Source organism: Eubalaena glacialis, chromosome 5 (assembly GCF_028564815.1).
Source record: "Eubalaena glacialis isolate mEubGla1 chromosome 5, mEubGla1.1.hap2.+ XY, whole genome shotgun sequence".
Lineage (NCBI taxonomy): Eukaryota > Metazoa > Chordata > Mammalia > Artiodactyla > Balaenidae > Eubalaena > Eubalaena glacialis.
In genome coordinates, this window is record NC_083720.1 from 16,310,449 (window position 1) to 16,382,537 (window position 72,089).

Sequence of the window (72,089 nt, forward strand, 5' to 3'; positions counted from 1 at the left end):
ATTATCTTTAGGTTTTTCATAGTTATCCTGTGAATGGGTGCCAAACTGCATCTATTAAAATGGTCATATGTAGGTTCTTCCCCTTACTTTATTAATGTGGTAGAATATATGGATAAATTTTCAAATGTCAAGGTGGTCTTCTAGTATTGGGCTAACCCACATTTTGGCATGATAGTTTTGCTCCTTTTTCTGTTGATAAATTGCTCTATTTGATTTACTAATATTTTGTCCAAGATGTTTCTGCATATGTTCATTAGGGCTAGAGCTCTATAGTTTTCTTTTTTCTTTAATGTCTTTATCACATTTTGATGTTAGATTTTTGCTCACCTCATAGGACATGCTACAAAGAGTTTCCCTCTTTTCTAATTCCAAGAGGTTTTCCATAAGTTTAGAACCATTTATTTATATGGTTGATAAAATTCACTGGTGTATCATATGGGCCTAAAGTTTCTCTGTGGACAAAGTTTTGCTAGCATATATAACTTCTTTTATAGACATAGGGTTATTCACTTAGTGTTTTCTATTTCACCCGGTGTCTGTTTTAGTTAGCTGTTTTTATCAAGGAATTACCATATTTCATCTAAGATTTCAAATTTATTGACATAAAATTATTTAGGAAATTTTCAATCTTTTTAATGTTTGTAATATCTATGGTGGCAACCTCTAGTTGTTGTTTTTTTTTTCTTTTCTGTTAATGGTAATTTGTGTTTCCTCTCTTATTTGTCATTCCTACCAGTGAATTTTCATTTAAAAAAATAGTCTTAAAGAACCAATTTTTGACTTTAACATTTTTCCCTATTCTGTCGATATACGCTCATATCTTTATTATTTTGTTTCTTCTCATTATTTGGGTGGTATCTTTTCACTAGCTATTTAAAATGAAATCTTAGAACATTGATATTAAACTTTCTTCTTTTCTAAATTTACTATTAATATTAGTTGTTGCCCAGGGCTGCCATAAAAATGTACTATCAACTGTGTGGTTTTTAAAACAACAGAAATTTATTCCTTCATAATTCTGTAGGCTACAAGTCTGAAATACCACTGTTGGCAAGGCCAAACTATCTATGAAGAATCTAGATGATCCTTCTTTGCCTCTTAAGCCTCTGGTAGTCTCAAGTATTCCTTGGCTTGTGGCAGAATAATTATAGTATTTTTATCTTTCACCTGGCCAGATTCCCTTTTGTGTGTCTCTCTCTCCTCTTTTTACAGAGTCCAGTGATATGGGATTAAAGGCCCAGCAGGCACCTAGGATGTTAAGCAGAAATTTAAGAAGAACAAATTATCATCCTGCTCTTGGAGGAAGTAAAATTTAGCTAAGTAAAGAAGAAAGTTTTGTGGTGACTTTCCTCTAGAGGAGAAGAAAATAATGTAGTATCAGAAATAAATTACTGATTTTAGTTTATAATTTACAATAGAATTTAGGGCTAAAAAATTACTCTGTGAATAATACTCTATTACTTTTTTTTTTAAATCATGGTTTCAGGCACTATGCATCAGAAAATGCAAGTTTCACAAATAACCAATCTCAAGATAAATGTTATCACCATTTAACAAATGAGAAAATTAAACATCAGTAATTAAACATTCTTGCTAAATGTTTAAATACAGCTAAGGTGTCCATGCTGCAGTTAAACTAATGATAATATTATGTATTACTTCACTAATTGTAAGTTTGATAATTAATTTTGATACCTAATAAGTTGAAATAAGACCTACATCATTTTTTAATCAACTTGTTTCTTTTAGGAGGGAGAAATTATGGGTACCCACAAATAATGTGTTGTTACCTCTAAAGGGTGAAATCTTCTCTCCTTGTATATCTTATAATGAAAATGTCTCACCTACTTTCTTAAAGAAAATATGAATTAAGGCATGACACCTCTATTACCAATTATTAAGGAGCATAGATTCTTGATGTAATCACCTTTTCTTGATGTTCTATAATGTGCTTTGCAGCAGAAATTAAATCATGGGATTTGGTTTCTATTTTCTCTATATTCAGAACCAGGTAACTGAATTACATTAAAGTAGTTCAAAGAATGTAAATTAATATCTTAATAATACTAATTTTCTGTCTTTAAAATGAAATCATGGTTTAAATTAAATATACAAAGTCGTAAGTTAATTAGAAATCATTTCCCATCTTTAAGTTATGTTGATTAGAGATACAAAAATTATTTGTGATGAAAACTCAATTATAAATAGTTAGACTACACCAAACATATTCAATAAAAATATGCTTTTTTAATATTCCAGCCTCATATGCAAAACAACTATAGAGTCTACTCTGGAAATTCCTGATAGTGAATAAACCAACTTGATACTGATGAAAACCAAAACACTATTTGTTCATTTCATAAATTTAGACATACGTCTTTGTTACTGGAAAATGGTGTTGGATGAAAGATTAAGTAGGTATATATTCCCCTGGGATTCTGTCACAGAGCTGGTATTTCTTTCTAGACCCCCCACATTATGTAAAGATACAGTTTTAATAAACAAACCATTTCTGATCTCAGCAAGGAACTTAGCAGGGATTTTGAAAGTCAAACACACAGGAGCCATGCTTGACTGTGTTGGTAAAAGTAACATCTGCCTGAGAGTTTTAAACAACAGACTTTTCAAATCACTTTTAAAGCCACAGTAGGAGATGTGACAACCATAAGCAATACCTCAGGCAGAACAGGAACATGAAAGCTGGAAGAAGTCAATTGCACTCAAATACTGAAATAATCCCTATTAAGGGGAAACAAGAGGAATAACTTAAAGTTCCTGTTTATCTCTGTCTACCTAAGCTTTTACGTACCCTTTCTAGTCTTCCCTAATGAATGCCACTGACTTTAAAGAAAGAAAATAATTACCATTGAAGAAAATTAACTTCACACTGCCCAAGTTACAATAGTGACTTATTTCAAAATCAAATTTGATTCCTAATTCAGTACTTTTACTTAGGATATATAGGATATCAAGCAACATATATCAATTAGTACTGGCCTGGATGATTAGGATGTAAAAGGAGTGAAGCAATGCACTAACAATGCAATTCTGGAAAAACAAGGTGAAAATATACCCCAAGATACCTAAGGCCTTTGAAATTCATTTAAATGTGTTGCATCTTTTCTATTGTACCTGCAAAACAAGGAAAGACGTGATATGTAGTTTAATACATATTCATATGTATTTTTACTTTATTTGCTGTGTTGTTCTAAACCTGTTACTAGATAATTCACTTGATTAAAACACAGCAAATAAAGCTAACAGCACAGAATAGACTCCAAAGAAGAGAATATTACTATTCAGCTTCTCTTATACATGTCAATAAAAAGAAAGAAAATCATTTTTTTCACGCTGGCATAAATAAGTTACATGTTCAGGTCTCAAGAAAAAGTACACTGTGTAACATTTCTACTTACTAAAAATCATGAGGTGGTCAATGAAGGATGAAGAGAATTTAGGAGACTGAAGGGAGAGAAAGCAAAGGAGGAAACTGTGTTCCTCTGTAAATAAAAAATGTAGTTAATATGTGCATTCCATTTATCTTGTTCCCTTATAGGATATTTAATAATAATTCAGGCACTCACAATTGTAGCTCACTAAATCTTGCCAAAATTGATTTATGTGATGACACACTTAATAAATGTCAAAAATATTTTTATAGGAAAGAAATCACTACTGAGTCAACTATGAGAATATAGTTAAAATAAATTAGCTATTCTCTGTAATATGTCAACTGGAGAAAAACACACAACTTAAAAGTTGCAAATTATGTTTTGTTTGGGGACCTTACTGAGGACTATAGCCCAGGAAACAGCCTCTCAGATAGTTCTGAGGAACTGAGCCAAAGAGGTAAGGGAGGACCCAGGATATATGAGTTTTTGGTGAATAAAAAGAAAAAAAAAATGTAGTCTCACGTCAAAAGATTACTGCTAATCACAAAAAACACACATCTCAAACTAATGATTTGAGTACTTTTTTATGTACGGGAAGGTGCAAGAATCTGGGTTCATTGAAATTATTCCTCGGATATGCATCTTAACTATCTAGGGCTAGTATCCAAAGCACAGAATGCTTCTGGTTTTTCTCCATCCTGAATTCCCCTCAGGGCCCACCACAGGGGGTGGCAGCAGAGGTTGACCACTTGAAGGCCCACAACATTCTTCATTTACTGAAATGGCAGGCAAGTTTTTTTTGTCTGCAAATAGATAATTTCTCTCAAAGTTCTGTCTATAATGATCATCAACCAATCTGAGGAAAGTAAAAAAAAAAGGACAAAGTTTCACCAAGAACGGTCAAGAATTATTACAAGAAATATTTTGAAGTATTTTTTCTCTGTTATCTGCACAACTGTGGCAGACATATAATTCTCCAACTATCTAAATGCAATGCCTTTAATTCATTTGCATTTTATTGAGAATTGACTCCATGCAAAACACTGTGCTGAATATGATGAAAGTTTGCTAAAAATTATTACTTTAGACTGAAGGATCAACTAAGGTCAAGGAACAGAACCAGTAAGTGATTATGTGATAGTTATGACTGAAATCTATGTATTATGACACCAAATTCAGCAATATTTCTGCTATGTTACAACTGATAATTTATCCACTACAATTAAAATATCTTAAAATACTTTACTTTAATATATATCAATATGAAAATTTCCAAAAGAATGACCTAATTATGGAAGTATATTTTATAATTTATTTTCTTCTTTCCCAGGGAAAAGAGTTATGGATACACATGTGCACTCCCGCGTGCACACGCGCACACACACACACACACATTAGCTCAATCTATTTACTGATACGCTGATGAATTACTTCATGTAATTTATTCCTAGAGAAAAATCAACTGAAATTAAAACAACTAACTTGAGGAGATATTATAAAATCCTACTTCTGTGAATTTTTAAAGGAATTTAAAATTTTAAAAAAATTTCTGGCTATATACAAAATCAGAATCATTTAGGGACTATCTAGTAGCCAGTCACCATGTACTTCATATTCAATAGCCAACTCTTCCTTACTAAATTCTGATAAAATAAACTTTGGATGTGATGAAACAAAATACTTATTTGTTTTTATGTACCTTTAAGTTGTTAGGGATCCCCTTGGATAAAGTTAATATCTTTTCAGAGAAGTTAGCTTTGTTGTCATACATACATGCTCCTCTAAAGACTTCAATATTTTATAAAGCATGGCTGGTTTAAAAGCTGTCTATTAAGGTAAAATAAAAAAAGGCAAGAACAAACTACAACTTGGGAATCATTTCACAATTGTTAATATACCCTGCTGACTTTAAAAATTGCTAAAAAGTCATAAAGAATATTTATTTGAAAGTATTTTCCTCTGGAATATAAAACATAAACATGAAACAATAGTTATCCTTCCTTCTACTAGTCTGAAAAATTTCAAAGTTGTTTAAAGCATATCTAACTGTCTGAGAATGCAGGAATCATAACATGATTCTGGGTACCTTATAACCACATCTAGTGATGTAAGATTTGGCAACAAATAACACCTGCATTTTTACAGAGTACAAATATATTCATACATTTTTCTTACTCTCTTCCGAAAATTTTTCTATATCTGGAATGTGTGTGTATCTGAGGGACTTGATGATTTCTAACAGAAACAGACATATAGTAATCATCCTTTCCTTTACATGTTGATAATTATCTCAAAAATGAAATATTCTATTAAAACTCTAAGAAGAGGAGGGAGGGGCAAGATGGCGGAAGAGTAAGACGCGGAGATCACCTTCCTCCCCACAGATACATGAGAAATACATCTACACGTGGAACTGCTCCTACAGAACACCCACTGAACGCTGGCAGAAGACGTCAGACCTCCCAAAAGGCAAGAAAATCCCCACGTACTTGGGTAGGGCAAAAGAAAAAAGAAATAACAGAGACAAAAGAATAGGGACGGGACCTGCACCAGTGGGAGGGAGCTGTGAAGGAGGAAAGGTTTCCACACACTAGGAAGCCCCTTCGTGGGCAGAGACTGCGGGTAGCAGAGGGGGGAAGCTTCGGAGCCACGGAGGAGAGCGCAGCCACAGTGGTGCGGAGGGCAAAGCGGAGATTCCCGCACAGAGGAGCGGTGCCGACCAGCACTCACCAGCCCGAGAGGCTTGTCTGCTCAGCCGCCGGGGCGGGCGGGGCCTGGGAGCTGGGGCTCGGGCTTCGGTGCTAGCCGGGAGGGAGTCCGGGAAAAAGACTGCAGCTGCCAAAGAGGCAAGAGAATTTTTCTTGCCTCTTTGTTTCGCGGCGCGCAAGGAGAGGGGATTCAGAGCGCCGCCTAAACGAGCTCCAGAGACGGGCGCGAGCCGCGGCTATCAGCGCGGATCCCACAGCAACAGGGACGCAGAGGGAAAAAACGGAGAGATTCCCGCACAGAGGCTCGGCGCCGAGCAGCACTCACCAGCCCGAGAGGCTTGTCTGCTCACCCGCCGGGGCGGGCGGGGGCTGGGAGCTGAGGCGCGGGCTTCGGTCGGATCTCAGGGAGAGGACTGGGGTTGGCTGCGTGAACACAGCCTGAAGGGTCTAGCGCACCACAACTAGCCGGGAGGGTGCACGAGAAAAAGTCTGCAGCTGCTGAAGAGGCAGGAGACTTTTTCTTGCCTCTTTGTTTCGCGGCGTGCAAGGAGAGGGGATTCAGAGCGCCACTTAAACGAACTCCAGAGACGGGCGCGAGCCGCGGCTATCAGCGCGGACCCCAGAGACGGGCATGAGACGCTAAGGCTGCTGCTGCCGCCACCAAACAGCCTGTGGGCGAGCACAGGTCATTCTCCACACCGCCCCTCCCGGGAGCCTGTGCAGCCCGCCACGGCCAGGCTCCCATAATCCGGGGACAACTTCCCCGGGAGAGCGCACGGCGCGCCTCAGGCTGCTGCAACGTCACGCCGGCTTCTGCCGCCGCAGGCTCGCCCCGCCTCCTCCGTACCGCTCCCCCCCCCCCCCCCCGGCCTGACTGAGCCAGAGCCCCCGAATCAGCTGCTCCTTTAACCCCGTTCTGTCTGGGCGGGGAACAGACGCCCTCAGGGGACCTACATGCAGAGGCGGGTCCAAATCCAAAGCTGAACCCCGGGAGCTGTATGAACAAAGAAGAGAAAGGGAAATCTCTCCCAGCAGCCTCAGAAGCAGCGGATTAAAGCTCCACAAACAACTTGATGTGCCTGCATCTGTTGAATACCTGAATAGACAACGAATCATCCCAAATTTAGGAGATGGACTTTGGGAGCAGGATATATTAACTTTTCCCCTTTTCCTTTTTTTTGTAAGTGTAGATGTGTATGCTTCTGGGTGAGATTTTGTCTGTATAGCTTTGCTCTCACCGTTAGTCCTAGGGTTAGGTCCGTCCGTTTTGTTTTTTTTTTTTTTTTGGCTTAAAAATTTTTTTTTCCCTAATAAATGTTTTCTTAATAATTTTTTCCTTATTTTCTATTTTTAAAAAAATTTTTAATAAGTTTTTTCATATTTTTTATTTTAAAAAATTAAAAAATTTTTTTTCTTAATAAATTTTTTCTAAATAATTTTTTTCTTATTTTTAGTATAAAAAATTAATAAATCTATTTTTAAAAATTAAAAAAAATTTTTTTTTCTTAATAAATTTACTCTTAATAATTTTTTTTTCTTATTTTTTATTATAATTGCTTTATTTTATTTTATTTTATCCTCTTTTTTTCTTTCTTTCCATTTTTTCTCCCTTTTATTCTGAGCCATGTGGATGAAAGGCTCTTGGTGCTCCAGCCAGGCATCAGGGCTGTGCCTCTGAGGTGGGAGAGCCAACTTCAGGACACTGGTCCACAAGAGACCTCCCAACTCCACGTAATACCAAACGGCGAAAATCTCTCACAGATCTCCATCTCAACATCAAGACCCAGCTTCGCTCAACGACCAGCAAGCTACAGTGCTGGACACCCTATGCCAAACAACTAGCAAGAGAGGAACACAGCCCCATCCATTAACAGAGAGGCTGCCTAAAATCATAATAAGGCCACAGACACCCCAAAACACACCACCAGACGTGGACGAACCCACCAGAAAGACAACATCCAGCCTCATCCACCAGAACACAGGCACTAGTTCCCTCCACCAGGAAACCTACACAACCCACTGAACCAACCTTAGCCACTGGGGACAGATACCAAAAACAACGGGAACTACGAACCTGCAGCCTGTGAAAAGGAGACCCCAAACACAGTAAGATAAGCAAAATGAGAAGACAGAAAAACACACAGCAGATGAAGGAGCAGGGTCAAAACACACCAGACCTAACAAATGAAGAGGAAATAGGTAGTCTACCTGAAAAAGAATTCAGAATAATGATAGTAAGGATGATCCAAAGTCTTGGAAATAGAATAGACAAAATGCAAGAAACATTTAACAAGGACGTAGAAGAACTAAAGAGGAACCAAGAAATGATGACAAGCACAATAAATGAAATTAAAAATACTCTAGATGGGATCAATAGCAGAATAACTGAGGCAGAAGAACGGATAAGTGACCTGGAAGATAAAATGGTGGAAATAACTACTGCAGACCAGAATAAAGAAAAAAGAATGAAAAGAACTGAGGACAGTCTCAGAGACCTCTGGGACAACATTAAACGCACCAACATTCGAATCATAGGGGTCCCAGAAGAAGAAGAGAAAAAGAAAGGGACTGAGAAAATATTTGAAGAGATTATAGTTGAAAACTTCCCTAATATGGGAAAGGAAATAGTTAATCAAGTCCTGGAAGCACAGAGAGTCCCATACAGGATAAATCCAAGGAGAAACACACCAAGACACATATTAATCAAACTATCAAAAATTAAATATAAAGAAAACATATTAAAAGCAGCAAGGGAAAAACAACAGATAACACACAAGGGCATCGCCATAAGGTTAACAGCTGATCTTTCAGCAGAAACGCTGCAAGCCAGAAGGGAGTGGCAGGATATACTTAAAGTGATGAAGGAGAAAAACCTACAACCAAGATTACTCTACCCAGCAAGGATCTCATTCAGATTTGATGGAGAAATTAAAACCTTTACAGACAAGCAAAAGCTGAGAGAGTTCAGCACCACCAAACCAGCTTTACAACAAATGCTAAAGGAACTTCTCTAGGCAAGAAACACAAGAGAAGGAAAACACCTACAATAACAAACCCAAAACATTTAAGAAAATGGGAATAGGAACATACATATCGATAATTACCTTAAATGTAAATGGATTAAATGCTCCCACCAAAAGACACAGACTGGCTGAATGGATACAAAAACAAGACCCATATATATGCTGTCTACAAGAGACCCACTTCAGACCTAGAGACACATACAGACTGAAAGTGAGGGGATGGAAAAAGATATTCCATGCAAATGGAAATCAAAAGAAAGCTGGAGTAGCAATTCTCATATCAGACAAAATAGACTTTAAAATAAAGACAATTACAAGAGACAAAGACGGACACTATATAATGATCAAGGGATCGATCCAAGAGGAAGGTATAACAATTGTAAATATTTATGCACCCAACATAGGAGCACCTCAATACATAAGGCAAATACTAACAGCCATAAAAGGGGAAATCGACAGTAACACAATCATAGTAGGGGACTTTAACACCCCACTTTCACCAATGGACAGATCATCCAAAATGAAAATAAATAAGGAAACACAAGCTTTAAATGATACATTAAACAAGATGGACTTAATTGATATTTATAGGACATTCCACCCAAAAACAACAGAATACACATTTTTCTCAAGTGCTCATGGAACATTCTCCAGGATAGATCATATCTTGGGTCACAAATCAAGCCTTGGTAAATTTAAAAAAATTGAAATCGTATCAAGTATCTTTTCCGACCACAACGCTATGAGACTAGATATCAATTACAGGAAAAGATCTGTAAAAAATACAAACACATGGAGGCTACACAATACACTACTTAATAACGAAGTGATCACTGAAGAAATCAAAGGGGAAATCAAAAAATACCTAGAAACAAATGACAATGGAGACACGACGATCCAAAACCTATGGGATGCAGCAAAAGCAGTTCTAAGAGGGAAGTTTATAGCAATACAAGCCTACATCAAGAAACAGGAAACATCTCGAATAAACAACCTAACCTTGCACCTAAAGCAATTAGAGAAAGAAGAACAAAAAAACCCCAAAGCTAGCAGAAGGAAAGAAATCATAAAGATCAGATCAGAAATAAATGAAAAAGAAATGAAGGAAACAATAGCAAAAATCAATGAAACTAAAAGCTGGTTCTTTGAGAAGATAAACAAAATTGATAAACCATTAGCCAGACTCATCAAGAGAAAAAAGGAGAAGACTCAAATTAATAGAATTAGAAATGAAAAAGGAGAAGTAACCACTGACACTGCAGAAATACAAACGATCATAAGAGATTACTACAAGCAACTCTATGCTAATAAAATGGACAACCTGGAAGAAATGGACAGATTCTTAGAAATGCACAACCTGCCGAGACTGAACCAGGAAGAAATAGAAAATATGAACAGACCAATCACAAGCACTGAAATTGAAACTGTGATTAAAAATCTTCCAACACACAAAAGCCCAGGACCAGATGGCTTCACAGGTGAATTCTATCAAACATTTAGAGAAGAGCTAACACCTATCCTTCTCAAACTCTTCCAAAATATTGCAGAGGGAGGAACACTCCCCAACTCATTCTACGAGGCCACCATCACCCTGATACCAAAACCAGGCAAAGATGTCACAAAGAAAGAAAACTACAGGCCAATATCACTGATGAACATAGATGCAAAAATCCTCAACAAAATACTAGCAAACAGAATCCAACAGCACATTAAAAGGATCATACACCATGATCAAGTGGGGTTTATTCCAGGAATGCAAGGATTCTTCAATATACGCAAATCAATCAACGTGATACATCATATTAACAAATTGAAGGAGAAAAACCATATGATCATCTCAATAGATGCAGAGAAAGCTTTCGACAAAATTCAACACCCATTTATGATAAAAGTCCTGCAGAAAGTAGGCATAGAGGGAACTTTCCTCAACATAATAAAGGCCGTATATGACAAACCCACAGCCAACATTGTCCTCAATGGTGAAAAACTGAAACCATTTCCACTAAGATCAGGAACAAGACAAGGTTGCCCACTCTCACCACTATTATTCAACATAGTTTTGGAAGTGTTAGCCACAGCAATCAGAGACGAAAAAGAAATAAAAGGAATCCAAATCGGAAAAGAAGAAGTAAAGCTGTCACTGTTTGCAGATGACATGATACTATACATAGAGAATCCAAAAGATGCTACCAGAAAACTACTAGAGCTAATCAATGAATTTGGTAAAGTAGCAGGATACAAAATTAATGCACAGAAATCTCTTGCATTCCTGTATACTAATGATGAAAAATCTGAAAGTGAAATTAAGAAAACACTCCCGTTTACCATTGCAACAAAAAGAATAAAATACCTAGGAATAAACCTACCTAAGGAGACAAAAGACCTGTATGCAGAAAATTATAGGACACTGATGAAAGAAATTAAAGATGATACAAATAGATGGAGAGATATACCATGTTCTTGGATTGGAAGAATAAACATTGTGAAAATGACTCTGCTACCCAAAGCAATCTACAGATTCAATGCAATCCCTATCAAACTACCACTGGCATTTTTCACAGAACTAGAACAAAAAATTTCACAATTTGTATGGAAACACAAAAGACCCCGAATAGCCAAAGCAATCTTGAGAACGAAAAATGGAGCTGGAGGAATCAGGCTCCCTGACTTCAGACTATATTACAAAGCTACAGTAATCAAGACAGTTTGGTACTGGCACAAAAACAGAAATATAGATCAATGGAACAGGATAGAAAGCCCAGAGATAAGCCCACGCACATATGGTCACCTTATCTTTGATAAAGGAGGCAAGCATATACAGTGGAGTAAAGACAGCCTCTTCAATAAGTGGTGCTGGGAAAATTGGACAGGTACATGTAAAAGTATGAAATTAGAACACTCCCTAACACCATACACAAAAATAAACTCAAAATGGATTAAAGACCTAAGTATAAGGCCAGACACTATCAAACTCTTAGAGGAAAACATAGGCAGAACACTGTATGACATAAGTCACAGCAAGATCCTTTTTGACCCAGGTCCTAGAGAAATGGAAATAAAAACACAAATAAACAAATGGGACCTAATGAAACTTAAAAGCTTTTGCACAGCAAAGGAAACCATAAACAAGACCAAAAGACAACCCTCAGAATGGGAGAAAATATTTGCAAATGAAGCAACGGACAAAGGATTAATCTCCAAGATTTACAAGCAGCTCATGCAGCTCAATAACAAAAAAACAAACAACCCAATCCAAAAATGGGCAGAAGACCTAAATAGACATTTCTCCAAAGAAGAGATACAGATTGCCAACAGACACATGAAAGAATGCTCAACATCATTAATCATTAGAGAAATGCAAATCAAAACTACAATGAGGTATCATCTCACACCGGTCAGAATGGCCATCATCAAAAAATCTAGAAACAATAAATGCTGGAGAGGGTGTGGAGAAAAGGGAACACTCTTGCACTGTTGGTGGGAATGTAAATTGATACAGCCACTATGGAGAACAGTATGGAGGTTCCTTAAAAAACTAAAAATAGAACTACCAAATGACCCAGCAATCCCACTACTGGGCATATACCCTGAGAAAACCATAATTCAGAAAGAGTCATGTACCAAAATATTCATTGCAGCTCTGTTTACAATAGCCAGGACATGGAAGCAACCTAGGTGTCCATCATCGGATGAATGGATAAAGAAGATGTGGCACATATATACAATGGAATATTACTCAGCCATAAAAAGAAATGAAATGGAGGTGTTTGTAATGAGGTGGATGGAGTTAGAGTCTGTCATACAGAGTGAAGTAAGTCAGAAAGACAAAAACAAATACAGTATGCTAACACATATATATGGAATCTAAGGGAAAAAAAAAAAAAAAAAAAAAAAAGAGGTCATGAAGAACCTAGTGGCAAGATGGGAATAAAGACACAGACCTACTAGAGAATGGACTTGAGGATATGGGGAGGGGGAGGGGTGAGATGTGACAGGGTGAGAGAGTGTCATGGACATATATACACTACCAAATGTAAAATAGATAACTAGTGGGAAGCAGCCGCATAGCACAGGGAGATCAGCTCGGTGCTTTGTGACCACCTAGAGGGGTGGGATAGGGAGGGTGGGAGGGAGGGAGATGCAAGAGGGAAGAGATATGGCAACATATGTATATGTGTAACTGATTCACTTTGTTGTAAAGCAGAAGCTAGCACACCATTGTAAAGCAATTATACTTCAATAAAGATGTTTAAAAAAAAAAAAAAAAAAAAAAAAAAAAAAACTCTAAGAAGAGCATCAACAGATTAATGTTGGTAATTCATATTAAAACAGAAACATGTAAGAAGTGTTACCGGATAATTTTTTCTAAATGACCATCTACATAATTATCTGTTTAACAAATATTCATAAAAGCCCACGAGGAACAAACTGTTGGTTACCAATTCATGTTTATGAATAACCTTCTCTTCAAGACTGTGGGCATGAAAGATGATGCAACTAATCATTTATTTCGGAAATAATCATTTTGTCTTCATCTTTGTGTAAAATTATTGGTATAAATATTTAATTTTAACATGTTTTAAAACATTATTAAGACCCTTATATATAAAAATGGGTTATCTGACAATCAAAAATAGTAGTTGGGTCAAAACTGTATTTTTCAAATACTATTATCAATCTTTCCTTCATTCCAAAGAATTTCCATACAAAAGTTCAATACATAAAACAATAAATGGTTGTTAATTTGTCTTAGAATGTATAGCATGTCCATTGTATCCACACTGTATATTTATTTAGCACCATGTCCATTCCTTTACTGGACAATTAAATTGGAAATGTGAATTTTGAAGATACAGACCCACATCCACTATGACAGTAGTGAGAAGAGGGATCAGTACACACATACGCGTTGATCATTTCTTTTTACCTTAAGGAATACAGAAGTTCCAAGAGGAGCAAAATAATTCTGAATTTTGAAATGGATAAAATTTTTATGGTCAAATAAATGTTATGTAGGGGATATGGCACATACCCAATAGCTGATGAATAGTTGTTAACAATATTTTTCAAAATGACTTCAAAAGTGATATTACTACCTTATCAATATATTGCTTATGAGGGTCAAGGCAGTATACTCTTAGTTGTCAGGAAATTGAAATAGTGTTTAAATTATTATCATTTTATAGTATACTTGTAGATTACTGGTATATGATAGAGGAATGTGGGAGGGAGAGATAGCCCTTAGAAAGAATTACTTAAGGATAATAAAAGGAATTTGAAAGAAAAAATTCAAGAGACAGAAAACCCACTGTAATGGAAAGGACTGAATGCCATAGATCATTTTTATTTAAATCACTGCCTAAAGATAGATAGATTTATGAAAATTATGACAAAACAAAAGGTTTAGGGTACTACAAGCTGTAAGTGCTTTGGGGAAGAGCTAGAATCCATGTTGCAAGTAATCCCCAGCTTTACCCACAACCCTTTGGGACTTGATGTGTTTACACACAAATCTAGAAACACTGTAGTAAATACTTCAGGAAACTTCATTACACAAAACTTTTTTGTATCCTTAACTTCAGTGTTTACTCTAAAATACATGAACAATCTATATATCTTTTATCAGTATTTTGGTGCTATGTTAAGTTTTACCTTTGATTTTTGCCTCATGTTTTCATTTTAATTCCAAATTTTCTTTGAAAACATTATTTTTTACTGTTACTGCTTGGGTGGTGTAGTTCTTCATATGATCATTTCCATGTGCAAATATTACAGAACGTCAAAGACCCTGAATTTATGAACTTTTATTTTCTGCTAAAGTTTAGTGAAAAATTCTAATTGGAGACTAAGTAGGTAAACCCCTCCCCCAAAATACTTTTAATATGGTCCATGTGCAAAAACTTTAGTTTATGATCTTACCCACCACATAAAGTGTCAGAGCAAGATATCATACAACCCACTGAGAAAATTGGCCAGGGACTCTGTGTTTAATGTTTCCAAAGTATTAACTGAGACTTGTTAGGCTTTAGTTTTATAAATGCACAAATTAACCACATCTTTTAACAAAATAAGATATTTAACTTGTTTTAAGAATTATTTTGAATGGTTTAAACAAATCATAATCTTGAATGTGTTATTTTCAAACCACTCTCATACAACCAACACTAGACCTCATCTTGAAGTATATTTTAAAATAACACAAAAAGAGAGAAAGCAGCATTTATTCCCAACTGGATAATATATGTAGTATTAGTAGCTTTACCTAGAAAGAATAAAGAAGAAAAAAAAAAAACTGGAAAATTCTTAAAAGGAGCAACAAAACTGACCAAGGAACCAACATGAATGAGAAAATAATTAAAGTTTGTACCAGTAACATATGAAAAGTGTGAAATTCTTGTCTACTAATTCCCTTGTCTCCAGTAATAGAAATTCATATGGAATAATTTTCAGGCTATTAAAAAAAATGGGGGAGGAAAACTCAATTCAAAGAAACATATTTTTAAAATAAATGTTAAGAGAATTAAAAATTATCTTTGATCTCTCAATTTAGAGATGACTATTAGCACCATATTGGTATATTTATTGCCAGCCTTTTTTCTTATATTGATTATACTACACCCTAATTTGTTGTATCCATGTTCACTTAGGGACATTTATAATTACCATGAGTTTCTAATTGACCTCACAATGAGATAAAGATAAAAATGGGCCAAGATGGATTTATGCGGAGCCAGGTTTGAAGGAAAGCCAGGAATGTGCCAAAAGGTGAAAGTGCTAGCTGGGAATCAAAGGTTTAGTGGGTTCGGAGCTAGGTTATCAATGTGACCAATTTATTTAAAGTATAATTAATGAGATTTTAAAACTGGGTAATACAATAAGATAAATGTGAATGACCTTTGTCTTCAAATCATGCCCTATCTAAATGTAAGCTGAACTTTCAAGGATGACGAAGTGTGGCAGGTGGACACAGGGATGATAAGAGTGCAAAGTGCTTCCCAAATCCCCATCTGCCCAACTAACTCCCACTCTACTCTTCAGCATTAGCTGGCTCTACTAAAATCTCAATTTGGAGAAGAGAAATAACTAAAAATGGAAAATAATAGTGTCCATGCAAAACTGAAATGAAAAAATGAAAAACAGAGACAGGTTAAAGCATAGCAAAAGATAATGAAGTATTTCAATTAGAAGAATTGCCCTTGGAAATTTTCAGAGAAAAAATACCTCTCCATAACCTCAAAGGAAGAAGTATATGAATTACTTTAAAGGATATCAAAAAATGAGACATGATTAAAAAAGAAGAGACGATTACTCTCACCAAAAGGGATTTAAAAAATGAATGAACAGAGCCTGGAGAAAATCTGTAGTAGAATTAAATCATTTCAAAAAGTAATGCTAGCATTTGAAGGAAAATATAGATTCTATTGAAAATTGAGTTGGGGCATGGATAGGAGAAGCTACATTACATGAAGTTGAGAAGAACCAAGAATTAAAGCACAAAGATGATAAACATAAAACTTTAAAAAGATCTAATCTGTATAATTGCATTTCTAGATAAGACAACAGAGTTAAAAGAAAAATCTAAGTTATAGAAACAATTGTTTTCTTAGATGAATAATAGAATTTGTAGATCAGAATGTACAATTTGTACTAGGAAAATGTCATTAATAAATATTCCTCACACATTTGTATCTTGATAAATATTATGAACTTCAAGACAACAACAAAAACAACAAAATCTTCATCCAAGATGTAAAGGCACCTACAACAGAGGGAAATAAGGACTTCAGACTTCCCAGAGCAGTGATCACTGACAGGAGAAAATGCAACTGTCTGTAAAGTTTTGGGAAAAAGAACTTTGATATGTGTTTATGTTCTCAAACATGTAAGAAATAATAGATCATAGCCCAACAAGTTAATCTGGGAATAACTATTAAAACAACTAGACAGAGTATTAGGCAAAAATATTCAGCCAATGGGAAAAAATCAAAATGAAGAACTCAGGAATGGAGAAGTAAAGTGTTTTTTTTAAAGTAGTGAGCAGTGACTACCACTAAGTAAAGACTAAACGATGAAGAGAACTATTTTAAAAGATTGGAAATGTTACAAAACTGAACAAGGCAAATTTGGAATAAAAATGACAAATAGAGGTAGGTTGAGATATAGGTGTTCAAATTTTCTCCATTTTCATAGTGAAGTTATTTTTTATTAGCTAAAATGGATACACTGGGATACCTAAGTTTTAAGTATATTATTAGTAGTTTTGAAGAATAGATACTATAATATGAATACCTTCTAAAGCCAGACATTTACACAACAAATAGAGCTTCCAGCAAAAGGTAGAAAATGAACAACAATGATAAAATATCAAATGCAACTTACAATAAGATGGCAAAATTAGAAACAATAATATCTGTAATATTATACTTTTACAAGGTAATGTTAAATGTCTCAAAATGATAGATGGAAAGATGTGTGATGAACCTAAAATAGTTAAAATGTAATTGTAGAACCTTGGTAATGGGTATATCACTGTAAAATTCTTAAGTCTTTTCTATGTGTTTGAAAGTTTTCATAGTAAAATGCTAAAAAAAATTACTTAATCTGTTAAGCCAAAATAAAACCTAGTTGCATGAAGTGTGTAAACACTGGGAAAAAAACTAGAGGCCCAGAAGAAAACATAAGAAATTATTGAAAAGTTAAAACCTTTTCATGCATGGCACAGAATACAGAAGCCATTCAAAAGGTTTTCAAAATTACCACTTTAATTAAAAGAAAAAGATGCATATAGAAATAAATGATACATTCAGTTTTTGAAAAGTGAAACTGGCAAAACATGACAAATCACTAATGTGGTTATGTAATGTTTTACAAATCAAATAGGAAAAAGACTATAAACTCAACAGTCAAATCATCAATATGAACAGTTTACAACAAAGTACATAAAAATGCTTATAAGCAGAGAAATAAATTCTCAATCTCACTCAAAAGTAACGAATTACAAATGAGAGTCCAGTTAGAGAGTATATTATTCCTATAAGTTTTGCAAAGATTAAAAAGTGTGATGATGCCTATTTTTGGCCAAGAAAGGGGGCAACTGGCATTGTCATATGGCTGACTGAGCGCAAACAGTTGTATGGACTTTTTGGCAGGAAATTTGGCAGGATCTGTTCAACATAAACCTGTATAATCTCTTAGACTCAGAAATTCCACTTCTAGGAGTTTACACTAGAAAAATATTAACACAATTGTGTAAAGATAGGAAAAGACATTTGTTGTAACAGTTTATAATAGCGTAGTTTTAGAACAATTTAAGTTTCTACCAGTGGAAGATAGGTTAAATATATTATACTTAAATAATATGCAGTTAGAAAATAATAAATCAGATCTAAAGTGGTGATATCCACAGAAAGCATTATAAAGGGAAAAATGTACTGAGCAGAACAATCCTAACGAACAAAGTATGACCCCAAATTTAGGAAAATGAAAGCAAATACTTCCTAGAATATTCGTAAAATATTTCAGGAAGGACGTACAAAAATGACTTAAGAATGGATTTGGGACATGTGAGAGAGATGAAATTTTACTTTTTTTTTTTTAAACCATGTATACTTGAGGTGGACCCAAACCTGTTTTTCATAAAGCTTCCCAGATAATTTTGTTACGCTATTAGTTAAGATCAGTAGTATCTGTCAATAGCAGTAAGTGGTTTGCACACAGAGGATATTAAAATCATTCAGTATGAGGATGAGTTAGGGAAACAAGGAAAAACTGTGTACCAGGTAATAACAGTTGTCTGTAATAAACAGAAGCTCTGGGAATAAGAATGTAGAAAAGTAACAAGGTTTCAAGGAACAAGAAAGGCAAAGGTGAGTTGTCAGGACATCAAGAGCAAAAAATAGCTGCTCAGAGGTAAGGCTAGTGACAAAGAGCATCATCCTATTTTCTGCTGGTTATAGGAGGAGCCAGCTTGCTTGCTGGTCAATACAATACCATTGCTAGTGTAGGTACTAGATAATTACATCTAAGGGAATTATGACAGTGTGTATGTTCTCATATCAATTCTAGTCATATTTGAGGCAGAAGTAGAATATTACAATTATGAGTGTGTATTTACAAAGATCAATAATTTTTAGGCCACAGTCCTTCAACCTGAGGTGCTGGTTAATATAAAATCCTTAATAGAGTATTTTTCAGTACAATTCTCAAAGGAGTCAGACTTTTACCTAACAATTGCAGTCAGGATCATCCTGCTTTCCACTAAGAGATTTATTGTCTCAGTGACTTACCCACAGTCACCCCTATAAATCTAACCATCTGGTAAATTTCATCACTGCTGAGAAGAGGCATGAAAAGTGTATTAGTAACTATAGCATCTCTTTATTAAGCCAAAATAGTACCTTTTCGTGACAAAAAGCTGAGCATTTTAAATGATAGAAATATACAGACGTTTTGATGAACATACTTTACTAAAGATACGCCATCAATATAGGCATTTGTGTCTAAATTCCATTTCTACAAATTTTATGTCATAAAATTTGTCTGAGGCGGATCTCTTGCCCTTTTTGAGTAACTCTATGTGGATCCAGCAAGTAAACATCACATCTAAATCTCATAAACATTTAAAAGATGTCCACCCACATCTCATAAGCCATCATAAGGAAGAATTAGAACCCCATCCATAATTTGGATTTCAGGTGAAAAAAATCTGAATGAAGAAAAAGGAATCATATAAAAACACTATTATAAATGTTAAAAAAAAGTCTGGCACTGTAAAGCAGACTTGAGGCCAAAGCCCAGGAGTTTTTAAAAAAATGATTTTAAATTTAGTATAAGATGGAAATTTCTTCCACCCTGATCCTGGTCCACACCCACCTGTTTCCCAGCCATGAAGAGTTCCTATGCAAACCTAGGAAAGATGGATGCATGTTAAATCGATGAAAATTTGCCTCTAGAGACTCCAATCCTTTTTATGTAGATTCTCCTTTGGAAAAGCTAGACAGTAGAAAAGGAAGAATTTTCTTTTCTTCTCTAGAAAGAGAGCAATAGAAATAAGTAGCTGGCTCTAGACAGCTATATCTGAGGGTGCACAAATCCCCCTCAAGCTTGGGAGATAAATGTTGTTTAGTGCTGCCTTCACCAACACATGACTTGCATAAACCTTTTCTTAACTTTGAAAAGTAAAAGAAAGAAAGAGACAGTGCACATACGAGAGAAAGAAAAGACTGAGTGCACTACAGCCAACCACATCTGTAAACAGTAGTTCTAATTAAGTGAGAGACCCTAGGCTGCCCAAAGAAACTCCTAGAGAGAAGAAAAAGGCGGTGCAGTTGACAGGTGGAAGCTATTAATTATCAGCCCAAAGGTAATGGACTTGATAGAGATTCAGGCTTATGATAGAAAAAAGCCCTGTCAGAATGACAATATAATATTGTTTACATTTTCATCAAAGGAATGATTGAATTTCCTCTGATAAGAGTACATTATTCCTGCTACTTGATTTGATTCAATTATATTTTGTATTACATGAATAGGACCACTTAAAGGAACTTTTATTATTAGATGGCATAGATGACATCAAGTGCTTTACCCTTTTGCATTAAGTAGCTGATCATGTTTATATCATGAAGATAAAAGCTATCCATTTCATATTAGTATAAAAGCAAGTGGACACAAAATTGGATTTATTCATGTAAATATATTTCTTAAAGTTCAGTAAGATCCTACTTATATGATCTATTGTTTATAGTCTGTCTCCTCTGGAATTCCACGGCTTTCTAGAATAGCTTTTAATTCAGCTCATGATATTTACATTTATCTCCCCATTAACTTTTATAATTTCAGGTGGTCTGGGTTCATGTTTATTATCAATATAATGTTATATCTCACTGGATTTGCCCAAATTTTTACATACTTACATATTTGTTGACCTGAATTATTATTAACAAGTTACTGAGTCTCCAAAGTGGGATCTATGAAACCTTTTGGACCCCCAGATCTGGTGATCCCTACTATGTGGCATTCCTCACAATGTAGCAAAGGCACTTCCTAGAAACCTGGTTCCCTCACCCTGGACAGCAGGCTGCCTGTTTGAGAAAGGCCTGTGAAAAGTGTCCACAGGTTTCCTTCCAATATCTCTGCACAGTTTCTTCCAGTGACTGACCAGGAAAAAACTGCAGTTTACATTATTCCATAATAGCACCTTATTTGGATTGCCTTTTACCAAACCATTAGTTTAAATTACTTTTAGTAAACTCCACAGTTTACTGATTGGGAAAGTAATGGACTGTGAAGCAAGAATTGCTAGAGGGCCCCTTTTCCTAATAGAACTTTTCTGTTATTGTTTTTGTTTCAACAGCATCTTGAAAACTAGTCCATTTATACAAGTGGTGAATAATGCAAGATGAATGACAGTTCAGCATGTAAAATGCTGGCTATTCACCAGGAAAATGTAGATAATTCCATGTAGTACTTTAATTTAAACAGGCTGGATTTTGTTGAAGATCAGTGACATAATGCAAAGTATTTCAAGACAGGAAGCAGAGGCTGGTGCAGAAGAGGCACCCTTTTCCCTTTCATGGTAATGTTGAACAAGGAAAGCAGTGAAACAATACTCCGAGCAATGCTTTCGACCAATGGCAGGAAAGACTCAAACATTTGTCTTGTACTTTTAGAACAAACCGCGATGGTCAAAGAAACAGCTGGAACAACTCCATAACATTTTTAAGGATATATTCTGGCAAAGAAATAAGATCTCAGAGTAATTTTCATAGGATTTGGAGAAAATAGTCAGCAGTTTTCTGTTTGATTAATAATTCAAATAAACAAACTAATGGTCAAACATAACTTCAGAGAATATTCAAAGAAAAAATTTACCCCACATTATAAGTGATGATATATAGTAATTGCTTTTGAGACAGAAATAGCTTATTAAACATCAGCTGGTAGTTCAGATAGATCTGTAGAGGGAGTCATTAGGTAATAAGATCTGGTTGTTAGCTTCACAGACCAAGAATTTCCACATTATCTGTGATCCACGTTACATTAAACTCTGAGATACTAAATGTGCAAGATTTTTCAGGTACACGATTTAAAATTTCTAATGAAAAAGATAGGGTTTAAATAGACTAGACCTACCTTATCCAATATGGTAGCCGCTAGCCACACATGCCCATTGAATACTTGAAATGTGGCTAGTCCAAATTGAGATATGCTATAAGTAAAAAATAGACTCTGGATTTCAGTGACTTAGTGCAAAAAAATGCAAAAATCCCATTAATTCTTTTATATTGATTACATAATAAAATTGTTTACATATTGGGATAAAATATGTAATTACAATGAATTGTACCTGTTTCCTTTTCCTTTTTATAATATGGCATCCATAAAATTTAAAATTACACATGTAAAACTCACTATATTTCTATTGGACAGTACTAGGCTAGACAATTTTATCAACATGACTAGTGCAGACCCTCCCTATAAGAACTAAGTTGTTTGGTGATTTCATACAGGGCAAAGAGTTACATAACTTAAAAATTTATCTGTTTTAGGCTAAATTTATTCAATGCACCTATCTCTGTATTAGGGATATACATGCCAAGTATGTGAGTTTTCTGGTTAAATGACACTTTTCTAGAACGTGCTGAATAAACACCATCCAATTCTTTCTCTACCTCTTTATGTTGATCACTCTCTTCTACTGACTTATTTGTTTCTTTAATATTGGTGCTACAATATCAGATGTCTATGGGTGCTGATGTAGTCACCTGTAGGCAGGTACCTAAAGTAAATGAAGAGGCCCATTTGGAAAATGGAAACTGATATGAACTAGAAAACTCATTTTCTGTCCAAAAACGTGTGGATGCAGCCATATAGCTGCTATCTTTGGTGAATGAGTACATGGTGGATGAAAGTGGGCATGCTTACAAAGTATTGCCAGATTTTTGTTTTTAATAGAAGATGTGTGTTGCATAATTACCTATATCTTCCCCCATGATTTCCCCCTGTGCCATGATCCAGTCTCTTCCTTTCTCCAACTGTGTTCTGGAAGGCTGATCTATACAGATTTCCACACCAAAGTTGAAATGGAAGGCAGTGGCAAGAGAAGGACTGAAAAAGAGGCCTGGATATCCAAGTATGTATTCCCTACATTCATAATCCACCTCCCTCCAAGGAAGGAGGTATCTAATTATGACCACAGCTCCCACTAGACAGTACTTCTCCCATAGCTACAATTTTATTTAGTTTCAAGCAGAATAAACATGGACTGCAATTTGCCTAGAAAAATCTGGCTTATGCTCCTAGTAGATCAATTAAGCGATGTTAATTACTTTTAGTATCACATTTCACTCTCCAATGTGTTCCTGTTGGATGACAAATTATATGGTTACCTTAATTATTTCTTTATAGTTGGACACTCCACACCTCCATGCTTATCTAATCTTTCCCTTGTCCTTAATTTCAAGGTTGTAGACACACTGGCATATTTTTCACTCCTTCTTGAAACAGTGAAGGTAGTTCTTCCTAGAGTTAAGGAAATTTTTCCATGTCGGGTCAGGGGATGTATCATTGGAATTTTAACCCCTCAGGATTCTATCATTCTTAAGAGCCAATGACTACTCCCTGACACTTTCACTTATAAGGGCCATAGTGTCCTTCTTCAGAAGCAGAGAAATCTGAAGATTCTGTGCTGCTGATTTTGAAGATGGAGGAAAGAACCATGAGCCAAGGAATGTACGTAACCTCTAGCTGGAAAAGACAAGGAAATGAATTCTCTCCTATAGCTTGTTGATTTCCCCTTTCATGGTTGTTAGCATTTGCCTTATATATTGATGTGCTCCTATGTTGGGTGCATATATATTTACAATTGTTATATCTTCTTCTTGGATTGATCCCTTGATTATTATGTAGTGTTCTTCCTTGTCTCTTGTAACAGTCTTTTTTTAAAATCTATTTTGTCTGACATGAGTATTGCTACTCCAGCTTTCTTTTGATTTCCATTTACATGGAATACCTTTTTCCATCTCCTTACTTTCAGTCTGTATGTGTCCCTAGATCTGAAGTGGGTGTCTTATAGACAGCATATATACGAGTTTTATTTTCTTATCCATTCAGCCAGTCTATGTCTTTTGGTTGGAGCATTTAATCCAGTTACATTTAAGGTAATTATCGATATGTATGTTCTTACTGACATTTTCTTAATTGTTTCGGTTTTGTTTTTGTAGGTATTTTTTCTTCCCTTCCTCTTTTGTTCTCTTGTGATTTGATGACTATCTTTAGTGTTGTGTTTGGATTGCTTTTTCTTTTTTGTATGTGTATCTATTGTAGTTTTTTGTTTTGCAGTTCCCATGAGGTTTTGATATAGCAGTCTATATATATATAAGGTTATTTTAAGTTGCTGGGCTCTTAATTTCTAATGCATTTCCCATTTCCTGCATTTGTACTCTCCTCTTCTCACTGCTGCTGGTTTTGATATCATATTTCTGTGTGGATGATTTCCTACTTTTACTGTCTGTTTGCCTTTACTGGTGAGCTGTTCCATTTATGACTTTCTTGTTTCTAGTTGTGGCCTCTTTTTTTTCCTCCCTAGAGAAGTTCCTTTGGCATTTATTGTAAAGCTGGTTTGGTGGTGCTGAATTCTCTTAGCTTTTGCTTATCTGTAAAGATTTGACTTCTCCGTCAAATCTGAATGAGAGCCTTGTATTATGTCACTTAAATGTGGAATCTAAAAAAATTGGAACTCATATAAACAAAGAGTAGAATGGTGGTTACCAGGGGCTAGGGGGTGGGTAGGGAGAAATGGGGAGATGTTGGTCAAAGAGTACAAACTTTCAATCATAAGATGAATAATTTCTGGGGATCTAATATACAGCATGGTGACTATTGTATACTTGAAACTTGCTTGGAGAGTAGATCTTAAATATTCTCACCACAGACACACAAAAAAGTAATTATGTGAGGTGATGGATATGTTAACTGACCTTACCGTGGTCATCATTTCACAATATATACATTATCAAATTATCTTACTGTACATCTTAAAATTATACAATGTTATTTGTTAATTACCTATCAATAAAGTTTGGGACAAAAAAGAGCCAGTGACTACTTAGTGTTTCTAATTATTTCCATTTTTGAATGGAAGATTTATTATGACTATCCTTTCCTGTTGCTGTATTTGTATTTATTAGGTGTGCATACATATGTTGGGGAGGGGGGAATTAAATAACATGTATTTATTTTGAAAGTCACTAGTCCACAAGAAGCTTTATCTGAAATTGATGGGGAATACAGTACTTTGCTCCCAATTCCCAAATCTTATTCAGAGGTATTATCTGGCTATATTATGGAGTTGTCTCCCCTGGAGAGGGAGTGCTTGTGTCTACATGTGGAAGGAATGAGCATGGAGATTTGAGTGGCCAAAGAGGACCATGGCAGACTAGTATTTGTATGCACCAAATCAATTTACAATTTTTTTTAATAGTTTTTTGGTTTTGTTATTTTTAATTAATTAATTAATTAATTTTATTTATGGTTGTGTTGGGTCTTCGTTTCTGTGTGAGGGCTTTCTCTAGTTGCAGCAAGTGGGGGCCACTCTTCATCGCGGTGCACAGGCCTCTCATTATCGCGGCCTCTCTTGTTGTGGAGCACAGGCTCCAGACGCGCAGGCTCAGTAATTGTGGCTCGTGGGCCCAGCTGCTCCGCAGCATGTGAGATCTTCCCAGACCAGGGCTCGAACCCGTGTCCCCTGCATTGGCAGGCAGATTCTCAACCACTGTGCCACCAGGGAAGCCCTACAATTTTTTTAAGGTAATAGAGTTATAGCTGGCAGCATGTACCTTGCAGATAGGTATAGCCATATGGCTAATTTCTTATCCACAGAATGTGAGCAGACATGTTATCTACTGTTTTTTGGATCTAGGTTTAAACATCAGGCACATGTGCAGTCAGGCTCTTTTCCCTCCCTGCCCTTTGGAATACAGAGCCTGGCAGGGATATGGCCATAAATGTGACCACTTGAAAAAATAATGCCTCCAGCATATCAAAATGTTGGAGCAAAACAGAAGAAACTGGTGACTTTAAATGATTTCCAGGAGTAGAGTTACTACACCTTTGAATACTGAAAGGACTAAATATGAAAGAGAAATCAACTTCTGTTCTTCTTTAAATTACTAAATTATGGAGGTGTCTTATTATATAACAGATACATGTCTCAAATATTTAGTTTTTCTTTTTTTTACTATGGTTAATATGAATTGTACCCTAGGGATAGGTGGACTGTATAGTAAGTGGCAGTTTCATTATGTATGGACAAACTTTTTGAATTTTTGTGGTTGAGTCATAACAGTATTTTCTCAAGTAAATATCAATATGAAGGTTTCCCTACATATGTATAAATATTAATAAACATTTTCCACATAGACATTGCATTAGTAACATTGCCTATAATTATTACTGTAAAAATTTCTTAATATTACTAAGTGTATACACAGAATTAAGATGAATTACTACTGTATGAGAAATCCTAAAATCAAATATTTACTTTTTTGGGCAAAATGAAAACGTTTGGTTATTATCTTTACCCCTACTGAAATGCTGAAATTACTCACTTAAATGGAGAGGCAATTGACTCTAAGTAATACTAATGTTTTATCAAAAGTGTATAATTTATTTTTGTGCATAAACATAACTTTTAAATAAAAATGGTGATAACATGTACATGAACTTATTGTTAAACTCTGCACATTGTATTAGATCTAGAAAGGTACTGAGGTAGTAGATAGGTCCCCGGCTAAGCATCTGTAACTGGTTTCTCTGGGTTGAGCACCTGCAGCTGGTCTCCTGCTGACACTTCGAGATGGGATATCAGCAGAGCATTGCACCCTGATTGGGTGTATTCTTGTGGATTTCCTGGCCTAACACATGTGTTGAGAAGGCCCTCAGTCGAGGGGAAGGACAAAAGGAGGGAGAAGACACCAGCTGGAATCCATACTGGCTGAAAGATGTGCGCCACACCAGGACCAAACATGGAGATGATTGGCCAGAAAAAAACCCAGAAAAGTGCCCCTATATAAACAACCTAAGCTGCCCCTATTGCACACAACTCACTCCACACTTGCCTGTGTGCTCCTCAACACATATTTTGTTTTTTTCCACAGGTACTTTGCTTTTTCTACACATTTTGTTTTTCCACACCTATTTTGCTTCTTCCACACATATTTGCTTCTAATAAATGCTTTTACCTTTTTCACAATCTTGGTCTCTTTGCTTAATTCTTTCTTCAAAGAAGATAAGAACCGAGATCTTTCTTCCAGCTTTACACTGCTTGAATCAATACAACAGGCCACCCAGCTGTGATGAAGGGCATAGGAAGCTCAGTTTGCTTCCTAGTGCTGCATTTGGTTGTTGTGTGGTGTTGGTCAAATTAACTGACTTCTCTGGAATATCTTTAAAATGAGAATAATAATGGACTATTCATGGAGTTGTGATGAGAATTAAAAGATAAAAGGGATGATAAAGAAAAGATAAATTCTACATAATATAAAATAATTACTACACAGATATAAGTTAATCAGGTAGAAGAAAATATTTGTATAACTATTTACATAAGTATAGGTAACAAGTGCCGTAAATCTTTAATCGATTCATAAATTGCAAGCTTGGGTTAATGTATTCTAGTCACTCTATTCCATTTCACTTTGTGCATACCCATTTGGAAGAAACATTCAGACTGACGTGGAGTTATGTCCATTTTGTTTTTAATCGCTTTTAAGACTCATTCTTTAATTAGCAGGTAATACATGAACACTATGAAGAAGTTATTTACTAATCATATTCTGTGGAAATTAGTAGCTTCAAGAAGTTTGCTAAGATTGCTCTTTACGGGTTCAGGATATAGAACTATGTATTGTTTAAGAGCACAAGATTTAAAACCAGAGAGTCCTGAATTTGTAATGTCACCTTTGACAGTTTTTGATTTTGTAAATTAGGACAAATTCCTTAATCTCCCTAAGGCTCAGTTTTTTAAATGTTGATTGAAATATTAAATTAAGGCAATGATATCTATAAACCAAGTTTAGCACCAGACTCAGTAGAATGCATGGATCTTTGTAAATTCTCAATAATAGCTACTTCCACGTTCAGAAGCATTAATAATAAAATGAATGCAATCTAAGTTAGATATATAGTACTTACTATTTTTCTTTTAAAAAATACTATAACTTTTATAAGGATGTAACAGTTTTTCTTTCATTTCTTTCTAGCATTATGCTTTTATTTTTTTCCCATGCAGTTGTTCTAAGATGTACTCTGGAAATAAATGAGTAACATCTTTGTTATAAACAAAGTTGTTTTACTATTAGAAGGAATATGCCAAATTGCAAAGATTAAATTTTCCTATTCTACTTTAATTATATTAAATGATTTTAGTTCATGATAATAATTTGAGCTATTTTCACCAGCTTTCTTTCAATTTAAACCATGTCATATTATTAAATAACTGTACATACAGTGCTTATATCTTAACGATGGAAAATACCAGTACAGTTTTACTCATTATTTTTTTTTACCTTTTTCTTCATGAGAAATGCACATAATTATTTTTCAAGAGAAGCACACAAAGAAAATATTTTTTATTTGTTTAAAGTTATTACCCTTTAAGTACCTTTACTAAGTTTTCTTGAGCAGAGCAGGATGAATTAATTTGCGAAATGTAAATTTTGAAAGACAGATTTGACATGTTTGCCTTGAGCTTGGAAATTGTAAATAATCACCAGATTGAATACTTTGTGTTGAGGATCTCAACCATTTAATCTGAATATAAAACTATGTGAATAAATATACCTAAATTCTGCATTTATTTTGTAGTTCCACTTGAAACTCTCCACTGTGGAGTTTGCCTGGCATATCTTATACCAGATGATCTTTCTGTTATTTATAGTCCTTGAACTGCAACTCTATCAGAGGTTTTCATTCTCTGTTCCATCCATGGCCCTACTAAGCTTCTCAGGAGCTTTGTTAAAGGATGGAATTGCTCACATGAGAGAACCTTGCTTCTCCACATGTGCTGTAACCACAGGACCTGTGTTTTATATGTTTGACATGTTTAGTTTCTAAGTAAGAGTTTACTTGAAGAAAGAGTTGGGGCAACAGGTAAGTAAATAAATATTAATACCTTCAAAATTACTGCTGTAGTTTATCTATTTTATATGTAGTAGTTTGTATCTGCTAATCCCAAACTCCTAAGTTATCCCTCCCCCACCTCTATATATATATGTAACTGAATCACTTTGCTGTACACCAGAAACTAACACAACATTGTAAATCGACTATACTTCAATAAAAAACAAAAACTAAAAAAAAAACAATTACTGCAGTCACACATTGTTTTGATCTAAAGGTTTATTTTTAGCTTCCAAATTATAAATTCTGTTAATGAAGGAACCACATCATATATATGATGTGAGTGTATATATGTGCATGTGTGTTTTAGAAGGAGCTGTTTCAAATTTTGTCTTCATCCAGAGATTCTGCTTATCACAGAGTAGAGTTGTAAAAATCTCAATTGAATTGAACTTTCTAAAGTCCTTAGGAGACTAGATATGAGCTTGGAATTTTGACACAGATGCAAAATCTAGGAATGCTCTCTTAGAACCTATTTTAAGAAGTTATTGTGCTTTCATGGTTGACAAAACTATAGCAGAGTCAGGTGTTGAAGAATGTATCTGAATTTTCTCAAGCTCAGAAACATCCTACAGCTTCCACATTCAGTTATGGATTATTTGAAGTGACTGTGGAGACCATCTCTCTCCTTTCTCTACTGCACCTCACATATTGAGCTGCTATAATAACTCAAGTAGCCACTTTTCTGAATCTAGTGTAATCAGACTTCTCATAAAATTCTAGAATAAATCCTAGAGCTAGTCATTACCTTGACTCTTAAGAATTTGATGTTGACCAAAGCAGCTAGTACCATAAATCCCCTAGACTTTCTCAGTGTCTCTCTGAAAACTGAATAGATTTCAATTCCAGTCTTGGTCAACACCAAATGAAGAGCAATACAGTGGCTCTGGAACTTATTTGCTCTGTAAACTTCAGCATGTTACCTAACTGATCTTGCTTCAGTTTCTTCATCATAAAGTAGAAATAATAATGATAAGTACCTCAGAGTTGTTATCAAAAACAGAGAAGTTACTATTTGTAAAGCACATAAAGAAGTAGTTGGGGAAAGACCTTCAAGATGACGGAGGAGTAAGACATGGAGATCACCTTCCTCCCCACAAATACATCAGAAATACATCTACATGTGGAACAGCTCCTACAGAACACCTACTCAACGCTGGCAGAAGACCTCAGACCTCCCAAAAGGCAAGAAACTCCCCAAGTACCTGGGGAGGACAAAAGAAAAAACAGAGACAAAGAATAGGGATGGGACCTGCACCTCTGGGAGAGAGCTGTGAAGGAGGAAAAGTTTCCACACACTAGGAAGCCCCTTCACTGGCAGATATGGGGGGTGGGGGGGGGGAAGCTTTGGAGCCATGGAGGAGAGCACAGCAACAGGGGTGCTGAGGGCAAAGCGGAGAGATTCCCGCACAGAGGATCGGTGCCGACCAGCACTCACCAGCCTGAGAGGCTTGTCTGCTCACCCGCCGGGGCGGGCGGGGGCTGGGAGCTGAGGCTCGGGCTTCGGAGGTGAGACCCCAGGGAGAGGACTGGGGTTGGCTGCGTGAACACAGCCTGAAGGGGCTAGTGCGCCACAGCTAGCCGGGAGGGAGTACGGGAAAAAGTCTAGAACTGCCTAAGAGACAAGGGACCATTATTTCCAGCTGCTCGAGGAGAGCGGATTCAGAGCACCGCCGAAACGAGCTCCAGAGACGGGCGCGAGCCGCGGCTATCAGCGCGGACCCCAGAGATGGGCATGAGACGCTAAGGCTGCTGCTGCCAACACCAAGAATCCTGTGTGCAAGCACAGGTCACTATCCACACCTCCCCTCCCAGGAGCCTGTGCAGCCCGCCACTGCCAGGGTCCCAAAATCCAGGGACAACTTCCCCCGGAGAATGCATGGCGCGCCTCAGGCTGGTGCAATGTCACGCTGGCGTCTGCCGCCGCAGGCTCACCCCGCATTGCGTACCCTCCTTCCCTCAGGCCTGAGTGAGCCAGAGCCCCCGAATCAGCTGCTCCTTTGACCCTGTCCTGTCTGAGCAAAGAACAGATGCCCTGAGGCGACCTACACACAGAGGCGGGTCCTAATCCAAAGCTGAACCCCAGGAGCTGTGCAAACAAAGAACAGAAAGGGAAATCTCTCCCAGAAGCCTCAGGAGCAGCGGATTAAATCTCCACAATCAACTTGATGTACCCTGCATCTCTGGAATACCTGAATAGACAACGAATCATCCCAAAATGTAGGTGGTGGACTTTGGGAACAACTGCAGACTTGGGGTTTGCTTCCTGCATCTAATTTGTTTCTGGTATGTTCATCTTACTTTAGTATTTAGAGTTTATTATCATTGGTAGATTTTTTTATTGATTTAGTTGCTCTCTTCCTTTTTTTTTTAATATATAGATATATATATTCTTTTCCTTTTTCTCTTTTTGTGAGTGTGTATGTGTATGTTTCTTTGTGTGATTTTGTCTGTATAGGTTTGCTTTTAACATTTGTCCTGGGTTCTGTCTGTCCTTTTTTATTTTAGTATAGTCTTTAGTGCTTGTTATCATTGGTAGACTTGTTTTTTGGTTTGGTTGCTCTCTTCTTTCTTTTTTTGTAAATTGCTTTTAAATTTTTAAGTATTTTTAATATTTAAAAAAATTTTTTATTTTAATAACTTTTTTATTTTTTTCTTCTTTCTTTCTTTTTCTCCTTTTTCTTCTGAGCAGTGTGGCTGACAGGGTCTTGGTGCTCCAGCCGTGTGTCAGGCTTGTGCCTCTGAGGTGAGAGAGCCAAGTTCAGGGCACTGGTCCACCAGAGACTTCCCAGCTCCATGTAATATCAAACAGCAAAAGCTCTCCCCGAGATCTCCATCTCAACGCTAAGACCCAACTCCACTCAACGACCAGCAAGCTACAGTGCTGGACACCCCATGCCCAAAACTAGCAAGACAGGAACACAACTCCACTCGTTAGCACAGAGGCTGCCTAAAATCATAATAAGTTCACAGACACCCCAAATCACACCACCAGAAGCGGTCCTGCCCACCAGAAAGACAAGATCCAGCCTCATCCACTAGAACACAGGCACCAGTCCCCTCCACCAAGAAGCCTACACAACCCACTGAACCAACCTTACCTACTGGGGGAAGACACCAAAAACAATGGGAACTACAAACCTGCAGGCTGCAAAAAGGAGATCCCAAACACAGTAAGTTAAGCAAAATGAGAAGACAGAGAATCACACAGTAGATGAAGGAGCAAGGTACAAACCCACTAGACCAAACAAATGAAGAGGAAATAGGCAGTCTACCTGGAAAAGAATTCAGAATAATGATAGTAAAGATGATCCAAAATCTTGGAAATAGAATGGAGAAAAAACCAGAAACATTTAACAAGCACCTAGAAGAACTAAAGAGCAAACAAACAGAGATGAACAACACAATAAATGAAATTAAAAATTCTTTAGAAGGAATCAATAGCAGAATAACTGAGGCAGAAGAACGGATAAGTGACCTTGAAGATAAAATAGTGAAAATAACTACCGCAGAGCAGAATAAAGAAGAAACAATGAAAAGAACCCAGGACAGTGTCAGCGACCTCTGGGACAACATTAAACACACCAACATTTGAATTATATGGGTCCCAGAAGAAGAAGAGAAAAAGAAAGGGACTGAGAAAATATTTGAAGAGATTATAGTTGAAAACTTCCCTAATATGGGAAAGGAAATAGTCATTGAAGTCCAGGAAGTGCAGAGAGTCCCATACAGGATAAATTCAAGGAGAAACATGCCAGGACACATATCAATCAAACTGTGAAAAATTAAATACAAAGAAAAAATATTAAAAGCAGCAAGGGAAAAGCAACAAATAAAATACAAGGGAATACCCATAAAGTTAACAGCTGATCTTTCAGCAGAAACTCTGCAAGCAAGAAGGGAGTGGCAGGACATATTTAAAGTGATGAAAGGGAAAAGCCTACAACCAAGATTACTCTACCCAGCAAGGACCTCATTCAGATTTGATGGAGAAATTAAAACCTTTACAGACAAGCAAAAGGTATGAGAATTCAGCACCACCGAACCAGCTATACAACAAATGCTAAAGGAAATTCTCTAGGCAGGAAACACAAGAGAAGGAAAAGACCTACAATAACAAACCCAAAACATTTAAGAAAATGGTGATAGGAACAGACATATCAATAACTACCTTAAATGTAAATGGATTAAATGCTCCAACCGAAAGACAGAGACTGGCTGAATGGATACAAAAATAAGACCCATATATATGCTGTCTACAAGAGACCCATTCAGACCTACTGACACATACAGAGTGAAAGTGAAGGGATGGAAAAAGGTATTCCATGCAAATGGAAATCAAAAGAAAGCTGGAGTAGCAATTCTCATATCAGACAAAATACACTTTAAAATAAAGACTATTACAAGAGACAAAGAAGGACACTACATAATTATCAAGGGATCAATCCAAGAAGAAGATATATCATTGTAAATATTTATGCACCCAACATAGGAGAACCTCAATAAATAAGGCAAATGCTAACAACCATTAAAGGGGAAATTGACAGTAACACAATCATAATAGGGGACTTTAACACTCCACTTTCACCAATGGACCAATGAAGAGCAGCCCCTGCTTGCCACAACTAGAGAAAGCTCCCGTGCAACAACAAACACACAACACAGACACAAATAAAAATAAATAAAATAAATAAATGAAAAAAAAATCATCCAAAATGAAAAAAATAAGGAAACACAAGCTTTAAATGACACATTAAACAAGATGGACTTAATAGATATTTATAGGACATTCCATCCAAAAACAACAGAATACACTTTCTTCTCAAGTGCTCATGGAACATGCTCCAGGATAGATCATATCTTGGGTCACAAATCAAGCCTTGGTAAATTGAAGAAAATTGAAATAGTATCAAGTATTTTTTCCAACCACAGCGCTATGAGAGTAGATATCAGTTACAGGAAAAAATCTGTAAAAAATACAAACACATGGAGGCTAAACAACACACTACTTAATAACCAAGAGGTGACTGAAGAAATCAAACAGGAACTCCAAAAATACCTAGAAACAAATGACAATGAAAACACAATGACCCAAAACCTAAGGGATGCAACAAAAGCAGTTTTAAGAGGGAAGTGTATAGCAATACAATCCTACCTCAAGAAAAAAGAAACACCTCAAGTAAACAACCTACACTTACACCTAAAGCAATTCGAGAAAGAAGAACAAAAAACCCCAAGGTTAGCAGAAGGAAAGAACTCATAAAGATCAGATCAGAAATAAATGAAAAAGAAATGAAGAAAAAGTAGCAAAGATCAATAAAACTAAAAGCTGGTTCTTTGAGAAGATAAACAAAATGGATAAACCATTAGCCAGACTCATCAAGAAAAAAAAGGGAGAAGGCTCAGATCAATAGAATTAGAAATGAAAAAGGAGAAGTAACAACTGACACTGCAGAAATACAAAGGATCATGAGAGATTACTACAAGCAGCTCTATGCCAATAAAATGGACAACCTGGAAGGAATGGAGAGATTCTTAAAAAGCACAACCTTCCGAGACTGAACCAGGAAGAAATAGAAAATATAAACAGACTAGTCATAAGTAATGAAATTGAAACTGTGATTAAAAATTTTCCAACAAACAAAAGTCCAGGACCAGATGGCATCACAGGTGAATTCCATCAAACATTTAGAGAAGAGCTAACACCTATCCTTCTCAAACTCTTCCAAAATATAGCAGAGGGAGGAACACTCCCAAACTCATTCTACGAGGCCATCATCACCTTGATACGAAAACCAGAAAATGATGTCACAAAGAAAGAAAACTACAGGCCAATATCACTGATGAACATAGATGAAAAAATCCTCAACAAAATATGAGCAAACAGAATCCAACAGCACATTAAAGGGATCATACACCATGATCAAGTGGGGTTTATCCCAGGAATGCAAGCATTCTTCAATATATGCAAATAATCAATGTGATACACCATATTAAAAAACTGTAGGAAAAACCATATGATCACCTCAATACATGCAGAAAAGCTTTCGACAAATTTCAACACCCATTTATGATAAAAACCCTCCAGAAAGTAGGCATAGAGGGAACCTACCTCAACATAATAAAGGCCATATATGACAAATCCACAGCCAACATTGTTCTCAGTGGTGAAAAATTGAAACCATTTCCACTAAGGTCAGGAACAAGACAATGTTGTCCACTCTCACCAATATTATTCAACATAGTTGTGAAGTTTTAGCCACAGCAATCAGAGAAGAAAAAGAAATGAAAGGAATCCAAATCAGAAAAGAAGAGGTAAAACTGTCACTGTTGCAGATGTCATGATACTATACATAGAGAATCCTAAAGGTGCTACCAGAAAACTACTAGAGCTAATCAATGAATTTGGTAAAGTAGCAGGATACAAAACTAATGCACAGAAATCTCTTGCATTCCTATATACTAATGAGGAAATATCTGAAAGAGAAATTAAGGAAACACTTCCATTTACCATTGCAACAAAAAGAATAAAATACCTAGGTATAAACCTACCTAAGGAGACAAAAGACCTGTATACAGAAAAGTATAAGACACAATGAAAGAAATTAAACATGATACAGATGGTGAGATATCCCATGTTCTTGGATTGGAATAATCAACATTGTGAAAATGACTATACTACACAATGCAATCTACAGATTCAATACAATCCCTATCATACCACCAATGGCATTTTTCACAGAACTAGTACAAAAAATTTCACAATTTGTATGGAAACACAAAAGACCCTGAAGAGCCAAAGCAATCTTGTGAAAGAAAAACGGAGCTGTAGGAATTAGGCTCCGAGACTTCAGATTATACTACAAAGCTCCAGTAATCAAGACAGTATGGTACTGGCACAAAAACAGAAATATAGATAAATGGAACAGTATAGAAAGCCCAGAAGTAAACCCATGCACATATGGTCACCTTGTCTTTGATAAAGGAGGCTAGAATATACAATGGAGAAAAGACAGCCTCTTCAAGAAGTGGTGCTGGGAAAACTGGACAGCTACGTGTAAAAGAATGAAATTAGTACACTCCCTAACACCATACACAAAAATAATCTCACAATGGATTAAAGACCTAAATGTAAGGCCAGACAGTGTAAAACTCTTAGAGGAAAACATAGGCAGAACACTCTATGACATAAATCACAGCAAGATCCTTTTTGACCCACCTCCTAGAGAAATGGAAATAAAAACAAAAATAAACAAATGGGACCTAATGAAACTTAAAAGCTTTTGCACGGTAAAGGAAAACATAAACAAGATGAAAAGACAACCTTCAGAATGGGAGAAAATATTTGCAAATGAAGCAATGGACAAAGGATTAACCTCCAAAATTTACAAGCAGCTCATGCAGCTCAATATCAAAAAGACAAAAAAACCCAATCCAAAAATGGGCAGAAGACCTAAATACACATTTCTCCAAAGAAGATATACAGATTGCCAACAAACACATGAAAGAATGCTCAACATCTCTAATCATTAGAGAAATGGAAATCAAAACTACAATGAGGTATCACTTCACACCAGTCAGAATGGCCATCATCAAACAATCTACAAACAATAAATGCTGGAGAGGGTGTGGAGAAAAGGGAACCCTCTTGCACTGTTGGTGGGAATGTAAATTGATACAGCCACTATGGAGAACAGTATGGAGTTTCCTTAAAAAACTAAAAAAATAGAACTACCATACGATTCAGCATTCCCGCTACTGGGCATATATCCTGAGAAAACCATAATTCAAAAAGAGTCATGTACCACAATGTTCATCGCAGCTCAATTTACAATAGCCAGGACATGGAAGCAACCTAAGTGTCCATCGACAGATGAATGGATAAAGAAGATGTGGTACATATATACAATGGAATATTACTCAGCCATAAAAAGAAACAAAATTGAGTTATTTGTAGTGAGGTGGATGGACCTAGAGTCTGTCATACAGAGTGAAGTATGTCAGAAAGAGAAAAACAAATACTGTACGCTAACATATATATGGAATCTAAAAAAAAAAAAAAAAAAAGGTTGTGAAGAACCTAGGGGCAGGACAGGAATCAAGATGCAGACGTAGAGAATGGACTTGAGGACATGCGGAGGGGGAAGGGTAAGCTGGGACGAAGTGAGAGAGTGTCATGGACATATATACACTACCAAATGTAAAATAGATAGCTAGTGGGAAGCAGCTGCGTACCACAGGGAGATCTGCTCGGTGCTTTGTGACCACTTAGAGGAGTGGGATAAGGAGGGTGGGAGTGAGATGCAAGAGGGAGAGAATATGGGGATATATGTATACATATAGCTGATTCACTTTGTTATACAGCAGACACTAATGCACCATTGTAAAGCAATTATACTCCAATAAAGATGTTAAAAAAAAAAAGTAGTTGGCACATAAAGCAAAGCAACTTTGAGTGCACTGACTTCATCTAACACCCATAAAATCAAACCTTAGATTTCCTTACCTCTTTTAGAAGGTGAAAACCCGAGTGAATTCCAAATGGTTTAGGGTAAAATCCTTCTACCAGTTGTACATTCTGAAATAACTTTACAAATCCTAGCTTACCTAACCACGTAGATATTCATAACCAAATCAGATATAATTCCTTATGGTTTATAATCTAGTGTAAGGTAATTATAAATTAATTTCACTATTCCTATATAGTAATTATTATACCAATTATCAATTTTATTTTATGTGAAGTACGAAGAGGTTGGCATGTTGAGCTTACTATAAGACTTAAAAAATAAAAATCCTAAGGTCATTGGAAGTAAGGCCAAGTTTAATTTTTCTCCCACGTGATAGTGTATTAACAGGCTATTGTTCTGGAGACTGATTCTCAGTTTAGCTGAGCCAGAATGGTTTGAATTGATGCCATTTATTTCAGCCTGTCAAGAATCTTGGATAAAAATCAACTGTGACTTTGATTTCAGATCAGCAAGTCAAGCATTTGCTCATCAGACAGTATATAATCCAGGTATTTAAATTAATTTTGTGGTTCTCTTTTCAAAGATCCCTCCCCCAAAATGATTCCCATTTTTCTTTAGCCTAAACTTATTTATTTTATGCATTCCAGTTATTAAAATTAACAAGAAGGGTTTTTTTACATATCTGCACATCTAGACCCTACCATTCTGGAATGTCCTCTGGACATCATTAAAACCAGATGCTTTCAAATGTCATCTTGCATATACTGAAATGATTATAAAATGAGAAAAAATTTTTTTCCAGGCTGTTTCTGCTCAGACAAGAATGCCAGTTTCCACTGGTTTGGAGGACATTTTTATTTCTAATAGCATGAAGTTGGTTCATGACTCAAAATACAGATATTTTTCATGTCAAACACAGTACATCGTTGCCTCAGAAAATGTTTTTTTAAATAGCAGATTTTATTTGAATTTATGTGTTGTGTGTATATAATATTATTTGGAGCTTGAGTTTTATTTTCATTTATAGAAATTATAATTTTATCTCGATTTATACATCCAGCAATTTAACCAAGAAAAATGGTGCACTGTAACTCCTAGGAATGAAGATTTGTTATTTTCCATCTCCATTAAATTATTAGAAATTTATATAGCTTGAAAATGGTAATATGTCTAAAAGGAATGTGGTACAACTACTTTCTACTTATGTGATCAATATTATCATATTCAGTGGAATATTTCTTACTGTTTAAATGTTTATAGATGCTCGCTGTTGGTCAAGCTAGGGAAGCAACTAGTTTGATTTCTTTTCTGTGTGTTATGCACGTACTGTTAGCTGATGATTGGTTTTCATACATCCCAAATGTAGCTACGGATCATTAAAGTAGCATTTGTATAAGAAATACAATTTTGTAAAACATTTGGAAATGATTAGTGGGCATAGCTACTAGTCATTCTATTTATAGCAGATCCTAGGTAAATTAATCTAAAAGTTAAGACTGTATTCCTACCCATTTGGGGAAAAATGAAACTGATTTTTCTTCTTAGGGATAAGAATATAAGATATAAGTCTACACTACTGATAGTTTACAAACAATCCAATTTTACTGGAGCAAAAAGATTTTTAAAATATGTGATATAACAAAAATGATAAAAGTCACAATTTGTTTCATTACCCAGAAATTATCATTGTTATCATTTTGTAATTGGTTAGTTGTAGACCTAGCTACCATTTGTGTAAGAATATTTATATGAAAATCCACGTGAAAATGTCTTTTTAGAGTTCAGTTTTGATTCTTCTTTGGCTGCTATATCTTGAAGAGAAATGCAAATAAAAGCCCAATTGCTCATACACTTGAGATTATGCATAGTTCAGGTAAGATTGGGGAACTTTAGATAGAAATTATTCTGCTTACCACCAACGTGATCATTTTTATGAAACTGTGCAGGTTACCTAATTACATTCCCTCCTATAATTATTTTCATAATCTATGGGGAAAAAATTGCATGTGCGTGGTTGGTAAGTATTTAGAAAATGACATGGGTAAACTGACCTTGTTTTACTTCTACTAAATATTTCATAAGTTGTAAAGACTTCTACTAAAATATTTCATAAATTTTATACATTTAGTATAAATCTCATTTCCCCTACTACTTTCTTTGCCAGTTTCTGTTTATATGACCTAACATGTAAATTGTGAGCATATACAATTTTATAAGCAGCTATTGTTTAAGAAAGCCTACATTCGAAAGTAATAATCAGTCCATCTTCTTCAACAACTGGAAGGTAGACCAAAAAAATCATATTTATCAAATATGGGGTGATTAAGTAAAAAGCTGAGATAACCAATAATAACTACAACAGATTTACACTAAAAAATCACAAGGCATGCTGAAAATTAAGATGAGATTTAATAGGAATGATTATATATTTTTATTCTTAGGTTTAAACAGAGTACAATTGAACCAGAATAATATAAATTTATTTTTAAAAGACAGGTTTTCACTTGACTACAAGGTAACAGAGGAAAAAAAAATCAATAGTGTAATGGGCTTTAAAGAAAAAGAGTTATTGCCGTATTTAGTGGAGGCTTCCCAAGGACAGTTTTTTCCTGTATTGCTTTCCAGTAAATCTGTAGTGTTACATAAATGAAAATATGCTTCAAACAATCCCCTTGTCAGATTGTCAACAGAAAATATTTTAATGCTTGATCATCACACTGACAAAATGGACTGAGTATGACACAGCAGACAGAGTTGCAAAGAAGCTAGAAACCTTTATACATGAAAAACAGCTGAAGACAAAGAACTCTTAAAACACAACAATAAGAAAACAAACAACCAGGTTAACAAAATGGGCCAAAGACCAATCGGACACCTCACCAAAGAAGATATACAGATGGCAAATAAGCATATGTAAAGATGTTCCGCATCATATATCATTAAAGAAACGCAAATTAAAACAAGAATAAGTTATCACTACACACCTATTTGAATAGCCAAAATCCAGAACACTGAAAGCATCAATTACTGGAGAACAACAGGAACTCTCATTCATTGGTGTTAGGAATGCAAAATGATAGTCATTTTGGAAGTTTTGATGGTTTCTTACAAAACTAAACATACTCCTACCGCATGATCTAGCAATTGTGCTTCTTGGTATTTACCCAAAGGAGTTGAAAACTAGGTTCACACCAAAGCTGCACATAGATGTTTACAGCAGCTTTAGTTATAATTGCCAAAACTTGGAAGCAACCACAATGTTCTTCAGCAGGTGAATGCATAAATAAACTGGTACATCCAGGCAATGGAATATTATTCAGCACTAAGACCAAATGAGCTATCAAACCATGAAAAGACAGAGAGAAAAAAAAATGAATATTACTAAGTTAAAGAAGCCAATCTGAAAAGACTAAGTACTATCTGATTCCAAGTATATGATATTTTGAAAAAGGCAGAACTATTGAGATAATAAAAGGATCAGTGGTTGCCAGACGTGGGAAGCAGAGAAAATAAGTGGATACAAAATAATTGGGGGGCCATGAAATCAACCTGTATGAGTTGTAATTGTGAATTTATGTTGTTAGAAATCTGTCCCAACCTATAGAATGTACAATAACAAAGTGAATTCTCAAGTCAATAATGATGTGTCAATGTAGGTCCATCAATTGTAACAAATCTACCACTCTGGTGAGGGATGTTAATAGTGGGGGAGACTGCATGTGCAGGCAGTGGGTGTATGGAAAATCTCTGTACATTCTGCTCAATATTGCTGCAAACCTAAAACTGCTCTAAAAATAAAGTCTATTAAAAAATACTGCTGAAGAAACTGGCTACTTTTTACTTGGAATGGGAATAACTAGGAGGAGAATGATGACAGTTTTCAGATACTTTTAAAGGCTGTCACATTGAAGGTTTTCTGATGCTGGTCAGACTTTCTGATGCTCATAAGGTTACATTAAAACAGAGGTAGAATATTTCAGAAATGCTGATTTCCTAATAAGGACCATTTAAGAACCGACTTAATGGCTTTAAGACTGACCTTTGGAGGCATGAAATACCTGGATGACCAATCCTCAGAAATTTCTAAGAGGGGATTACTGACTTAACTGTGAGCAAGGAATACAAACAATTCTTAACCTTTTTAACTAATATTTTAGGACATAGCTGTAATTCATAAACTACTTAAAAGAAAAAAAACCTCATTACTCTTTTTCATACCATTTCCTCTACTTTCAACATTTCAGTGTGAAATCATTGGAGTTATTAACAAGATATCAGTAATGCTGGCCAAGAGGAAAAGTAAAATGTATTTGGAAAAGAAAATGCACAAAGAAGTTGTACAGACTTTATGATGAAGTCAAATATCTCCTCAAGAGGAAAATTATCTGCTTTTTCCTTTCTACTTCCTGGCACTGCCAGATATTTACAGCAGAAGCTCCTTTCGCAAATTGCTCTTTTGGGGGAGTTTTGAGTGTACTTATTTTGATATTTACTACAACATTGCTTCATTTTACATGCCTGAATTATATAATTCCTAGAGGTAAAAATAGTACATTAGACTTTTGCATTCATTTTACTTAAGACCCAATATCAGAAGTGAGTGATTATCTCCTGGACAACTAAAAACAACAATTTTTGTATGTTTAGTTAAAATCTTTTAAACATGGGTCAAATAAACATGCAATTTTTTATGGGTTTGGCAACATTAATCTACTGGCTTATGCTTTAAAATCTAGAGACTGTATTATTTGTAGAGCTGTTTATATGTATGCATATGCTTCTCTTTAAATATAATTTCAGACAATTTGGAAGAAATAATTTGTTAAATTTTTTATTGAAAACTTGTTAGAATATTCAAGTTACAGACTTTGAACTAGATTCAAATCCTTCCTTCAATTTATTTTTATTTTTGCTAATGGTTTTAATTAAACATACACTGTTCCTCATGTCATGTCATTATGTATTTTTTGGTAGTCTGTATAATATAAAAAGTACAATTAAATTCTTTGCTTACATTATGGTTTGCAAGAACACTTCACATACTAAAGGGTATTTTAGTAGAACATTTAAAGAAAAAAAGTCTAAATCCTTTTCAAATATTGCAAACACAAAGTATTGTTTACATTTTATAAGTTTAAAAAAGATAATAGTAATGGATTTTGAGTGAGTAAATTACTAACCAGCGGCTAGCTATAAATTATTGGCTACTTATTAATATACCTACCATAATTTTTAAATGAATATTAACCACAAGTTTCAAACAAATCATATATTATAAAATACTTTATGGGGACAGAACTTAAGATTTAAACCTGCCCAAATGGAGATTTTATTTGAACCTTGAATGAAGATATTTAAATAAATATATTTTGAAGAGTCTATAGTAAAAGCTGCAGGTAACCTAGCCGAAGTAAGTATTGCAGTTTACTGGATTTTATCATAAGCATCCTTTGGCATTGTGTAACAATGAATATGCCACCTCATTATAGAGACTTATGTTACCTTTTGTGGATACAGAACTCAGAATGGTTCCCATTTTTTTGATTCCCCATTCCCTCTTTTCAGTGATGCTTACAAGGTAGTATTGGGCACACAAACTTTTCATAACTGTTTAGACATGTTTGACCTGTAAACAGTATACTTAGCCCTACATATTTACAGACTATTGCTTCTTATCACACATCTTACTTATTGAATGTCATGATGCCATGGAATATATTTAATCCAGTGCCTGGATGCAATTTCTAAACATACAGAAATAATTCTTAGTAGTCATCTGAATTATTTTTTAGAATATTTTGGATAAATCTGCCACAGGAGGAATAAAACCACCAATATTCAATAGAAATGAAATTGTTCAAATTCTTTAGGGACACAATAGTGAGCTACAAGCATATTAGATGATAAAGTTTTAGATGCAATGGTATTTGTTCTGGCTATGATAGTCAATATGGGGAATAACTCCTCTAACAGTTATATGGATTTTTCTTTAGTCTCTGGAGTTTCAGAGAGATGTCAAAATAATTTCAAGGTGGTATAGTAATTAATACGGTTTTAAGGTGGAAAAAAGTTGAATATAGAAAATACTGAGACTTCTAACTGCTCAACAGCATCAGTAAGTTAATTTCCAGAGCGTTGTTAAACTTTTTTTCATAGAACTATCCTACATACTCCTGAGGTTGAAATGTGGTGTTAGTCTCCAGTCTAAAGATATGATATGATCCTTTCCACTCAAGAATTCTTAGAGAACAAAGAGATCGTGACTGTAATGTTTGCATTAAAAAAATAGAGCCACCATAACATCATTTCATAATGAAATCCAAGGGAGGTCTAAAACCATTAACACACTCTTAAGGAGACAGCCTTTTCATCTTATTATAGTTCTGGGCAATAAAAACCTTAGAATTAGTCAACATTTAGTTAACTACCACAGAGCAAAAAACTAGCAGCAACTGAATAGAAATTTGTTAGACTAGAAGTTGGTAAGCATAGGCCCTGTGGTAGCACGCACCAGGTTCACACATTTACGGAAAGCATCCTCCTGCGTATCCACTGAATCCATGCCCAGCAAGTATCTGCTTCTGTTGATTACTGGCATATTGCTCATTATTCAACTAAAAAATTAGGTCAGTGCTTCCTAAACAGTAGTGTACAAATATCACCTGGGATCTTATTAAAATGTGGGTTCTGGTTCAGTTGGTCTAGGACAGGGGACCAGGGGTGGGGCGGAGAAGGGAGCTGAGAGTCTGCATTTCTAACAAACTACCAGATGATACCAATGCCGCAGGTCTATGGATCATACTCTGTAACAAGGATCTAGGTGACGTGGAGCAGAGCTGATACACGGTATTTATTACCGTGTATTTATTTTATCTCATTTATTTTCCTCTCATAAATGAGGAGTGAAAAATAGGACATGTGATTTGGGTCTGCAGACTGTTCTGGATAGGTTGATGTCTTCATCATTTCAGGCTACTGCTATAACCAGGTGCCATAGATAGGTAGCTTATAAGCAACAGAAATTTATTTCTCACCCTACTGGAGGCTAGAAATCTGAAATAAGGATGCCAGCATGGCTGGGCTGTGATGAGAACCCTTATCCAGGGTTTTACTTTACCCTCCCATGGCTCTGACGTATCACGGAAACAATCTGAGAGTTCTACCTGCAGCTAATATGTCCATCTCAATCATACACTCAGGAACTGTGGAACTTAACCAGTGTGGACTGCGGGTCTGGTAGACTCAATGAATTGACTTAAACACAGACATGGCTCAAGAATCCATCTGTTATCTGACCACTGCATACCCCTGTTCTAACAAGGAGGACACGATGGTGTTTTGATTCCCCTGGCATTAGTGTCAGTTCAGATCATGTGTCCAAGAGCCCTTAAAATATGTATATGCCTTTTACCCAGTGTCCAGTTACTCAAGTAAATGTCAAAAGCCCTTTGGGGAAAGGATTTGGAAAACATGTATTTCATATTCCTTCTGTAGCACTGCAGAGTCTTTCTCAAGTGGTCCTGATCTCCCTTTCGATCAACAGCCTCTAGATCTGAGAACTGGTTCAGGTCTGAAAAGTGTGTGAGAGAGAGTAATTTTTCAGTACTGTGGCTGATATTACTCTTCTGCTTTAGATATCTTAATCATTTTTTGTTATGTAAGTCAAACAATGACATGTTGGAAGATAATCACAGGAAGAACTGTTAGGGAGTAGGCAAATGAAATACAGGAGAGGAGAAAGTCACAAAGGGTGTGTTAATGGGTGGGTTATACTTAAAGGTAACTGGAGCTTAATTTCACTAGAGATCTTCTGGGAGATTGTGTGGAATATGCTTTAGAATTGTGCCAGCACTTGTCCCTAGTTGACTGAGCATTGCTCCAGAGTGAGCCAAACACATTTTAGCCAAAGAGCACCCTTACACAGAGAGATGCAGGACAATTTCTGTGACTATGGGAATTGTCTGTAGGCTACCCCCAAGTAGGCCAAGATGATATAGGTGGGGCACTGGCAGAATCTGCTTCAGTGATTTAGTACTTTATTTTTTTTTACTAGTTTATTTCTTTACTTACAAATTAATAATAATAGTCACTACATCATTAGGATGCTGAAAAAGAGGTTGAGATATTTCACTGAAGTGTTTTACAAGGTGTCTTGGACACAGAATGTACTTAATAAATGCTAGCTGTTATCTTTTGTGTCTCTCCTCCACACATTTTCTACACAAAATTTTTGTGTAGGTTTTTCCTACACAAAACCTCCTGAATGTGCACTCTAAAATTCCACTGTATTCCTTTCCTCAACTCAGCCTTGAATTCTTGTCTAAATCTTAGCTATTATTTGAGGTCCAACCAAATACGCTTTCTTCATAAACATTTCTATGTCCTCAACAGTTTATGGTTTTTTCTTCAGACTTGAAGTATTACTACTACTTTAGACTCCTTCTTTTCTATTTATTATGATCATTTGGAAACATATCTACAGTTGACCCTTGAACATTGCATGGGTTAGGGGCACTGACCCCTGCACAGTTGAAAAATCCACATATAACTTTTGACTCCCCCGAAACTTAATTACTAAAACCTACTGTTGACCAGAAGGCTTACCAATAGCATAAACAGTCCATTAACACATATTTTGTATGCTTTATGTATTACATACTATATTCTTACAATAAAATAAGCTACAGAAAAAAGAAATATCATTAAGAAAATCACAAGGAAGAGAAAATAAATTTATAGTACTGCAGTGTATTTATCGATATCATAAGTTTACATCCTCTGTTTACAAGATGCATCATCTGTTCATCAGTACCTACATCAATACCGTCTTATATGATACAAAACACTGTATGTGCTATACCTATTACTAACACCAGACATCAAAACTAAAAAGATAATATGAAAAAGCAATTCATTATTAACAGGTATAGCGATTTATTGATGATGAAGCAGCAGTATGAATGATTCATGGTAGCCTAGCTTATACACTAATAAATGAATCATTATAAAATTTTTATAGTATATGGTATTACAGTCATATTCATAATACAGTTTTGGAAACATTGTTACATTTTTTTAAAAAACACTTGTTATGAAAGGCTGATAGGCAGTTTTTCCAGTTACAAGAAGAAGAGGCATACTATACAGTGATGTAATTCTTTGAAGCAAAGTCATAAAACAGTAAAAAAACCTCACACATTCTTAGTTCTATATTAAATATGATTCACTTTATGCCTATGTAAGGATAAGCTAGTCGCTTCAATACAAGTCTCGCACACAATGTTGTACATGTATATTTTTGTACATTTATTGAAAAAGACCCATGTATAAGTGGACCCAAGCAGTTCAAACCCATGTTGTTCAAGGGTCAACTGTATGTATCTTCTAGATTTTAAAGCTTTTGAGAGTTAAATTTTCATCTTGTTTGTGTATCTCTTATAGCACAAAGCTTAATATCTGGACTTCAGTGGATATTCTATAGTTATTATCTCTTCTAATTAGCTCTAGTACAACTCAAAAAAAAACCTGGTTTCTGACTCAATTCAGTGCATTTGATATGACAAATCATTATCTCTTGGACAATATTACAGTTTTAGGTATATAAGGTAAATATTATTAATTAAATTCTATGGGTGCAATGTTGTGGTATATGGATGATATCTCTTAGGTATAAACAGAATAGTGAAATCATAAATGTAATATTGATGCAGAAACATCTAGGAATAGTTCAAAAGCAGACTGTAGATAAAAGGAAGCAAAATCCAGCACAAGATTATTACTGAAATTATTGCTCTTCGAATGCTCTGAAGGGCTCAGCAAGGAAAAGTTGTGAACTTGGAAACATTATCTTAAATGATAAGGTAAAGAAGACAAGGCTCTTATGATTACATATGGGGCCAAATGAGAAGACTTCATGAATGACTCCACTGACTGTGGTGATGATGGTTAGAAGAAAAATTAATGAGGTGTGGGGTGCAGATCACTATATTTTTAATTGTGGTGAAGGTGGTTGCCTATGCTATGTCATAAACAGATGTTTATATAAAAATTAACTTTATTCCAAATAGCTCTTGCTTTCTTCCCATTTTTTCTTTTTTCCATTGCCATCATGCAAATTCATGTCTAAATTGCATCCCACATATACTGCAGAAATGGTCTCCTATACGTCTTTTCTAATTCTGACTGCTTTCCTTCTTCATACATCTTTAATTAGCTTGAAGAGGACTCTTGTATTAGTACCTATTTCATTAAATAATTTATTTCCACAAAATCTCCAAAAGTTTCATGAAATATAACCACCTCTATCTGGTTGGGTGTTATGTTCCATTATACTATCTTGAGAATTACACATTTCTATGACTTCCAAACTCTACCGCCTTTGTCCTCTCTTTTGTCATACATTTTCCTCCCTCCCCTTCTTCCATCATAGATTCTATCCTTCTCTATCCTCTTACTATTCTCCTCTGGTCATAAGGCAGCTACAGCATTAGCAATGGAGTTCTGTGTGTTGACTCTGGAGTCCAGCTGCCTGACTTCCCATCCCAACTGCACTGTTTAATATCTGCACAATCAAGGGCAAACTACTTAACCTTTCTGTGTCTCAGTTGTTTTAATGATGAAATGAGGAGCTAATAATACTTAACTCTTACAGTTGTTGAGAGTATTAGGTGAAAGAGGACATAAGAAGTGTGCGGCATAGAGTAAATAATTAATAAATGTTCCTTGTTATCACTAACTTCATTGTTACTCTTCTCTGAACCCTTTCATTATGAAAAGTGTACACACACATTGCCTTGATTTTTTGATGAATGTTTAATGTGCATTGTTCTTAAATTCCCAAACATGTTACAGGTCCTTGGGTACAGAGCCCACAGTTTATGCGTCTATTTCCATTATAGCTAAATGTATAAGTGTTGAATAAATACTAATAGACTACATGAAGTTGGACCCAAAAATGTGGACAGGGAATCATTAGCAAAGTATATTGTGAAAGAGGATAACTAAAGGAAATAATCAGAAAATAATAAAAGTTGTTACAACAAAATTAACCAAAACTTTTTAAAAAACACATTATATAAGATTTTTCTATAGGCAATTGGAGGAACAGACATATTCCTGGCTAAAATACATGCAAAAGAATTTTCATACCTTCTGCTTTATTTTTTCCCATCACATATTTTCCAAGAAGTCAGACTATGAAGGTGGAACCTTTGAGAAGGTAAACCCAATATAAGGCAGAAAACTTATGGTCGAGTTAATTGCACCCTAATTCTCTGTGTATCTTTAAATGTTTCATCTCCAATTCCTATTAAAAAATATAGAATGTGAGCTAACTGCTTTGAAGCATTATAAATGCAATCATAACCTTTAATATTTTGTGGAAATGTCTTCGAATCTCTGTTAATTTTAACGTTTCCAAATTTTAAAAAAAATATTCATATCTTTAATTCCTGTATTTAAAAGACCAAACATTGTAGGTCATTAAATCTAATAAAATAACTACACTTGCCATGAAATAATTCAATTCTTAAATTTGAAAAAAACCTGCCTTTTAATTTAGAAGCGTGTACTTAGCTACTATTTTTTGAAAATTTATTATATGCCAAGTGTTTTACATATGTCAGTGTAACTGCAGGACCAGCCCAAACTGGTCCTACCTACTCTGTAGATAACAAGATACTAAGTTGTTTTTCACAGAGAAACTGCAAGTCATGCAGCTAAAGCTTGTGCAGAAGAGAAAATTTTGCCTGGGATATGACCAGCCCCTGACCACTGGAACGCTTTCAGAAGTGAAGGGTCCATTGTCCAGGAAGATCCTGTGCTGAATTCCCCTTTCCCATACGTTAGCATAAATGGCCAAGTTCCAAAGCCCTCCAATAAAAACCACCAACCCTCCTCCCCTAGCTCATAAAGGTTTGAGGGAACCCCAGATCCCCAGATGGGGAGACAGATTTGATACTGTTTCCCTGCCAGTCTACCTCACAATAAAGCCTTTTCTTTCCTCAAAAGCTGGTGCTATACAGTATTGGCTTCTATGCATGTTGGCCAGTGAGCCACTGCTTGGTAACATAAACACATTTAATTACTGAAATAAATTTATGAAATAAATATTAGCACCCTTATTTTGAAGATAAGGAATGAAGTTCAGAGACATTAAACAACTTTGCAAGTTTACACAGCTATCAAATGGCAGGGCCTTGGTTTGAACCAAAATTTTCCTGAAGTCAAAATGAATCCTTAATCTTTGAGTTGCCCAAAATCTTAAAAACATCACTTAATTGGCTCTATGAATTTAAGCAATTTATTCAATGCCATTGTTTTGTGTTTGTTTTGTCGGTTGGTTGATTTTTGTACCTGTCCTATAAAAACAATATAACATAATTTTTCGGGTTCAAACTCTGGAGTCACACTACCTGTATCTGAATTTTGGATCTTGTGGCTACTGCCTGAATGGGCTTACATAAAATATTTAAACTCTCTATTTCTCAGTTTCCTCATTTGTAAAATGAGGATAATATAACACACTACCTCACAGGATTGTGTAAGGATGAAAGATTTAATATTTTTTTAAAACTTAAAATAAATTTTGGAAGATGTTAAGAAATCTAGACCTGTAAGCTGTTATTATGTACAAAATACAAAAAATAATGCCTATATTCATTTAATTCACAGGATTCCGGAGAGAAATAAATGAGTGAGTTAGTGGTTGCAAATGTGCCTCACATAATAGAAAGTGTTTTATAAACTTAAGATATGTTTATAGGTGTTACTTACATTTATATGCCAATGGTGAATAATATAAATTTGATTAGATATGCATTTAAGCACAAACAGCATGTAAGTACTAAACTGAGAATGCTCAGTATTGTTCTTTCAAAAAAATATTTAGTAAACTTTAAAACTGACTTGAAGTAAGTCAAGCTGGTAATGTACAAATTATTTACTTGCTTTGAAAATAAATTTTCCAAATACATCGTTATTAAACTTCTCTGATGTAAAATCAAGAATGAAGATACTAAAATGAAAACACATCCACATATATTTCACCTAATACTTTTTTTATTCCGTCTTAAAGGTTTTTAGGATTTTTTTAAATTGCTTGTACACATTTAAGATTTTATGTGTATGTGTGTATTGTCATATATACAAACTCCTCTACTCACACATCATTTCAACCATCTGATGGACTGCGGGGACGAGCCACATGGCACACAGTTGAAAATAATGTCCTTTAACAAGAACCATGGGGTATTTAATGGCTTGCAGCATAGGCACTGACCCCAGCTGTATGTAGTGCTTCACGCTGCCTAGGATGTAGGCAGATAAAGTATGTTTAGATTTCCCCAAAGCAAATTATTTGAATTCATGGCCATCTGTCTGAAAATAAGAGCACTTCTAGCTTAGACACACACACTTAATCTGTTTGTTTTTAAGTTTATGAGTATATAGGTACAGTCAAATCAACCTGAAATCCAAACTGTTAGACATAGACTCTCTGAGAGAGAGAGACAAGAGTGTGAAAGTGTGTGTGTGTGTTTGGGGGGGGCGTGGGGAGGGAGACAGTGCAGGGGATAATTAAATTGGAGACTGCCTAATTCAGAATTTCCTTTACCTGAATCTTTGGTTGTCTGTGACCACCAACAGAGTTTCCTCCACTGAAGCAGTCTGACTTAAATGTGTCTGCTGTGCATATTAGCTCACCTGAGAGTTCTGGTAAAGAGATTTTTCTGCAAAATGCCACAGAGACTGCGAGATTCAACATACATCAGTTTAAGTATATAGCATCATATGCTGCCAGTGGTAGGTTATTTGATTTCTTTTCCTTTTAGCCTTTTCTTTTGAGATGTTCCAAGAATATTGATTACCTGCATTGAAAAGTTGGTCTCGCCATGGAGAGTTTTTTTGCTTCCCTCCCACTAGTGATTATATATGTTTAATGGAGATTTTTTAATAAGTATGTATGGTAGAGCTGTAGGCTTAAATAAAATTAATTTTCTCAATGAATCAATCACTTATTGTTTTGCAATGAACGGCTGGTGTTTTTACTTAAAATAACAATAATAATAAGTCCAAAACCTTTTGTTGAAGAGGTATGAGCAGAGTGAGGAAATTAGCATTATAGAGCTCATATTATGTGCCAGACAATTTGTCAGTAAGTCTACATATTCATTTTGTAATTTACTTTCTCTACAATCTTCTGAAATGTGAATAATAAAATTATGACAGTTTAAGCCTTCTTGTTTAAAGGTCTGATATAAAAATCCACATACATTTTTGTTTTGTTTCTTTAATTTTCTTTGTAAAAAACATTTTATTTTAGGAGAGTTTTAAATTTACGGAAACGTTGTAAAAACAGTACAGAGAGTTCCTCTAACACTCACACCTAGTTTCCCCTATTAATGTCTTACATTAGTGTGATACGTTCGCTACAACTAATGAATCAGTATAGTAACATTATTACTGAAAAAGTCCATACTTTATTCGGATTTCTTAGTTTTTACCTAATGTCCTTTTTCTGTACCAGAATCCCCCCAGGATACCATGACACATTTAGTCATCATCTCCTCAGGCTTCTGCAGACTGTGACAGTTTCTAAGAGTTTCCCTGTTTTTGATAACCTTGGCAGTTTTGAGGAGTACTGATCAAGTATTTTGTTTACTCCTCATCAACTGGAGTTTGATGTTTCTCTCATAATTAGACTGGGATTTTGATTATTAGAGAACACAGAGGTAAAGTGCCATTTTAATCACATCACACTGAGGGCACACACATCAGCATGGTTTATCTTTGCTGATGTTTACCTTGATCACCTGACAGGTAGTTATTCAGGTTTTTCCACTGTAAAGTTATTCTTTTGCCCCTCTTTCCAAACTGCACTCACTGGAGGAATTCACAAAAAAACAGCCCACATTTAAGGGAAGGGGAGTTATCCTTAATCTCTAGAGGAGTGTGATGGTTAATTTTATGTGTTAACTTGGCTGGGCCATGGTGCCCAGATATTTGATCAAACATTGTTCTGGATGTTTTGGTGTGGGTGTTTTTGGATGAGATTTACATTTAAATTGGTGGACTGAGTAAAGCAGATTACCTCCCATAAAGTGAGTGGGCCTCATTCAATTAGCTGAAGGTCTTGATAGAAAAGACTGACCTCCCGTGAGCCAAAAGGAATTCTGTCAGCAGACTGTCTTTGGACTCAAACTGCAGCTCTTCCCCTAGTCTCCAGCCTGCTAACCTACCCTGCAGATTTTTGAATTACCAAGCCTCTACAACTGCATGAGTCAATACCTTAAAATAAATCTCTCTCTCTTTCTGTATGTATTTACACACAATTTTGTGGTCTCTGTTTCTCTGGAGAACCTTAATACAAGGGTAGTATCATCTATTGTTAACAATAATTAGTATCAAGGCTGCAAAGAGGGTAAAACCTAAAGAGTGTTCCAGGGAAGAGAAAGAGTCAGGGGCTTATAAAGACAAAAAGCCACAAGATTGTTAAAGTTGCCAGTTGAGAATTGTGAATGCCTCTCATGCAAGTCAGGAAAGTTTTCCATAAGGATTCATAAGTTAGTTTAGGGTAAAGGTCTGATAACAATCTTGAGTTTCTGGCAAATGTTCTGGATGTCTTTGTTAAAACAATAAGTGGTCAAAAGGTCAGATTCCATCCAGGATGAGACATTCATAAGTCACAATTCCTCAGTGACCTTCTGGCTTCATTTTAGAGAACTCTCTTCACAATACCAATTCCATTTCGATTATCCTTTCACACTATATAAATTATTTGGAATTATTCTTCTTAAGAAATGTATCTATTCATATTTATTTATTTATTTATTTTTCATTCATTCACTATTAAATCATTTGTTTGTATCTGTTTGGACTCATGGATATGTATTTTATACTTCGGGTTATAGTCTAACACTATTTTGTTGTTCAAATTGCTTTGGCTTATGCCACTGGGAGCTCTTTCACTTGGTTCCTTTAACATACACTCATCACAGTATGTATTGTGTGTATGTTGTATTTTGTTTGTTTGTTTGAGCATCTCCTTACTTTCTGGCAATACAAGATGTTCCAGGCTTACCTGTATATTCTCAACATCAGCCCTAGCATCAACCATTAATTCATGCATTTTTTAGCAAGATACACTGACTAGATTCTTATTGGATGGAAGGGGCACTTACGTCTATTAGCTAACCTGAAATACATGTAATTTGATATATTGTCCATAGTAGCTGTATGGGGCATTTGAGCGGAACACTGCACTAGGCACTATGAGATAATATGAATTAATTAGTATATATTATACTTGTCATATAATTTAAAATGATGGATGAAGTTGAGAAAATTGAAAACAAATGTTAGTCAATGTTTATGCCAACTTATGTGATATGAAATTGAAACATAAGTCAGGATGCGGAAGCTGGAGCCACTGTCAAGTGTAACAAAAGCGTTAGATGACACTGTCCCGAAAAGATGTGAGGTACAATTGGTAAAGAGTTCAGAAATATCATTTAGCCCTGTACCTGTGGCATTTGGGGCACTCAATAGACACCAGTTGAATTAATAGACATATACTGACACAATTTAGGGGGAAATATTTTCTACACTGAGGGAATGGGATTATGCAAGGGGTACTGCAATTGAAAGAAGAAAATAAAGATTGTAGGGTATTAAGCAAATTAATTTGGCTTAGGAAGAGGTGCCATATGGAAGTTAAAATAAATAAATAGCTAAAATAGTGCAGTGGGAGAATGAGACTGCATGTGCTGGAGTGCTGGTAAGAGCTTAGATGACAAGTTTGGATTTATAGAGGGGTGGCTGTGCGGTGTTTGGAAACAGAGGACAGTGTTTCAGCCCAAATATAATTTACACATACCTGGAGAATTGCTGAGAGCCTGGATTGCCAGAAGTATTTTTCCATATGACACTGAAGAACCTTCTTAGAAAGAACAAATCTAAATGAAACACTATATGAACAACCCAGGAAGAAAAGTGTAGTTGTCTTCCAACGGTGGGCTAGTGTTGTGATAGCTGAAACTGGAATTTGTTTCCCAGCCTCTTTCTCTTTGGTCTTCAATATTTGAATTCCTTTTTAAGGACCACAGAGAGGGTTTTTGTTTTGTTTTGCGGGGGGATGGGGGGAGTGTGGTTGGAAAGGAAAGGGAAGGTAATGAGGCAGAAAGACCTGATTAACTAAGTGACCATATAATTTCTTGTCCCAACTACGCTCCTTTTTTACATACAATTTTTAAGGGTTACACTCCATTTACAGTTATTATAAAATACTGGCTATATTCCCCATGTTGTACAACACACCCTTGTAGCCTTATATCCAATAATTTGGACTTCCCACTTCCCCATCCCTATATCCCCAACCACTGGTAACCACTAGTTTGTTCTCTGTACCTGTGAGTCCGCAACTAGCTACTTTTGAGAGCAAAAGAGATAGCTATTTATAATTATGCAGAGACAGCAAGAGTAAACAGGGTTATAGGTAATTTTTGGTAAATCACTACAAGACTTTTTTAGAACTCTTCTAAAAAAGAGCAAAGTAAAGGAAGAGAATCTGCACTTTGTGCCACCAGCTGTGGCAATATGTGGGATCAAGGAGAGACCTGGTGAAACAGAGGCTTCTGTGTCTTACAAGCAAGAGTAGGACATCAGTAATACACACCTTGGACTATCAGGACAGGCTAGTGGGTGGAAGCATCATAAACACATGGTAGATACTCTAGGGAATTCCTAGAGATTATAGGATTTGAAGATGAAGGAACCAGCCAGTGAAATTTGAATTATCACTCAATCCTCTATACCTACCATTTTGAGGCCAGGAGAAATTCAGATGATGAATTTCCCTAAAGTCTATCTCATTATAAACTCAATTCACTTCTAAGCACACTGCCCAGAAAGTAAAGGCATATATGTTTATTAGCTAATCTGAGACACCTGTAATGTGACTACTGTTATGCAATAGGAGATTTGGGATAAATCTGATATGAGGGGTCACAAGGAGATAGAGTATTTGAGGAAGGTAATTATATATCCCAGATGAGGAAATCTTTGCAACAGGAAGAAAGGCTGGAGTTCAAGACATCATGTGTGCGTGTTACAGTTACACAGAACCTAGTATTGTAGAGACGGACAATAAGAACGCTATGAAATAAAAAGCAAAGTGTGAATCTGAGAGAAACAAGGAATTGGAAAAATATAATACTTGGATATAGAAAGTGGAAACATATTAGTAAAAATAATAGTAATAATAATAAATAATTGATTTTTCAAAATCTGAAAGACTCAAAATTCAGTAAAACCAATGTGAATATTCAATAGGTGCGAATAATGGCTTTGTGCATTCCCTGTGCATTGCAGCTTCTCAGCTTTCAGAATGTCATTGTCATTGTTATCGATGGCCCTCCTGAAAAAAGGATGACTAAAATAGCCTCTCTTAGAATAATGCTTATCACCAAGCCTTTTTCCTGTTGCAAAGCTGTCTACATCTTGATGCTAAAATTATCTTCCTCAAACACTTCATTCATCTTAACATCCTGCAACCTCAGAAAGGCAGAACTACTGTGAAGTCTCTTCAATAACATATATGTACATCATGTATACATAAATTTACATTTATATATGTATGTATTATAAATATAACTGTTATCATATATGTGTGTGTAGCGTGAAAATGCATTAATTTTAAATACTCTTTTCCACCTTATTTCATTGACGGATTTAAAGGTGATGGTACAGAAAAGATCACTTGTTTTAAATCAAAGTCCCCATTTACTCTTATATTACAAATGACATCAAATTGCCTTTACTATAAATCATAGAAGAAATGAAGCTTTATGGATATTTTTAATGAAATCAAATTATGGTACTTCTAAATTCCAAAGAAAAATATTTTGAACACATATTAATTTCCAAAGTTATGCTATGAAACGTTACTCACTTTGTAATAATTTGGAAACTTGATTATTTGATAGACTATTTGGGAGAAGTAAATTGTGAAAGATGCAGAACTACTGGTCTAGTTTATATTTCTGTTTTACCTTTAATCTGAGAAGAACAGAAATACCTAAGTGTATTATTTCTATTAAGCATGCCACTATATATATGGTTGTAGAAACCGTCTGCATGCAGTCTTCCCTGGATATTGGCTTAACAAGGCACATATTTTCTGCACATTGTTTCAATCACAAAGCAATTAAAATAAAATTCCATTCTGGATTAGCTTGAAGAAAAAGTTAAGAAACTTTTGAAAAATTACCGTTACAATTGAAGGAACAAAAACAATTGCACGAGTACCATTTTCCCAAATAGTAGAATTATATTATTGGCTCATATCCAAGCTTTATTTCCTAGAGGCTGACATAAGATCTAGTCCTAAATTTCTACATAAATCCAGCTTGACAAGGGACTGAGGAGAAAAACAACACAGCTAAGTAATTTTGATGACAAATTAAGTTCTTACAACCAACATAGATAGGTTTTGGGGTCCTAAAATACTTTAATTATTTTATGTTATTAATTCTAAAATAAGTCAAAAGAAGTGCAAAAATGAGATTAAAAGTTATTTTCTTCTATTTTGACTTGATAAACAGTGGTTCTCAACCCTCAGTACAAATTATATTCATTTAGAGAAGTTTGAATTTCCAATATCTGGGCCCACCCTAGCCTGAAGAGTCAGAATCTCTTGTGGTTGGGGGTCACTCATTGTTTCTGGTTTTGCTTTTTTTGTTTGTTTATGTTTTGTTTTTAGAAGCTCCTCAAGAGATGCTTTACACAGCCAGGATTGAGACCATAAAGTGGTGTCACAATTTTAACATTAGAAATCTATACAGGATAACTGTTTCTCATTCTTAAAACCTCAGTTCAGTGGGAACTTCTGGACCATTTCCCCAATCCCCCTTCTGTGTCAGGGTTTATCTATATTTAATGTGTTTGATCTTAATAATTGTTTAGCTGTTTAATGTGTTTAATTGCCTGTCTCTAGCCTAAGTGACAGCGTGTTTCTTGAAGGCAAGGAGAATTTTTTTCTCTCTGAATCAACCAGCTATGGTACAAAGCATGACAAAAACAAAAACTTGATTTTGAAGGAATGTATGCATGATATAATTGCACTCAATTGTACAATCTAGAACTTTTCCTTCCATACTACTGACCATCACTTGTAATAATCATGGAGTATTTTCACAATTGCTTCCTCACAAATTTAATGCAACTAGAAAAATAAATGCAATGTGAAATAAAAAAATAGATATGGGATTCACTTAAGTGAAGCCCACTTAACAAATTAAATGAATAATGATATTTAGATTACTTTTTCTTAGCAGTTCTATAACCTGCTTTTCTTAGCTGTTAAAATAGAATTTCTCTCTATTTATAAGAATACACTATACAGAATACATCCCATTTTGTAGCATGAATACCATCTTTATTTGTATACACAAAAAAGTAAGGTGGGTAAGATCTCCCTCCCTAAAATATGCAACTGTGCATAGGTGATGAGAAGTGGAGCCCTGGGAACATAAAGGCCATTATGCTAGGGAAAGGAGATGAATGTACATTTTTCACAATGACTGTAATGGTAACTTTCAATATCTGAAAACACAGTAGGAAAACCATTGGATATAATTGCCATCATTGTTCCCCCTGTGATTAATCTCCACACCTTTCCCAAATGAATACATGTGCATAGGAGTATCTGTGTCCTATAATAAATGAGAATTGAGCCAGAAAGAGAGGTAGTCTGATATTTGTTTAACACATCTTGTACTTGAGCCTGCAGGAAGGGAAGATACTATAAATGGCCATATGCCATAAAAAATGCCACAGGATTTTTCAGCCTAAGATCTGAAAATTACTGCATGAATCAGTCAAAAAAAATCATGTTCCATTAATACCGTGGAATGTTTAGATGGTTGACCTGCTTCTATCTGGCCCGTTAACAAGTATGAGCTGGACACATTCAAATGTTTTGTTTATTGTTTTCTTTATTACTTCTTTTCTTAGTTGAACATAAAATGTAACTGGGGAAGACTTACTTCAGTACAAAGGGATCATTTAGATGAAAAGAGTTACTTTTCATTTAAAAAATCTACATTATTTACATTGGCTCTGTTAAAACTAATTCATAATTATTAGATATGTCATATATCTTTGAATTTGAGAAAAAATTAGTGTTCGGTTATCAAGTATATTAACAAGTATGGGAATATAATTCAGTAAGTATCTGGCCTAGTCATAAAATAAGCATCTGTCTTATGTTTACGATTTAGAATATTTGATTATTTTAAGCCACGTTCACAAGCTCAGATGTTTATTTGCAATCTGGTTGGACCAAACTGACTTCTAGAGTTGGAATATAAATCAGGTGGGACCAGACTTCACCACTCTCATACATTCTTCCCTCACTGCCCTTTAGAATGTGCAAACACAGAATACGGCAACAATAATGGAGATACCATGAAAATAACATCATATGAATTGTCACTGACAAATAAAACTTAATTCTCTTCTCAACTTTGCTTATGTGTCTGGGTTGAAAATTTCCTTTAAAAACATCACAATAATATATCATCATGCATGTCTTCCTACTGTTAAAGTAAAGCAAATCATCATAATAAATTATTTCCTCTGTATTACACTTTATATTTTATGGGTCATGATGCCTTTTGTTCCTTGGAATAGCCCTGTTTATAGGCATAGCATGTGCTATCATATATATACGCTGCTATATGAAACAATAGTCTCAGATTTTCCTAACAGTTTAATGTTAGTATTAATTTGGTATCTATTAGACTAGTTATGATTTTAAAAAATGAAAGCTCAGAAGTATTGTTCCCTCAGACTGCCATTTACCATACACATAGCATACAAACTCCTTGTATAATGTTCAATTTTGTTCCAAACTAATTTTCCAGCCTATCACTCGCTTTTGCCCCATGCATCTTCCACTTCACCCAAATAAGTGCATTTGCATCTTCTCCATTTCCTTCCTTTTAAGAATTACTCTCTTTTGCCCATAATTTTAAAACTTGTGAAAAGGTCTTTTGCAGCACATGGCAGCCTCTACCTTGCATTAGAACTATTTATATGTCAGTCTTAACATTGAGAAGTTAGTTCTCAGTGTAAATGAATTCATTTTATTTCTCCCTGAATATTTATTAAACATACTGAGTACTCTTGTACCAAACATTATGTTAAGCACCTTATATCATAACAGTTAATCATCATGACATTAGAATTATACTATGGATTAGCATTGTTTTTCTGATGAGGAAACTATGGCTTTTAGAGGTTTGGATCATGGCCAGGCACATACAGCAAATATAGTAAGCATTAGGATTTGAATTCAGGACTCAAAGCACAATCTGCTAACCACACTATTTACTGGTTTCCAAATTAAAGGGTGTGAACATGAATAAAACAAAGCAATAAAAGCAAATAAAACATACAAATAAATAATATGTATCAGTTTATGTGGACCAGATGTCCCCAGGCCTGGCACTACAAAACGAGGGCACATGTTCATTTTAGAAAGGAAGAGGACTCCATTCCCATCTTAAACTGCCCTGCTGCTCTGCCCTAAGAGGAGGGAGTCTACATTTATTAGTGGGTGGGACCACTAGGTGCTAAAACGTCTAGTGTGGTTCTTGAATCCATAAGGGTATTGCCATACTTCTGGTCCTCTCTTTGCCTCTACTCATACCCATCTGCAGCCTGATCCTTTCTTCTCTATATGAGGGTGACTGATGGTAAGATTTTAATTCAGGCTTATTAGAGAATAGAAAGTCCCACTAAGACCTTCAGCTTAGGCCACATACTTCACTGGAGATATCTGGTCATCAGAATCTTGTTTTCCATTTACTGTTGCTGCCTTAGGAACCTCATAGGAAGTAGTGAGTTAGGGCAGGTAGGATCTGGGTTCTTGAACTTCATCCCAATTGTCATTTAACATTAGCCCAAACTCCCCACTATTTATAACACTTTTTTGGAAATGCACGGATTTCAAAATTTTTCATTTTATTTTATTCGTTTCTGTTTTTCCTTAATTTTTCCGCAGCTTTACTGAGGTATAACTGACAAAATACTGTATATATTTAAGGCGTAAAATGTGATGTTTTGATATCAGTATACTGTGTGTAATGGTTACCACAATCAAGCTAATTAATATATCCATTATCCCACAGAGTTACCATTTGTGTGTTTGTGTGTGAGACAGAGTAAGATGAAGACACTTGAGATTTACTCTCTTAGCAAATTTCAAGTATACAATACAGTATTATTAATATAATGACTATGCCATACATTAGATCTCTAGAATTTATTCATCTTATAACTGAAAGCTTGTACCCTTTGACAAACACCTTCCCATTTCCCCCACCCCCTAGCCCCTGGGAACCACCATTTTACTCTCTGATTTTATGAGTCTGACTTAAGATCCCACATATAAGTGATATCATGCAGTATTTGTCTGTGTCTACCACGCAGTTCAAACCCATGTTGTTCAAGGATCAACAGTATATATTTATATAAATATACATTCATATATGTATATATACTTATATGTAACATAATATACATTTAACATATTACATATAATATATACTTATATATGGGTAATACATATGTGTGTATTCATATCTATTGGTATATCTGTAATCTCACAATTTATTTTTCCATTCATCACTCAACAGACACTTAGGTCATTTCCATATCTTGACTATTGTGAACAATGCTTCAATGAATACGGGAGTGCGGGTATCTCTTTAAGATACTAATTTCATATCCTTTGGATATATACTCAGAAATGGGATTGCTAGATCACATGGTAGTTCTGTTTTTAATTTTGTGAGGAACCTCCATTCTATTTTCCATAATTACTGTAGTAATTTACCATCCCACCAATAGTGCACAAAGGTTCCCTTTTCCCCACATCCTTGCCAGCGACTGTTATCTCCGGTCTTCTTGATAATAGCCATCCTCCTTAACATGAGTGAGGTGATATCTCACTGTGTTTTTAATTTGCACTTCCCTGATGATTAGTGATGTTGAGCACTTTTTCATGTACCTGTTGGCCATCTGTATGTCTTCTTTGGTGAAATTCAGTTCCTTTGCTCATTTTTTAATTATTTTTTTGTATAATTGCTATTGAGTTATACATATTTTGCTTAATAACTCGACCAGATAGATGGTTTGCAAATATTTTCTCCCACTCTGTAGGCTACCTTTTTTTTTTTTTAATTTTTATTTATTTATTTATTTATTTATTTATTTATTTATGGCTGTGTTGGGTCTTTGTTTCTGTGAGAGGGCTTTCTCTAGTTGCAGCAAGTGGGGACCACTCTTCATCGCGGTGCACGGGCCTCTCACTATTGCGGCCTCTCTTGTTGCGGAGCACAGGCTCCAGACGTGCAGGCTCAGTAATTGTGGCTCACGGGCCCAGCTGCTCCACGGCATGTGGGATCTTCCCAGACCAGGGCTCGAACCCGTGTCCCCTGCATTGGCAGGCAGATTCTCAACCACTGCGCCACCAGGGAAGCCCTGTAGGCTACCTTTTAATGTTGTTTCCTTAGCTGTGCAAAAGCTTTTTAGCTTGATGTAGTAGTCCCACTTGTTTATTGTTGCTTTTGTTGCCTGCACTTTTGGTGTCATATCCAAAAAATTATTTACAAGACCATTGTCAAAGAGCTTATTGTCTATATTTTCCTCTAGGAATTTTACAACTTCAGGTCTTCTATTTAAGGCTTTAATCCATTTTGAGTTGAATATGTATGGTATAAGAAAAGGATCCAATTCATTTTTGTATGTGGATATCTGATTTTCCAAACACCATTTATTAAAGAAACTATCCTTTCTGTATTATGAATTCTTGGCACCCTTGTCAAAGATTACTTGACTGTATATGCCTGTGTTTATTTCTAGGCTCTCTATTCTGTTCCATTCATCTATGAGTCTATTTGTATTCCAGTACCATACTGTTTTGATTACTATAGTTTTTAAAATACATTTCAAAATAAGGTAGTATGATGTCTTTAGCTTTGTTTTCTTGCTCAAGATTATGTGGGGTGTTTGTAGTCTTCTGTGGTTTCATATAAATTTTAGGGATTTTTTTCTATTTGTGAAAAGTCTGTAGATCTCTGGGTAGTATGGATATTTTAGCAATATTAATTCTTCTAATCAATGAACACAGAGTATATTTTTGTTTATATGTGGTTTCTTTAGTTTCTTCCAGCAGTGTCTTATATTTTTGTGTGTAGAGATCTTTCACCTCCTTTGTTAAATTTATTCCTAAGTATTTATTCTATCTTTTCCAGTTTTATTGATATATATAATAATGGACATACACAGCACTGTGTAAGTTTAAGGTGGATAGCATAATGATTTGGCTTAAATATATCATGAAGTGATTACCTCAATAAGTTTAGTGAATATTCATCATCTCAAACAGATACAAAATTAAAGAAATAGAAAAATTTTTTCCTTGTGATGATAACTCTTAAGATTTACTATTCTTTTTGATGCTTAATATGTTTTTCTATTTCCTTAAGGTGCAAATTAAGGTTGTTTATTTGAGATTTTTATTTTCTTAATGTAGGTATTTATTGCTATAAACTTCCCTCTTAGAACTTCTTTTCCTACATTACGTGAGTTTTGGTGGGCTATGTTTTCATTTTCATTTGCCTTAAGATACTTTCTGATTTCCTTTTTGATTTCTGCTTCAACCTATTGGTTGTTCAGGAGTGTGTTGTCTAATTTCCACATATTTGTGAATTTTTCAATTTTCCTCCTATTATTGATTTCTATCTTTACACTACTGTGGCTAAAAAAGGTACTTGGTATGATTTCAATCTTCTTAAATTTGTTAAGACTTATTCTGTGGTCTAACGTAGGGTCTTTGTGTACTTGATAAGAATATATATAATGTAACTAAAATAGTTTCTGTACTCTCCATTTTAATTCACTGATCTATATGACTATCCTTATGTTAGCATCACACTATTTTGATTATTGTACCATTGCAGTAAGTTTTAAAATCTGGAAGTATAAGTCGTCTAACTTTATTTTTCAAGATTGTTTTAACTATTCAAGTCCCTTGAATTTCCATAAGAATTTTAGAATCAGGTTGTCAATTTCTGCACAGAAGTCAGCTGAGTGAATCATTTGGTGTTGTACCTCAAAGCGTGCAGCTATGGGAATATGCACATTCACTCTGAGATGACAATGGTTTTAGCAGGGCTTTTAAAAACTGTTTCTTTCTCTGATCTCTCTATTAAACTATCTTTCCCATTTGGTATTACACGCAGTTCCATTAACTAATAGTTCATTGTTTCACTGTTTTTGACAATGCCTTGGAGCATAAACAATTCCCTAGTCTGATCCAATTAAATTTCGGCCCCTTTTGCAGAAGTAGTTTTTGAGGTCAATCTTCAAGGTTTGTTTTGATATCAAAACGGCTCTACTTAGCTGTCTCTTTCTCTGGTTCTTTTTGGTAAACTAGCCTGCCTACAGTTTAGCTTATTTCTCTCATGGTGCTGCCATATTTCTTTTAATTGCTTACAGCCAAAATCTCTATTATTTTCAAGAGCACTGTTAGGCTTGAATTTCCCCACACTGTTCTAAATAAAATCATTTCTTCTTGTGGAAAGTTTCAGAGTTTTATGCTCTTATGGCCTGTCTCTTCCCCCTGGAAATAATCTCTGTGCCACTTCTTCTGAGCTGGAAGTGGGAATAATGGCCCATTTGGTTAAGCTTGTTATTCTTTATTAAGAGGAACTAGTATTTTTGAGAGCATTATTAGGCATGAACTTCCCATGAAATCAGCTCCTTTGGGGAGATCTTTGATCTCTCTTTTCTCACAGACTGCCTCTCTCACCTAGCCAAAATCTTTGGCCAAAATCTCTGAACCACTACTCCGGGCATTGGGTTGGGTGGTAGTCTGTGATCTTTCCTGCTTGCCTCTACCAGTATGGAAACCTCTACCCTACAAGCCAGCTGGGACAAAGACAGTCAAGGCCCTATTAATTTTGGCTTGCAATGCCTCTAGGCAGGGCCAAAGGTAGACTCTCTTTAGACAGGGTATAACCTCTATACCCTATAGTTAAATAGGGTAGAGTCTCTATTCTGTAGATAGGGGCTGGGTTGAATAAGGAAACCCTTGGACTTTGACCAGGATCATCGGGAAACTACCCTCTTCAAATTGGAGTTAAAAGAGTTGAGAAATCAAAAGAGACTTCAGAAACCTTATAATAGGTTGAGTTTTATTTAACTGAGAATACCAAGGAAGGCCCTGGAATGTCCCATATTGTTTGTATTGATGTTTTATTCATAGGCATATAATGTAAATTTTGGTCAGTTATATATATGAGTAAATTATCTAGGAAATTTCAGGGATTTCTGTATATTAAAATGAGACACAAGGAAGATGGCAACTTACTTCTATCTTTAGATATTATAAGAGGAATATGATTACCAGAATTGCTGCGTCCATCATTAAATCCTGAGAGATGATAACCCAGAAGGAAGCATATTAGGTGGGAATGATAGAGGAGAATGACTGGAAATGGCTTTCATGACATTAACACTTTCTGAGTGGCCCTTGACTCATTACAGGATATAATAAGTTGCCATTGAATGAGCCAATAGATTTGTATTTATCCCTTACTTGCAGCCAAAACATTTTGATAAAGAAGGGGGAACAACATTTTCAGTATATCTATGGTTGATGGAAACATCGGAACTATGAGGAATAAAACAAGGTCATAAAATTTGAAGAGAAAAGAATGAAAGGAGCTATAGTAGGGGAGAAGTCAAAATGGTAGGTAAGAAACAGAGCAAGTGAGATCTCTTAGAACATGTTATAGAAGTCTGTCCTTATCAAAAGGACAGAAAGAACTGACTGGAAGATTTTAGGCAAAGAAGGATATTCAGATTTATATTTTGACGATATTGTTCTGGCAGAAATGCAGAGGATGTATTTGCAATGTAGAAACAGAATGTGTGTACAAATAGAGCAACTGAAGGTAAAGGAATGCAAGGGAGACATAACTGTAACTGGGATTTTGAAATATGCAGTAGAAGTAGAGCAAAAATGTCTAAGCAGTAACTACAACAAAGCATTTGATGGATTGGGTTAATGGACTAGACTTTGAAGGGTGTCAAGAATGATATCTATGTTCTGTTCCTGCAGTGGAGTAAACAGTGATATTATTTACTAAGATAGTAAACAATGGAAGAAAACCACACAGCAGAATAGGGGACAGATTGTCAGTTAAGTGAAGAATTCAGTGAAAAGGTGCATGGGAAGGTCTATATAGACAGATTCTCTATATCTAGGTGATAATTAAAGCAATGCATGAGAATGAGATGGCTAAGGGCCCAGCGTTGAGCCTTGAAGGATGCCAACACCTGGCTTTATAAAAAACGAAGAGACAAGAGAGAAAACAGTAAGATAGAAGCCAAAAGATTACTGTGTTAGTTAATCCAAAAAGAAAATGTGCTTTAAAAAGGAGGTAGAGGAGGATTGTGATCACACTAGTTCATGTAAAATTGTAAAACTGAGAATGCATTTAAAAGTAGATGGAGATTCAAAATAGAAAAATAAATTATTCAATTTGGCTGAATTCTAGAGTTTCCAAATTCCAAATTCATCTTTAGAACAATAGATGCTTTTATATTACAATCTGAAATGCAAAAAATAAATGTGGGACAGAACCAACTAAATATATATTACATTCATCAAAAATGTCTAAAATATCTAAAGTTTATCCTAAATAATTTAATAAGTATTACCACAGAAAATCATATATCCATTCCCTAAAAATGATCAAAACAAGCCTCTCCAAATTAAGAGTACCCAGAGGATTATATAACTGTAATTCTAGCATTTGTGAAGGATTTTATGTTGTTATTTACTAGATGATCAAATGAAAATGTGAATTTGTCGTAGAAACTCATGTCTGGAACTGAAAATGCACCACTTCTTGAGAATTACAGCACTTCCCCACACAATAGTGCTGCATGCAATCTGAATCCTTCCAGGAGCTTAATTCAAAAATATGGTTTTAATAAACAACATAGTTTTACTAGTTTTAGAGTACAGCTAGAATCCAATTTAAATTCAGTGGGCTATTGTGAGTTTTGTAAACTACGATTTTCTATCAAGTGGAAATAACCATTTTTGTAGACAAGAATTTAAGATTGGGGTTTGCTAATGAAAAGTCATGAACTCCAGGAAAAGTTTGCAGGTGTTTGTTAGATTGATCAAACTTGTGCTATCTTGCAGTTCAGGAGAAAAATAATGGCTGTGCTAGCTTGCAAAAATGTATGCGCAACTCCAGTTATTCTCTAAACAATTATTGTGTGGGCAATAATTGTTTTTTTAAATAACTTTCTCACGATGTCATTTTCACATATTTGAACAGCTATCCAAAACTATAAAAATGTTTCATTGCTGAATTATTTGAATGAGTAAAATCTGTACTAGATTTGTTAGACATTGTTTTAAAAATGCCCATCACAAACACAATCTCTCCTATCTAAACATCAATAACCAAAAAAATTTTTTTTTGAATCACTTTATTTCAAATAATACATTCCTTAGAACTATATTCCAAGACAAACTATGCATGAGTATTAGATCAAGAGAGAGAAAAACATCTGTATGAGAGGCAGTATAAGAATCTGTTTCAGGGAGTGACCTTCAAGATGGTGGAGAGGTATGATGTGGAAATCACTTTCCTCCCCACAAATACATCAAAAATACATCTACATGTGGAACAACTCCTACAGAACACCTACTGAACACTAACAGAAGACCTCAGACTTCCCAAACGGCAAGAAAATCCCCATGTACCTGGGTAGGGCAAAAGAAAAAAGGAAAAACAGAGACAAAAGAATAGGGACAGGATCTGTACCTCTGGGAGGGAGCTGTGAAGGAGAAAAAGTTTCCACACACTTGGAAGCCCCTTCACTGGTGGAGATGGGGGGTGGGCAGGGAGGAAGCTTCGGAGCCATGGAGGAGAGCGCAGCAACAGGGGTGCAGAGGGCAAAGCGGAGAGATTCCTGCACAGAGGATCGGTGCCGACCAGCACTCACCAGCCTGAGAGGCTTGTCTGCTCATCCACCGGGGCGGACAGGGGCTGGGAGCAGAGGCTCGGGCTTTGGAGGTTGGATCCCAGGGAGAGGACTGGGGTTGGCTGTGTGAACACAGCCTGAAGGGGGCTAGTGCGCCAAGGCTAGCCAGGAGGGAGTCCGGGAAAAAGTCTGGAACTGCCTAAGAGGCAAGAGACCATTGTTTTGGGGTGCGCGAGGAGAGAGGATTCAGAGAACCACCTAAACGGGTTCCAGAGATGGGAGCAAACTGCGGCTGTCAGCACGGACACCAGAGACAGGAATGAAATGCTAAGGCTGCTGCTGCAGCCACCAAGAATCCTGTGTGCAAGCACAGGTCACTATCCACACCTCCCCTCTCAGGAGCCTGTGCAGCTTGCCACTGCCAAGGTCCCGTGATCCAAGGACAACTTCTCTGGGAGAACACATGGCATGCCTAGGGCTATTGCAACATCACGCTGGCCTCTGATGCTACAGGTTAGCCCTGCATTCCGTACCCCAACCTGACCCGGCCTGAGTGAGCCAGAGCACCCTAATCAGCTGCTATTTTAACCCCGTCCTGTCTGGATAGGGAACAGATATCCTCAGGCGACCTATATACAGAGGTGGGGCCAATCCAAAGCTGAACCCCAGGAGCTGTGCGAACAAAGAAGAGAAAGGGAAATTTCTCCCAGCAGCCTCAGGAGGAGAAGATTAAATCTCCACAATCACCTTGATGTACCCTGCATGTGTGGAATACCCGAATAGACAATGAATCATGCCAAAATTGAGGTGGTGGACTTTGGGAGCAACTGTAGGCTTGGGGTTTGCTTTCTGCATCTAATTTGTTTCTGGTTTTATGTTTATTTTAGTTTAGTATTTAGAGTTTATTATCACTGGTAGATTTGTTTATTGATTTGGTTGCTCTCTTTTTTTTTTAATATATATATATTTTCCTTTTTCTCTTTTTGTGAGTGTGTGTGTGTATGCTTCTTCGTGTGATTTTGTCTGTATAGATTTGCTTTTACCATTTGTCCTAGGGTTCTGTCTGTCCATTTATTTATTTATTTATTTTTGTATAGTTTTTAGCGTTTGTTACATTGGTGGATTTGTTTTTTGGTTTGGTTGTTCTCTTCTTTCTGTATTACCTTTCTATTTTTAATAAATTTTTTTTAGTTTTTACTTTAATAACTTTTTTATTTTATTTTATTTTATTTTACTCTTTCTTTCTTTCTTTTTTTTTCTCCCTTTTCTTCGGAGATGAGTGGCTGACAGGGTCTTGGTACTCCGGCCAGCTTTCAGGCCTGAGCCTCTGAGGTGGGAGAGCCGAGTTCAGGACATTGGTCCACCAGAGACTTCCCAGCCCCATGTATATCAAACAGCGAAAGACCTCACAGTGATCTCCATCTCAACGCTAAGACCCAGCTCCACTTAACAACTAGCAAGCAACAGTGCTGTATACCCTATGACAAACAACTAGCAAGAGACGAACACAACCCCACCTAACAGAAGAGAGGCTGTCTAAAATCATAATAAGTTCACAGATAGCACAAAACACACCAGCAGACGTGGTCCTGCCCACCAGGAAGACAAGATCCACTCTCATCCACCATAACAAAGGGACAAGTCCCCTCGATCAGGAAGCCTACGCAATCCACTGAACCAACCTTATCCACTGGGGGCGGACACAAAAAAACAATGGGAAATATGACCTGCAGCCACGAAAAAGAGACCCCAAACACAGTAAGTTAAGCAAAATGAGAAGACAGAGAAATACACAGCAGATGAAGGAGAAAGGTTAAAACCTACCAGACTGAACAAATGAAGAGAAAATAGGCAGCTTACCTGAAAAAGAATTCAGAGTAATGATAGTAAAGATGATACAAATCTTGGAAATAGAATGGAGAAAATGCAAGAAACGTTTAACAAGGACCTAGAAAAACGTAAGAGCAAACAAATAATGATGAAAAACACAATCAATGAAATTAAAAATTCTCTAGAAAGAATCACTAGCAGAAAAACTGCAGCACAAGAATGGATAGGTGACTTGGAAGATAAAAGAGTGGGAATAACTACCTCAGAGCAGAATAAAGAAACAAGAATGAAAAGAATTGAGGACAATCTCAGAGACCTCTGGGACAACATTCAACGTGCCAACATTCAAATTATAGGGGTCCCAGAAGAAGAAGAGAAAAAGTAAAAAAGGGACTGAGAAAATATTAGAAGAGATTATAGTTGAAAACTTCCCTAATATGGGAAACGAAATAGTCAATCAAGTCCAGGAAGCACAGAGAGTCCCATACAGGATAAATCCAAGGAGAAACGTGCCAAGATACACATTAATCAAACTATCAAATATTAAATACAAAGAAAAAATATTAAAAGCAAAAAGGGAAGAGCAACAAATAACATACAAAGGAATCCCCATAAGGTTAACAGCTGATCTTTCAGAAGAAACTCTGCAAGCCAGAAGTGAGTGGCAGGACATATTTAAAGTGATAAAAGTAATCTACAACCAAGATTACGCTTCCCAGCAAGGATCTCATTCAGATTCGACAGAGAAATTAAAACTTTAACAGACAAGCAAAAGTTAAGAGTATTCAGCACCACCAAAACAGCTTTACAACAAATGCTAAAGGAAATTCTCTAGGCAGGAAACACAAGGAAAATATCTACAATAACAAACCCAAAACAATAAAGAAAATGGTAATAGGAACATACATATCGATAACTACCTTAAATGTAAATGGATTAAATGCTCCAACCAAAAGACATAGACTGGCTGAATGGATACAAAAAGAAGATCCACATATATGCTGTCTACAACAGACACACTTCAGACCTAGGGACACATACAGACTGAAAGTGAGGGGATGGAAAAAGATATTCCATGCAAATGGAAATCAAAAGAAAGCTGGTGTAGCAATTCTCACATCAGACAAAATAAACTTTAAAATAAAGACTAGTACAAGAGACAAAGAAGGACACTACATAATGATCCATGGATCAATCAAAGAAGAAGATATAACAATTGTAAATATTTATGCACCCAATATAGGAGCACCTCAATACATAAGGCAAAGGCTAACAACCATAAAAGGGTAAATTGACAGTAACACAATAATAATAGGGGACATTAACACCCCATTTTCACCAATGGACAGGTCATCCAAAATAAAAATAAATAAGGAAACATAAGTTTTAAATAATACATTAAACAAGATGGACTTAATTGATATTTATAAGACATTCCATCCAAAAACAAGAGAATACGCTTTCTTCTCAAGTGCTCATGGAACATTCTCCAGGATAGATCATATCTTGGGTCACAAGTCAAGCCTGGGTCAATTTAAGAAAATTGAAGTTATATCCAATATCTTTTCTGACCACAATGCTATGAGACTAGATATCAATTACAGGAAAATATCTGTAAAAAATACCATCAAATGGAGGCTAAACAATATACTACTTAATAACCAAGAGATCACTGAAGAAATCAAAGAGGAAATCAAAAAATACCTAGAAACAAATGACAATGAAAACACAATGATGCAAAACCTATGGGATGCAGCAAAAGCAGTTCTAAGAGGGAAGTTTATAGCATTACAATCCTACTTCAAGAAACAAGAAACATCTCAAATAAACAACCTAACCTTACACCTAAAGCTATTAGAGAAAGAAGAACAAAAAAAACCCCAAAGTTAGCAGAAGGAAAGAAATCATAAAGATCCGATCAGAAATAAATGAAAATCAAATGAAGGAAACAATAGTAAAGATCAATAAAACTAAAAGCTGCTTCTTTGAGAAGGTAAAGAAAATTGATGAACCATTAGCCAGACTCATCAAGAAAAAAAGGGAGAAGACTCAAATCAATAGAATTAGAAATGAAAAAGGAGAAGTAATAACTGACACTGCAGAAATACAAAGGATCATGAGAGATTACTACAAGCAATTACATACCAATAAAATGGACAACCTGGAAGAAATGGACAAATTCTTAGAAAAGCACAACCTCTGAGACTGAAGCAGGAAGAAATAGAAAATATAAACAGACCAATCACAAGCACTGAAATTGAAACTGCGATTTAAAACCTTCCAACAAACAAAAGTGCAGAACCAGAAGGCTTCACAGGCAAATTCTATCAAACATTTAGAGAAGAGCTAACATCTATCCTTCTCAAACTCTTCCACAATATAGCAGACGGAGGAACACTCCCAAACTCA